General features: G+C 31.6%; 5 protein-coding genes across 5 annotated transcripts; 3 read left to right on the top strand and 2 right to left on the bottom strand.

Moving 5' to 3' along the window:
• Positions 1–12,316: 12,316 nt before the first annotated feature.
• Positions 12,317–14,419, bottom strand: LOC150029161 (uncharacterized). Its single transcript, XM_090297953.1, has one exon. The coding sequence runs from the start codon at positions 14,402–14,404 to the stop codon at positions 12,317–12,319; it is 2,088 nt and encodes a 695-aa protein (XP_090154079.1). The 5' UTR covers positions 14,405–14,419.
• A 5,804-nt stretch (positions 14,420–20,223) lies between these two features.
• Positions 20,224–22,250, top strand: LOC137809749 (L-type lectin-domain containing receptor kinase IX.1). The gene has a single exon (XM_068610834.2). The coding sequence runs from the start codon at positions 20,224–20,226 to the stop codon at positions 22,228–22,230; it is 2,007 nt and encodes a 668-aa protein (XP_068466935.1). The 3' UTR covers positions 22,231–22,250.
• Positions 22,251–31,113: 8,863 nt separating this feature from the next.
• Positions 31,114–33,150, top strand: LOC137809468 (L-type lectin-domain containing receptor kinase IX.1). Its single transcript, XM_068610576.2, has one exon. The coding sequence runs from the start codon at positions 31,114–31,116 to the stop codon at positions 33,025–33,027; it is 1,914 nt and encodes a 637-aa protein (XP_068466677.1). The 3' UTR covers positions 33,028–33,150.
• Positions 33,151–42,773: 9,623 nt separating this feature from the next.
• On the top strand, positions 42,774–49,234 carry LOC137811911 (L-type lectin-domain containing receptor kinase IX.1). The gene is given in 2 exon segments (XM_068613772.2): positions 42,774–44,680; positions 48,631–49,234. Coding segments are annotated over 2 exon segments (1,947 nt in total). The 3' UTR covers positions 48,671–49,234.
• On the bottom strand, positions 48,678–53,303 carry LOC137811910 (uncharacterized). Its single transcript, XM_068613771.2, is given in 3 exon segments — positions 48,678–50,151; positions 50,153–50,495; positions 50,604–53,303. Coding segments are annotated over 3 exon segments (3,045 nt in total). The 5' UTR covers positions 53,257–53,303; the 3' UTR covers positions 48,678–50,102.
• Between the last annotated feature and the right edge of the window lie 2,004 nt (positions 53,304–55,307).

Below are 55,307 nucleotides of genomic sequence, written 5' to 3'. Positions count from 1 at the left end.
ACATTCACAAGTGTTTATAAATTATCTCGTATAAATAGTTTTTTTTTTAAATTAGGCCTTTTTATAGAATTTTAATGTCTCTATTTGAATTTTTCTTTCATTTGATGGATTAACATAATAATTAGACACATATTGCATTCATAAATGAAACGATCCATATAATAAGGATTTCAAGATTAGTCTGAACTTAGTTATAAATGATCATAAATCATTAAGAGGGGCTCAAAAAAACTTTTAGTTTGGTTGGTATTTTAGAAAAACGATTATTGTTTTCTTTTTTTTCACTCTTCACCTCCATCGTTTTATTCAATTAATTAGTTACAAACTTCAACTGTATTTCTCATAACAACAAAGATTCAAAGTGTCTAATTACAAAATAAATTAAGTTTAAAATACTTAAATATTATTTTCCAAAAAAATTAAACCTCACAATAATAAAAAAAATAAAGCAAACTTTAAATATGTTAGTGAATAAAAAGAAGTATGTATAATACTACATATAAAACATGCTGCTTTCTTGTCTCTTCTATTGTTCATTAGATCCATTTTATCATCGCGTTATTTTCTTATTATAATATTTTTTACATGATTTGCAAGCTGTCTGTGTGCAGTTTTAGGGTAATTAATAATATTATTATATTGATCATGAGTGAAAAAGCTGAGTGCAACATTGTAAGTCAATATTAATTAGGTGTAGTTATTGGTTGCATAAGCTAATGATGTTCTTTAGAAAGCTTCATAATTAATTAGCCACATGTGCACCCAGCTATATATTTCATTGTATAATGATATTTTTAGTTTAAATTAATATGCATGCATAATTTTTAATTATATTTTAAAACTACATTTTTAACTTATATTTTTAGTCAAGTCCCTGCAATTAATTAACGACAAAAACCTAATTAAGAAAATAAATACAAGTTCAGAAACCCAATTGAAAAAATTATTTATAAAGATCTAATTAAAAATGTCAAATAATTCAAGAATCCATAACTTAACCTAAATAAATAAATAAAATCATTAAAGAAAGTGTTTGTTTTTAATTTTTAAAGTTGCAGGTAGAGTATGCAAAAAAGAATTATATTTCCTTCATCAGTTGGCTCAACAATCGATCTAATTGGAGGTGCAACACAAATCAAGGTGGGTTGTGGTAGATTCAGCTGCAACTCTGAGAATCTGCCAATAACGTTAAAGAACACAACACACCTCACATGCGATGGAGTGGGCAACTTTTTGTTTCACTGCCACAAAAACCACTTTGTCGTATCTAAAATAGGAATCACTTGTTTCGGATTCAATAAGGTTTCCCAAATTGGAAATAGTTAATGACTGCTATTATATAAAAGTATAACACTAATTAAGACAATTTCATGTGGCTCCTTTCAATCCCATAATTAAGTATTGGAACTTGAAATACTACCTCAACCATTTCAAATTCATTGATCCACCATCTCATTTAAGAATAAACTCATTTTTCTATTACGTGCTCTAGTCACAGGTGAAAAACAAAATAGATACTGTATAAAGTAATATTTAATGTTACATAAAGAAATATATTATTATATAATTTTTATTTATTTTTTTATCATTTTAAACACTATAAATGATACGGTATAAGGTTAAATCTTCACATAATAACTGTTTACAATATGTAAATTTTATTCACATAATAGTTTCTTATTTTTTTACTTCTATCATATATTGAGATGATAAATAAGTATACTTGACCCGATTAAATAAAAAATATTTTATTGATTGGATTTACGTGTTGAAATGTTAGCTTAAGAGATAGAGTTTAATTAGATTTAGTATTTTTTTTACTCAAATCAAGAAAACTTAGTCTCTATTTTAGTTAGTAGAGAACACAAAAAAAAATGCAAACTAAAGACAAAGAAAGTCTTATAAAATTTATTGTAAAAAAAGAGTGACGCGCGTACAAAAAGGATTGAAAAGTAATTCCTTAAAACTGCTCCTATCTTTAGCTAAAAGCCGGTGTACTGTGGTTGGTAAAAAGAAAAAAAAATATTAAAAATATGATGAATAAAAATTAAAAATATGATGAATAAAATTAAAATATGAATAGAAATAGATAAAAATAAAGTAAATATTTTTAAAGCACGCTTATACCAAGGATGATAGGTTTGTTTCCTTAAATTAAACGACCAACGAATATCTGTACTTAAGGAATGCAACCAAATAAAGGCTTGGTTTTATTAACTACAACGACCATGCTCCAATATATCACTATGTTTCATTCTACGCATTGGAATTGAAATTGGCATCAAAATAATATGAACGCTCCATTTGTTATATATATTATCTATAAATTATCCTCAAGTGATTTTTTTTTATATATAAACAATTTGTTACTTATATAACGACATGGAATTACTATCTTGAATCTTCATGTAAACAAAAATTAAAACAAAAAAATAATGTGTCGTCCCAACACTCAATAGATGTTAAATGTTTCAAAAAATAATTAATTATTAAAATAAAAAATAACATTAAATTATAAATTATTTATAAATAATATATAACAAAAATTTCTTCATTTTTTACATCTTTCATACTCATATTTTACCGTTAATTATATTTAAAAATTACAATACAACATTCTCAATATCATAACTATTTTATGTATACACACTAGAAAGAGAAAATAATTTTACAATTTTATCTGTTAAATGTACAACCATAGTATATACTAATGAGAAGGAGAGAAGTTCATTATATGTTTGTTCTCCCTTTTTCTTCTTTTGTTTTCTTTCAATTTTATGTATTAGATATATAATTATCATATTTTTTAAAATTTGTAAAATAATATCTAATTTAATTAATATAATTATTTTTATCTTTAAAATAAATTTTTATTTAATAATTTTTTTATAATGTTTTATTTGTTCTTACTTGGTTGAAAGCTTCTTAATCCATTATTGAAACTTTCATTACTCAAATTTTTCTTTGATTTTATAAATCCAACACATATTCTGGAATTCTGGATACTTATGTTCTACTTTGGGAGAGACAATTATTGAACTTATAAGTATTTTTTTTATTAAAAAAAAAATATATTAAATGCGAGTATAGAGGTACTCCATCCTTTAAAAACAAGCTATAACAACTTGGAGTATATATGTAGAAAGTTTTATGAAAAACTCATATATCATTAAAATGTGAGTTGGAGTTTCACAATAACAGAAAGACCTATAAATTTATTAATAGAAAGACTTGAAATTGAAGGTGATGAGTTATTATGTTGTATGTTGGCTCATAATCATTAATAAATATATTTATGATTTTTCTTCCATTGAATCTACCAAGTATTAATAATCAGTTAAGACAACTACAATAAAATTTATGATTGATCAATGAATCACCCTTGTATCCAAAGTTTTCTTGGTAGAAGTTCATGTGACATGTCATGTTAAGGTGAATGATGATGCAAGTAAAGAACACTATTAAAGAATTCATAGTTAAAAAATTATTTTTCTCAAAAAGTACTGTAAAAAAAACTATACTTGAAAAAAAGAAGAATATTAAAATTCAATAGAACTGAATAAATAAATAGTATAAAATGAGAAGGACCAATAAACACATTGTGTTTAGGTTGAAAAATTGGCTCATAAGTCTCTCCTAATATTTCTTACACTTTGAAAGTATCAAATATATATACAACACTTTATATTATATATTACATACCATAAAAAAATTAAAAGATAGGGTTGTTGGTGGTTAGATAATTAATTAACTGGTATGATATTTTTAATGGCTTAATTTGTATAGTACGAGGATCCTGTCATGTGTCATTTATTTATCAGAGTATGCACGTGATATGCAGATACTATAGCTGGCTTTGAATATATATATATATATATATATATATATATATATATATATATAAAGTATAACGGGTTTTTTATTTTGTTTTAAATTTTAATATGATAAATTAGATATTAATCTCGCTTTGTTAACCTAATTTTTTTTTACTCACTATCAACAATAAACGTAAAATTCTTCGATCACCATATATCACAATTAAGTCATTGTGTAAATGAATATATCCATTTCCATCAAATTTATTTATTCTTTATTTTATAATTAATATAAGACAAATATTAAATATTAATTAATTTAAAAATAAAAATAATTAATTATTATATTAATTAAGTTAGATATTATTTTATAAATTAAAAAATTATTAATATCTAAAATAGTTTTTATTATTAAAATTTATAAAATAGTTTCTAAATTGATATCAAATATTAACTATCAATATTTTAATTACTAAGTACTTTAAATTTTAAATTAAACACTAATTTAATTAAGATTATATAAATATTATGAATATATAAATTATTTTATGTTTAATTTTGATATAAATGAGAACGAAAGTTACTTTTGAACAATAAATAAAGTATAATATATATATATATATATATATAATTTATAACTTTTCAATTTTGTGGCACCTTCATTATATATAATGCACGCGAACCCACCACAATTTTGTTTCTACCACAATTTTGTTTTTGTTTATTGATTTCTTCTTTATATGTTTTTTTTTACCTTTATTTTCATTTATAAATAAAGGGCTCTTGTGATGTAATTTTCACATTGAACTAATTAGAATTAGAGAATTTTTGTTGTCCTAGAAAACTTTTCTTATTTTTGTTCTTATCTTTAAGTTTATTGAATTTATGGATATTTATTATATTTATTAGTAAGTAACATTAATTGCATATTATTTTCATATTTTTTTTATCAATAAAGATTAACTAAAATAAAAAGGGATACTTTAGGGGTGTCCTAATCCTTATACAGGAGTCCAAATTCAGTTTTATTTTAATGAGGCGGGAAAAATTATGTATGTTTACTATTTATCATTTCTAGTAAGATTTATTGGTCGTTGATTGCCATTATTTATAGGGATAACATGGCAGTGTAATTTTTTTCCTCAAAAAAATTCAACCAAGAAATGAAAAACTTATTAAAAGGGTAAAATTTTACATTTTTCATTAACAAAATATAAGTGTATTTGAACTAATATATGTCTTTACTTTAATTAGAGGTGTGGTTCGCACAAACCTTTTAAGTGGGAGGAGCAGAACAATGTCACTACAATTCATCTTTTCTAAAGTTAAGTTATATATATTTTAATACATATAATAATTATTTTATGTCTAAGATGTATGAAAGTAATTTTTTGTCCTTTATTTTTTTATTTTAGTCTAATACGCAAACAGACTGGTTTGAATGTAGCTACCACGTGATGTATTGAATGTGAGTCATTATTTATATGAGTATCATTGACTTCTACAGAGACATACCATATCTGAATAAAAGATTATTTCTATTTTATCTTTATGATCATAATATAATCATTTAGGTCTTTAATGATAAACATCAATTATTCCATAATGACATTAAAAAACTGAGAGAACATTGAACTACTTCCCTTCTCCAACATAGATGGTATATTTTTATTTTCTTGTTCAAAAATATTTTAAGTTATTAGACGATTTTGTATAGAATTTTTAGTTAAAATGTCCAGCTTATATGTTTATTGGAAATTTTTTATATTTTAAATTTTGATTTGAAGTGTCAAAACCAATATTATTTAAAAAAAATCTAAAATTTACGTCAATTTTGATACACTATAACGTAAATTTACGTGAAACACTCTATGGTCAAACTTAAATTTTGGACTTTTAAATTTATTTTTTTAATAATGACTAATAAAGAATTTATGTTTTGATTCGACGTAAGTTTATGTCACCCACATCCATGTCATATGTCATGGACCGTTAACAAATATAAAATATCCTAAAATATAAACATAAATAAAATAAAAAAGTCTCTTTTACATACACAATTTTTTTATCTTTATCAAAACAACTACCTTATTAATTTTATAATCAATAAGAAACTACTCGCAATGTGATAGAAAATTATATATGTTTTTAAAACATTACAAAAATTATTTAAAAATTTATTTTTCTGTATATATTTTTTCATAACATCAATATAAATTTGCATAATTATTTTAATAAGTATCATTTATTTTTTTAATTATATTTTTATTTTTCATCATAAGAAAAGTGGAGACACTGTTTCTAATCTTTATCAAATATTTGAGAAATGTAAGTGAAGAAAAAATCTTGAAATAGTTTAATTCTTTGATGGTCCCAAGCAATTCAACAAACATATTTACATTGGAGCTGATGATTTTGATTGCTTTCTTGCATTCCACTTCAATATGCAAGTAGATCCACAAAGATTGTTGACTCTTGATAGTTTAGTTAAAATAAAAATTTCGTCATCATAATCAAAACTGACTCACTTCTCAGTAATCCTTAATCTAAGATTTCCAAACACAGTAAGATATGCGTAAGTTGTAAGATTTTGAAGCGTGGCAATTTTCTGAACCAAGAAAATCAATAGGTTGCAGTTTCAATTAGTTTTTTGTATAAAAAAATGTAAAGAGTTTCGATAAGATGGCTATATATGTGCCTGAATGATGATGAAGATCTATCATAAATTGGAGAAGCTACTTTTGGGGCGTGATCGTGCATGTCTACGTTTTTCTAAACTTGTGCACGTGTTAGTCAAACTATTCCTGCATGTGAAATCTTGTTCCATCATTATTGAATATCAAGTTGGAGGCTGAGTTTGAAGCTCCCATTGAAATGGAGTTTGGGAGATTATGATATCAACTTTTCCTTTAATTCACTGTGAACGTATCTCAAAGTTTGTTTGAGATTCATGAAGAAAAATGGATTCTACTTATCGTTATTTAGTTTTTTCTTTCTTTCAATTATTTAGATAAGTTTTTAACCAGAAGCAAGAAATCTTAGGTAAGTGTTTTGCATAAAATTAGTAAATAATGAGTAACTTATTTATTTTAAACTCTACACTTATAAATAAAAAACATAATAATTTTGTTTTCCATTTATAAAAACCCATGCAATTTCTCTAAAACTCTTATTTTTCTTTTTTTTAGCACAAAATTTAAAAAATAGCAAAGTTTAGATTAATTTTATTTCATCATAATTTTGATTTGAGTAAATTTTCCTAAGTTACCACATCCAAGAATTAGATTTTTTTTATTACTTTTCAATTTAAAATTAACAAATTTATCAATATTTCTAGTCATATAATAATTACTCTCTAAGTATTAAAACTTCTTTTTGGATTTTCAAAGTGTACCTACAAATAGATTATACAATATAATATGATACCCTTATTAATTTGGATCCAACCATATTAACTTCTCTTTTGACACATTTTTGGAATCCATTTAACTTTGCCATTAGGAACATCAATTTTTTTGATTTTTCAATTTCTAATAGTATAACTTTTTCTCATACAAAACAAATAATGATTGCAGAGCTACTTGTTTTTTTATAAGAAAATATTTTTTTTTTCTATACTTTCTTCCAAAAACCAAACTTATATTCAACTCCAGCTCTAATAAAACAAAATTTTGAGAACCAAGTAAAGTTTCAAGATTAGTTCTTCCCATTGAAAACTTAGCGTGTGTTTTTCGACCAATGTTTGGATAAGATAGTGGTGAATTTTGTTTTGTAATGATTTACATTTTTCACAATTTTTGAGAGTTAACTGACTTGTTTAAAAAATACCTACAAGTAGAATTATCGTAAATGATTTCCAGATTTTCTAAATTAATTTTAGCATTATTTAATTCCTCTTCTAGTTTGGTGACTCTATTTTGAAGTCAATTATTCATTCTCTTGAGTCTATTGTTAAAAATAGTCAATCTATTATCTTTTTCATGCTTCTCATTCAAAGCATTTAAAGCTATGTTATAGTTATTTTCATTTTTAGAAACTTTTGTACTTATATTACTTGAAGAAAACTTATAACCAGCCATCAAATAGAGGTTTCCCCATCTTTCTTTGAAGAAATATTGGAATAGGTCTCATCATTATCTTGCCATGGATTGTAGAATTTTCTAGTCTTATTTCCTTTTTTAGGTTTCTTCCTTAACAAGTCAAGTCAAGTTTTCTAAGTCACTAAATTTGTCGAGTTCCTCCTTTTTTTTTTTGTACAATAGTCTTTAATACAATGCTTTTACTTTTCTTGTGACAACTCTCTTGTTCACTAAGTCTATTCATCCCCAACTCTCTTGCTTTTATTGTGGTTGTTGAAATATTGTAAATCATCTTGTAGGATTCAAGGTCTTGGTTAGTGATGATTTTTCTCGGCAAGTGTACCGAATCAACTGTAATATATTACTCCTTAAAGTACGAATGTCGAACCCACAGGGAACAATTCTAATTAAGATGTTCTGTTTTAAAACTCATTAAGTATAGAAAATAATTTTGTGACTTTGTTCATAACAAATTAAAGATTTCACAAACACTTCGGAGAGTTAGGGTTTGATTCAGGACGTAACAAAACCAACTTATCAAATATAGAGAAAGATACTTAGGATTGAATTGCGTTTATCTCAATCATCTGTATTTTGAATAATACAATATATAATACTCAAAACTACTTATTCTTGATGCTTAATTTAAAGTCATTCATCTTGATTCCTCACAGATGAAATTCATAAGATAATTTCTCAAACACTGATTCCTCAGATATTTAACAAATCATCCAGCTTTAGGAACAGAATTATCATGCAATCAATAACCTGGAATCTATTCCTAGCATTACAAGTTATCAAGTATTTTCGTTTATTTCATATCCTTAAAGGTACTTTCCAGTTAAATTAAGGATCAAAATCAAGACTCTATTGATCAGACAGAATCAAGCAATAAGCATAAAACGAAAATACCAAGAACAAGTAGAAAAGAGAATTATATATATATATATATATATATATATATATATATATATATATATCACCAAGAATACATTTGATCAAGATAAATTACATTCAATCCCAAGTTAGAAAGAACTTAGCCACTCATGACAGCTCCTCCAATCTTCATTCTTGATCTGGATTGCATAAGAAGGGCTGATCTGAGCAAGTTCTTCTCCTAAGAATAGAGGTTTCTTCTCTTTCTCTCATTAGTCTCTCTCTAAAAAACCTAATCTGTTTTCCACCGCTAGTTCTGAGTTTTGTTTCAAAATTTATATAATCAACTTTAGCTCAAGCTAGTCTGTTTTAGCTTAAGCTAGATCTTTCGGTACATTTTTAGCTTGAGCTAGCGATTCTAGCCTGAGCTAGATCAGTACTGCACCTTTAATCAACTCTACACAGTTTTAGCTTGAGCTAGCAATTCTAGCCTGGGCTAAAATTGTACTGCACCTTTAATCAACTCTGGACAGTTTTAGCTTGAGCTAAATCCTCTAGCTTGAGCTAAATCTTCTTGTGATCCAATTCAATTTTTACTTTTTTTTTTCTTTCAATGTCAGCTTGAATACATTCTTTCAATGCTTCATATTCATCTGCAATTTACACAAAAATTGAGATTAAATTTCTTCATTTGTTTCTTGGTTCAAAAAATATATAATCAGATTCAATAATTCTCAGATTGGGATAATTTTCTTACATTAATAAACAATTAAGTTCCAAAGTGTTCAATTTTCTCAATCATAAAAACTACACATTGACACTTATCAAATTCCCCCCAACCTAGAATCTTGCTTGTCCTCAAGCAAAGTAATTGAATCCCAAAAAAAATGAGTTCATTCTTCCCCAAAATCCTTAGAAATCAAATCTATAGTTTAATATCAGAACAACTTCATGGAAAGAGCACAAGATAATTCAACAAAAAATTATGGTGTTTCCTATCAATTCAAACCAAGACAGGATACGAACGTATTCAATTTCCAAGGTAAACAATTGTTACTCTTCACTGAGAATCAAACTAAGGAATTTCTCTCTTCATTCCTCACTGGTGAGTGTTTTCCCTCTTTTTTCACTGAATTCCAAGTTAATTTAAGGTTGCCCTTCATTTCCAGTTGATTACAAACACTTTTACAAACATAGATCTTGAGGTCTTTTCAGGTTGTAATGAGGCTGGGTTACAAAGAAAATTTGGTTTTTCCAGGATAACAAAATGCACACTTAACAAAAGATTAGCATATTTGCAATTCACTTTCTAATTGTGTTATCCATTATCCCTTCCATAAGATTCATTCACATTGCTTCTTTTTATATTCTTGTAATCCCCCTTTGCTTTTCTTTTTCTCTTTTTTTTTTCTTTTTTTTTTAGAAAAGAGAATGAGAATTTGGATAATTTTGTCATTTCCTTTTTTTTTTTTTTTTCATTCTCAAAATCCCAGCAGCCACACCAAACCCAATTCTTTTAATTATAGAAATTTGAATTGCACCTATGCTCTCCTTTTCTTAGCATACCACAAGGTAGGACAATATATGTATATCAGAAGCTAGGGTGCAATAAAACAAATTTGGCTCAAAAAGGGTTATTTTTCTGCACATTTCATCATATATTGCAAAGGTTAGTTGTTTGGTTCTGAGTTTTCTCACCTCCACTCTATTAAACATGCCTCAATCCTCTCCATATTTGATTTTGTGATGCAAATTGACTAGAAAATTAGGCAACCTCAATTAACTCTTCACTAGTGAAAGTCTCTCAAACTGTTTAAAGGTTTCACACTCTCACTTGGTTGGCTAAATTCAATTCCTCATTTGTTCTCAGACATTGCTTTCAACTATTTACCTTGTTCCAACTTTTACACATTAATATCCTTTCTCAATTTGAGTGATGGTTCCAGCCACAAATTCTTTTTCAAATTAAGTCCCTGATCAATCCATTTGGTTGTTCTAATTTAGAACTATGGTTTGATTTCTTTTTCCAAAAAATTATACCATCATCTATCTATATACAAGATTTCACTTCACAAAATATGCAAACATCAACCATTTTACTAACTTAAGCTTGTCATCAACAAAATCTAAAGTAAGAAATATTAAATCAAACTACTAAAGTCAACTTACTAAATTAAACTGAAAGTAAAGTTAAACAAAAAGATAAAACCAGTTTTCTGTTCATTGTGCATGAGAAGTATCAATCTCCTCTTGTGATTTTGTTCCGCTCTGTGCCAACATCATCATTCTGAACTTGAATGTTCATCATTTGTTGCTGCTCCAGTTGGTTCAGTTGCCATTTCTGGTGTATCTTCAACTCTAGTCCCAACTCCATATGCTCCTGCCTCCCCTGAAAAATTGTGCCTGTCCCCAGGCCAAGATAGATAATCATGAAATTCAGTGGGTGTCAATGACAGATTATTTAATACCAGTTGTGGATTTGGTATGACTCATTTTTCTGCACATGTAAGAATAAGCATTTCTCAAACCAAAGTGTTTTATTTGATTGACATTTTAACAAACACTTGGTAAGCATGATATAGAATGGCATTTAGAGACTAGTACTGCATAATTTTTGGTATTTAATCCATGAAAACCGTACTTAACTTTGATTATCCCATTCCACAATCCTATTCAACATCAAGACATTGAAATTTAAAAAAGATTGAATCTTTCAATTTAAAAAACGAAACTGTGAAATGGAAATAGAAACACGCATGTCTGGACTGTGAAATGGAACCAACAGAAATTCCAGCAGTCAGATTGAATGAAAATGATTAAGGAGAAGAGTAATTACTTACCTTGACAATGACAATGTAGATGGAAACTTTGGGATTTTTTTTATTACAGAGGGCGCTTCTGAAACTGTATTAGGGTGCAGGTTTTTTTAAAATGCGATTTTTATAAAATGCTGCAGATTTTTTTTTTTTTTTTTTTTTAGAAAACCCACTAGCTCAGGCTAGATCTTCTTAGCTCAGGCTAAAATTGGGCAGAGAGCAACAGATTTGCTCTAGCTCAAGCTAGCTCATTTTAGCTCAGGCTAAAATTTGGCAGAGAGCAACAGATTTGCTTTAGCTCAAGCTAGCTCATTTTAGCTCAGGCTAAAGTTTGGCAGAGAGCAACAGATTTACTCTAGCTCAAGCTAGCTCATTTTAGCTCAGGCGAAAGTTGCAGAACAAATTTTTTTCTTCTTTTTCTACATAACTAGCTTAGGCTAAAAGTTCTAGCTTAAGCTAAAATTACCCTGCAATGAAATTTTCTTGAAAATTTTCATTTTGTCTTTGCCAAAAGTTTCAAACCTTTCTAAGCTTTCTTCCATCTATTCATTTCACCTAACATTTCAAACCTACATGACCATTTCACATATCAAACTTGTTTTAAAGACATCAAATATTAAAACATACTACTAAATCAAATAAAAAATTAAAGACACATTTCAAAACAAAAATTAAAGACACATTTCAAAACAAAACACTGGGTTGCCTCCCAGCAAGCGCTCGTTTAACGTCATATATCTTGACGCCTGATTAACATCATTGAAGGTTCAACAATATTCATATCCACTCTAAAACACTCTTTATGACCATTTGAATACTTCTTTGCTTCAAAAACATTAAAGCTTACTTCTTCATCTAGAACACAAACCTTCAATTTTCCTTTGTCTACATCAATTATAACTTTGGCAGTTTTCATGAATGGTCTTCCCAATATCAAAGGTACTTCAACATCTTCTTCAATATCCATTACAACAAAATCTACTGGGAATAGAAATTTATCTACCTTTACCAATAAATCATCAACTATTCCATGTGGATATTTGATTGATCTATCAGCCAACTGCAAAGTCATTCTTGTTGGTTTGACTTCTACATCTCCAATTTTCTTCAGCATTGATGAAGGCATCAAATTAATACTAGCTCCAAGATCCAATAATGCCTTTCTAACAGTGAGATTTCCTATGGTAACTAGCAAAGTGAAACTCCCAGGATCTCTAGATTTCTGTGGTAATGATTTTTGAATTATAGCACTGCATCCAGCTTCCAATTCAACTATTTCCTGGTCATTGAACTTTCTTTTCTTTGTCAATAATTCCTTCATGAATTTAGCATATGTAGGCATCTGCTCTAAAGCTTCAGTAAAAGGAATGTTAATTTGCAGTCTTTTGAGAATATCCATGAATCTTGCAAATTGTCTTTCTTTGTCTTTCTTTGTAGGAGCATGTGGGTAAGGTACATCTTTGATAGGAACACTCCTCTCTTGTTTCTCACTTTTTTCATTTTTTTCTATTTTTTCTCTAATATCTACAACATCTTCCTTATTCCTTCTTTCTCCTCCCTCACACTCACTCTGTTCTTTTTCATTTTCTCTCTCACTCAAAACCTCTTCCTCAACAACTAAATTATCTCCAATTCCTTTTCCTATAACTTTCCCACTTCTAGTGGTGATAGACTTGCAATGCTCTTTGGGATTGGTTTGTGTATTTGCTGAAAATTGACTTCCTTGATTATCAGCTAACTGTTTAGCCAGCTGCCCCACCTGTGTCTCTAAATTTCTTATTGATGCTTCAGTATTTTTCTGATTAGATAGAGAGGCTTGCATGAATTTCTCAAAAGTATCCTCCAATTTGGATGTTCTCTCATGAACGGAAGGATAATGTGGTTGCTGCTGATAAGGGACTTGTCTGTTAGATGATCCAGCCTCTTGCTTCCACCCCAATCCTTGATTTGGATTATTCCTCCATCCTTGAGCCATGTTATTTGGATAATTATATGCAAAGCCACCTTGCCTTCCTTGATTATTCATATACTGCACCTCTTCCTCTGATGGATTTTGGTAAGAGCATTGGCCATTGAGATGATCTCCCCCACAAAAATCACACTTCAAAGCTTGATTCTGAATTGAAGGAGAATTTACTGCATGTAATTGTTGAGGCAGTTTTGTCATTTGCTTGGTTAATGCCTCAATTTGTTGAGTCAAAATCTTGTTTTGTGCTAAAATTGCATCTGAAGTACTAAGATCCAACACCCCTTTCTTTTGCACTGAATATCTATCATGTTGAGCTTGGTAATCTGTTGAGGCTAAGGCATCAATGATTCTTGTAGCTTGTTCTGCATCAACACTCATCATTGTACCTCCTGCTGCAGCATCCAAGATCATTTTAGTATCAGGCCTCAAACCATTGTGGAATATGTTCAACTGAGCAATATCCTCAAAGCCATGATTAAGAAATCTTCTTAACATCACTTTAAAGCGTTCCCAAGCTTCACAAAAAGGTTCTTCTGGCCCTTGCCTGAATGTGGAGATATCAGACTTAGCCTTGATGTATCGAGAGAGTGGGAAGAATCTGTGTAGGAATTTCTCTTCTACATCATTCCAGCTACTTAGACTCTGATTTGGATGCGACTTTAACCATTCTTTTTCTTTGCCTGCAAGTGAGAAAGGAAATAGACGCAGATAAACAAATTCAATATCATTTTCCTTGAAGCCCATGGTCCCAACCAACTCGTAGAATGTGGATAAATGAGTATAAGGGTCTTCATGATCCATTCCAGTGAATTGATGAGTGCTGATTAAGCTAAGAAAAGCTGGCTTCATTTCTAATGATTTGGTGGCAGGAGGTATGGCTATGCTGGAGAAATGCCTTGGTCCTTGTTGCATAGCATAGTCTCCCAATGTCCTTCTAGGTGGATTTTGTCTATTTTCAGCCATTTGGAACTCTGTTTGATTGTGTGAGTTGAGAGTGTTGGAAGATTCTCCTTTTTCTTGTCCTTGCTTCTTCTTTTCTTCTCTCTTCTTAATCTGATTTTTTCTAGCTGTCTTCTCAATTTCTGGATCAAATTCCAATTGATCTTCAGGAACCTGTCCTCTCAATAACATGTATCTAAGACAACTCAAGCAAGGATTAGCACATGATAAAAGAATAAGATATAAACCATTGTATATTCACAAAGAAAACAGAATATTCACAATACTCAATGAGTTATACTTTAGAAATTCTTAAAAGAAATTGTTCCCCGGCAACGACGCCAAAAACTTGATGATTTTTCTCGGCAAGTGTACCGAATCAACTGTAATATATTACTCCTTAAAGTACGAATGTCGAACCCACAGGGAACAATTCTAATTAAGATGTTCTGTTTTAAAACTCATTAAGTATAGAAAATAATTTTGTGACTTTGTTCATAACCAAATTAAAGATTTCACAAACACTTCGGAGAGTTAGGGTTTGATTCAGGACGTAACAAAACCAACTTATCAAATATAGAGAAAGATACTTAGGATTGAATTGCGTTTATCTCAATCATCTGTATTTTGAATAATACAATATATAATACTCAAAACTACTTATTCTTGATGCTTAATTTAAAGTCATTCATCTTGATTCCTCACAGATGAAATTCATAAGATAATTTCTCAAACACTGATTCCTCAGATATTTAACAAATCATCCAGCTTTAGGAACAGAATTATCATGCAATCAATAACCTGGAATCTATTCCTAGCATTACAAGTTATCAAGTATTTTCGTTTATTTCATATCCTTAAAGGTACTTTCCAGTTAAATTTAAGGATCAAAATCAAGACTCTATTGATCAGACATAATCAAGCAATAAGCATAAAACGAAAATACCAAGAACAAGTAGAAAAGAGAATTTTATATATATATATATATATATATCACCAAGAATACATTTGATCAAGATAAATTACATTCAATCCCAAGTTAGAAAGAACTTAGCCACTCATGACAGCTCCTCCAATCTTCATTCTTGATCTGGATTGCATAAGAAGGGCTGATCTGAGCAAGTTCTTCTCCTAAGAATAGAGGTTTCTTCTTTTTCTCTCACTAGTCTCTCTCTAAAAAACCTAATCTATTTTCCACCACTAGTTCTGAGTTGTGTTTCAAAATTTATATAATCAACTTTAGCTCAAGCTAGTCTGTTTTAGCTTAAGCTAGATCTTTCGGTACATTTTTAGCTTGAGCTAGCGATTCTAGCCTGAGCTAGATCAGTACTGCACCTTTAATCAACTCTACACAGTTTTAGCTTGAGCTAGCAATTCTAGCCTGGGCTAAAATTGTACTGCACCTTTAATCAACTCTGGACAGTTTTAGCTTGAGCTAAATCTTCTTGTGATCCAATTCAGTTTTTACTTTTTTTTTTCTTTCAATGCCAGCTTGAATACATTCTTTCAATGCTTCATATTCATCTGCAATTTACACAAAAATTGAGATTAAATTTCTTCATTTGTTTCTTGGTTCAAAAAATATATAATCAGATTCAATAATTCTCAGATTGGGATAATTTTCTTACATTAATAAACAATTAAGTTCCAAAGTGTTCAATTTTCTTAATCATAAAAACTACACATTGACACTTATTAGTTAGCTTGTGATAAAGTTTCATAAGTGGTGATAAGAGATCTTGTAGTGTTCAAAATCTTGTGTTGCATGTTTTTCTTATTTTCTTGAGTGGTTTATTGCAATAATTGAAAAATAATGCATTAGCCTAATTAGAGTGATTAAAGAACTATATTTGACCTTCTAGTGATGGTGAACTAGTATTCTTTTCATTTATTGAGTTGTGTAATCTCGATTTGGGATGCTAAGAGGTTGTAAGAGATTTTATAGGGTTTGAGATTTTAGTTAGTTTTTGATAAAGTTTCATAAGAGGTGATAGAATATCTTGTGTTGCATGTCTTCTTGTTTTCTTGAGAAATTCTTGTAAAACTTGAAAATAGTGGATGACCTAATCAAGGTGATAAAATAATTGGATGTAGCCATCTAGATAGGGAGAACTAATATCGTTTTCCATGTTTTTCTCTTGCTATCATAATTATTTTTCTATTGTGCATATTCATATTTCTATTATTTTGGAATTTAAAGAATCTTGAATAAAATATCACCAAAAGCTAAAATTCTTTTAAATTCCCAAATTGAATTGATTCAAATGATTTTGGTCATTATTCTTCAAAAAGTTTGAGATATCTTGATAAGTTCAATCACTCGCCTCTTAAATTTAACCTATATTTCTAACATATATGATTCAACAAATGTTGTCTAGCACATAAATCATAAGATGAAATTTTGAGCGAAATAGAGCAAGTAGAAATTTTATCTTTATATCCTTTAAGAGTTTTATTGTTTGAGCGTTTGAGTAAGAGAGATTTCGTGTAATAATAATAATAATAATAATGAAAAACACGATACAATAAAAAAACTAAATACTTTAAAAGGGTAATTGATGCAAAAATAAATTTAATATTTTTAAAAAAAAAATTCAAATATTGAAACATACATCAATAATTATAAGAGAGTAAATAGATATGACACTCAACAAATTATTATTTAATACTCTAAAAAACTTTTCAATTTCTACTAAAAATAAATACACAATAATAATTAAAAAACAGTATGCATAAAATAATTAAATATTGTAAATGAGTAATTGATGGAAACGATTTGAAAAATGAATTTATTAATTTTTAAATCAAATATTATAAATTTTTTGAAAGATTGTAAACTGGTGCCTTATCCACTTGTCAAATTAATATTTTTCATATTTCATTGTATTTGTATATGTATATGTTGCAAAATGTTAAGTGAAGATGAATAATGTAATCACTTATACCCTTGAAATCCAACTGGTATAACACAAAACTAGTTTCTTTATCATTATTGCTCAGGCTAGTCTTTCCAATGGGCTGGGCCTTACCTTCCAATGTAGAGAGGCAAATTCTTCCTGCACCATATGAATTTCAACCTGCACTCAATCTTCCATTAAAATGACGAAGATGACCTTACATGAAAAGAGAGTATGAATAAAAAAAGATATTTCCATAACCCTTTTTCAAAAATATATTTTTGGACTTAAATTTTCGAAACATATTTTTGATTTCTAGAATTTTTTTCTAAAATACATTTTCAGATTTTTTGTTTCAATTTTTTTTATGAAATACATTTTCAAATTCGGATCTCCAAAACACATTTTTAAATATAAAAAATTCTTTTTCAGAATGTATTTTCAGATTTTTTGTTCCAGATTTTTTTTTTGAAATATATTTTTTGCTTTTCAGATTTTCTCTTTTTTGGAACAAAATTTTAACTTTTGAATTATATTTTTTGAGTTCCTAATTTTCAATTTCAAAATAAAAGATAATTTTAGAAAATTTAGAAAATGATAAGGTGCATGTTGAATTTGATAAGGTGGAGGACATGTAAAGATTATATGACTCTTTCTTCCTACACCTCCATACCTTCTTCTCCCACCCCCGTACTAAATGTAAAAATACCATTTTCTTCTTTTTTGTGCCACCTTCATACATAATCCAGAATCTGTTTTTGGATCTGGAAGTGTTCTTGAGATTTATAAAATCCAGAACTTTTTTTGCATTTGAAATAAGCCTATGGATTATGTAATCTGGATATATTCCAGATTACATAATCCGAAAGTCAATCTCATATCTAGAAAAGACTTCCGAATTATGTAATCCAGAAGCTAATCACACATCTAAAAAAAAAACTTTCGGATTACATAATTAGAAAGCTAATCTTATGTATAGAAAAGACTTTCGGATTATGTAATTCGGAAGCTAATCACAAAAGGCTTCCAGATTACATAATCCGGAGCTAATTTTGGATCTAGAAAAAGACTTCCGAATTATGTAATCCAGAATATTAAAAAGGATATTTTTGGAATATAAAAAACATATGGGGGTGGCACAAGAAGTATGGAGGTGCAGGAAGAAGCAGCCAGATTATATAACTTTCTTTCAGCCCATTAAATACTTGGTTAATGTTAGTCACAGGCAATTGCTTCCTGCACCATATCACTGCACCCGATCCCAGCGGAAAAGACGAAACTGTCCTTAAAAAAAATTTCCGAAATATGTGTTCCGGATATTCTTTTCTGGAACGAAATTTTATATTACAGATTTTTTTATCCAGAATGGATTTTTTATTTTTGTTTCCGGATTTTCATTTCCGAAACACAATTATTTCTTTTGCGGATTTTTTTTTTCAGAATGTATTATTTTTCAATTCCAAATTTTTTTGTCCGAAATAGAATTTTAATTTTTGTTTCCGGATTTTTATTTCCGAAACTTAATAATTACTTCCGGATTTATTTTTCCGAAATATATTATTTTCAATTCCGGATTTTTATTTCCGGAATTAAGAGCATTTTTGGAAATTAAAAAAATATGTTAGGTGCAGGTTAAAAATGGTTGAAAATGGTTGGGTGCAGGGAGCATTTGCCTTAGTCACAAGGTCACTGCTACCTTCCTCTACAATTTTTTCGTCACCTAATTATAACCCTTTAACAGATTTCACGGATCATCAAGTTAAGCAAGTCCTTTGCCGTCAAAAATCCTAAAGGCTCGGCAATGCAACAACAACAATAGTTTTATGTTGGAAAATTCGAGGAAGAAAAGCATGGGAGAATCTTTATCTAGAAACATCGAATCATATTCATATCATATTCGAGAAAACACAAAAAAGTCACGAATCTATCATATAATACACCATCAATATTCTACCAAATAGCATAAGATAAAACAACATTCAACCAAATAATTTAAGATAATAGATTTATAAGTATCTCTAGCTTATATTTCAATTAACTTATTCATTTTCAACAAATAATTTGAATTCCAACACTTTATCTCTCTATTTAAGAGAAAAACTTCTCTATAAACAATTCTAAATCAGAAAATAAAAATAAAAAAATCAAATTTTCCGTGAGATAAAATTAGTTTATACATGAATATAAAAATAGATTTGTAATCTAATTCTCATAATTTCTACAAATAAGTATGTGTAAGCTAATTTTTTAGCTAATGGGTATGTTGATTTTTTTTTCTTCTTATTTTTCTATCATTTGTTTGTGGAGAAGTTTCCTCCCATGGATCGTAATAATTGAAAAAGATAAATGAAGTGTTGTTCCTTTGATGGTGAAGATCCCAAGTTATGCTGGCTCAAATTTTTGTACTTCACAAATTCCAACAATGCCGTCCAAATTTGATTCATGTACTAATTTAAGAATAAAGATCATCATATAATCCTAAAATCAACACAAAACAAAAAACTAAAGGATAGAAATGATAAGGTACAGAAATTTCGGCTTCATGTTCCTGTATGGAACTTTTAGCTTAAGTCACAAACTGACGTGTATCACCATCGACAAAAACATTGTAGTTATCGCTCAATCTATATATCAAGGTAAGCCGTGATGGAACTTGATGCAATTAAGACAACTATAAAATCTAGAATAGGACTATCATCACAGTTTGGAATTCAATTAAATAAGAAAAAATATAATCATGTACATGAAAACATAAAACTCAATGTATGTTAAGTCTTCCATATATGAAAGTGTTCCAACACAAAATATTGAACTAGCATTCCTCACTTATAGATGGCTTGGTGGCATAATATTGTTCATAATCCAATTCTTTTCTGTCATGCAATGATAACAATTTTTATCCTCCAAATAATCCCTCTTGCAAACTCACTATCATTTTATTACCCCAACTTTAAGAATGGTGATGTAAAATGGGAAGGGGATGCTTCTATTCTAAAGGGAGCTATCCAAGTCACGTCCAACACCATAGACCAAAACAACAATTACAGTGTTGGGAGAGTCACAAGTTATGAACAGATGCTCCTCTGGGATATGAAGTCTGGAAAGCTTGCTGATTTCACTACCAAATTTTCCTTTGTTATTTTTTCAGAAAAGAGTTACTATGGAGATGGAATGTCATTCTTCCTGGCTGATCCTAATCTCCCACTTCTAAAGGATATTAAAGAAGGAGGTGGTCTTGGACTTGTGGATGGCGAACAAGTATTGAATTCAACTCAACACCCGTTTGTAGCAGTGGAGTTTGACACCTTCCACAACAAACTATGGGACCCTCCAGGTGGCACTCATGTAGGTTTGAATTTCAACTCTATGAAGTCCAACATAACTAAGTCATGGTTGACAGATGTTCAAATTTGGAATGTTTATAATTGCAGCATTAAGTACAATTCAAGTACTCTAAATTTGAGCGTTTCATTCACAATGTACAATGATAGTAAACCACTTGAAGAATACGTTTCATACAAGGTTGATTTGAGAGATCACTTACCAGGGAGGGTTATTCTTGGTTTTTCTGCTGCAACAGGGAAATTGTATGAGGTGCATACATTGAGATCATGGTCATTTAGTTCAAATCTACAAAGTGATGAGAACACAAATGAGATAAAACCAGAAGCAGTCCCACCAGATTCCTATCTTATGCCTGAAAAAGGAAAGAAAATAGAATTGAGGGTAGGGCTTGGAATTGGTCTAGGCCTGGTTTTGAGTTTGTCAGGGCTGATTTTTACTTTATTGTGGAAGAGGAGTAGAGGTAGAAAAAAAGAGTTAGTTTTTAATCTCAATATGGGTGATGTATTCCCAAAGGGCACTGGACCTAAGAGCTTTTCCTATAATGAGCTAGCAAGTGCTACAAACAAATTTTCCGAGTCTGAGAAGCTGGGGCAAGGTGGCTTTGGTGGTGTGTATAAAGGTTATTTGAAAGACATAAAGTCCTATGTTGCTATCAAAAGAATATCAAGAGAGTCTAGACAGGGAATGAAGGAGTACGTGACAGAAGTGAAGGTAATAAGCCAATTGAGACATAGGAATTTAGTACAACTTATTGGGTGGTGTCATGAGAAGAATGACTTTATCCTCGTATATGAGTTCATGCCAAATGGAAGCTTAGACTCTCATCTGTATGAAGTGAAAAGCTTCTTAACTTGGATAGTGAGGTATAATATAGCTTTGGGCTTGGCTTCAGCATTGCTTTACTTACAAGAAGAATGGGAGCAGTGTGTGATTCACAGGGATATTAAATCAAGCAACATAATGCTGGATTCAAGTTTCAATGCTAAGCTTGGTGATTTCGGTTTGGCTAGGCTAGTGGACCATGAGAAAGGGTCACAAACGACACATATAGCTGGGACGAGGGGCTATATTGCTCCTGAATATTTCACTTCAGGAAAGGCTACTAAGGAATCTGATATATACAGCTTTGGGGTTGTGTTATTGGAGATAACTAGTGGAAGAAAATCAGTTGAACTAGAAGCTGAGGAGGGTCAAATAACTCTAGTTGAGTGGGTTTGGAAGCTATATGGATTGGGAAGGTTACTTGAAGCAGCTGACCCAAAGTTATGTGGAGAATTTGATGAGAAGCAAATGAAGCGTTTAGTGGTTGTTGGACTTTGGTGTGTTCATCCAGATTACTCATTCAGGCCTTCTATAAGGCAAGTGATTCAGGTCCTTAAATTTGATTCTCCTCTACCCATTCTCCCAGAAATGATGCCTGTGCCAACCTATCTTCCTCCAACAATAAAAGCACTTTTTTCTTCAGTTTCATCCTTCCTTTGGGAAACAAGTTAGTGATAGAGATAGAAACAATGTAATAATCACCAGAGAATTTTAATGTATACTAGTAACGTTTCAGTAATGAACTCTAACCCAGATAGATATTTTAATTAGCTCACTATGCTCATCAATTGGAAGTGATCATGTGACAAATGCAGCAGAGTTATGCACCCTGATAACAAGTTTAAAACAATAACACTATACCAGTAGCTAACAACACGAGAGAAGTAAATTTTCTGTATGGAATGCTTGGTCTCATCAGCAGCTAACAAATATATATCTTTAACCTGCACATTTAGTTAGAATGTATGGCTTTAAACTAGAGAGGGTGAATTGTTTAAAGAGAATTTTCGTAAACTTTTAAAACAAGAATGAATTTATCTCAGGAAACAATTGATTCAGAAATTCAGTTCGCCAAAACAGCTGCAGTACCAGAAAAACAATCGGTTGTTTCACGTAAACAATCGGTTGTTTATACTAGCAAACAACAAATAAAACTGAATTTAAAGAGTTAGAGATAGAGAGATTGTACACAGTTGTTTATAATGGTTCACTCCAAACCCAGAGCTACATCCAGTCTTCTCAGAAAGACAGAGGAAATCCACTAAGCAATCACACCTTGATCACTTACACAACAACCAAGAGAATGACCTTGAACACCTCAAGAAACACACTCTCCTTGATCAACACACCTACACCAAGATTGCTGATCTTGATCCCCAACCAATCTTAGCAAACACAAAAAAGATTACACTTGTTACAGAAGATAATCTAAAATAAATACAAGCAGAATCCTATTCCACAAATTTGATCAATCACACACTCTTAGCAATCTCAGCTCTTTGAAAAACTCAAAAACTCTTAGCAAAAACTTGTCAAAGATTGATTGTCAAATCTGTTTTTCTGAATTTATTCAAAGATGTAGTTTGTTATCAAATCTTAACAAACTCTAAAATTGCATTAAAAGATTTGTCAAAGCATTTAATGACTGAAGCGTAAGCAGTTAAAACATTTAAAGCTCAGTCAAAGATAAAACACCTAAGTATAAACAGTTTTTCTGTTATGGTCCCAAAACAAACAATTGGTTGTTTTCTCGAATCAATCGGTTGTTTTGGTTCTCAACAGTTCAACCATTTAAAAACAGTTTTCAATCTTTTTCTTAAAACACCTAAGTATAAACAATCGGTTGTTTTAAATTAGTTTGAAAACATTTTACTTTCACAAAGATTGAGATGCTTATGCTTTAGATTTAATCAAAGGGTGGATTACAATATTCAAACTACCCCAGAACTAAGCTAAACCAAACACAACAGAGGCTTCAACATCCTTCAAAAGATTTGGATTCTTCAAAGCTTGAACACCACTTAGTTCAACATATTTGTCTCGAATCTCATCACTAAGTCTTATGGCTAAACAACTATAGGCACATTGTATTTGTATTATAAAAACAACAAAGTGCATGTTTGCTAACCATTGTCTAGTACAGAGCTCGCGGACACCGAGCAGCGCGCACTTAACCCTTCCTCTTCAAGCTTCCCTCCCTCGACGCAATACCACCAGCTTCCACCCCACCAACAAGCATTGTTGTTGCTGCTCCCGTATTTGACGCGCAAGACAGCTCCAAGTCAATCCATGTATAACGATTACGTTCAACTTTTAATGTTATTAAATATCTTATTTAATATAAAATACTTAAATTATATTAAAATTTTATTTTATAGAAATATAGGTTAGTATTTTATAGAGGTTATCATTAAAATAAAGTTTCTTTTACTTATAACAAATTTTATTTATAACAAGAAAAACAATCATTTTACAACTGTTTTTAAAATAAAATATTATATTACAATAAAATAATAGGATGGTAATACTTTGATACCATAAACAAATAGCAAACCATATCCATTCTACATACCAGTAAATTATTATTTTAATTATATTTATTTTACTTTTTAATTAAAAATATTATTATATTATTATAATTGGGTGTCAAACGTATGTTATTGTTAACAAATTTTTTTCCAAAATAATATTTTTTTTGGAGGATGGAACTGGTATAAATGTCATCACCCCTAGCATTATGTACTACTAATATATAACACACACTGACATGGATACTGATATGATACAGACACAAACACGAAAATACGTATAATATTTAAAATGTAGGACACGAAGACACAAATCTATATATTGTATAATTATGAATTATATAAATTGACAATAAAGATTTATGTGCACAAGTATATTCCAGATATTTTTTTGGAGCAAAAAGATGTTTTTCATGACTGGTTCAAAATGATTTGTTTCTTATTTTTATAATTATAATAAAAATTCATGCAATAAGTTTGAGTTTTAGAAAATTAATGTATTTTTTTTTTAAATTGTGTTAAAATCGTACTAGAATTATCCAAAATTTAACAAATATTTTTTGAATTAGACACTTCACGGATAGGTGTCCTGCGAGTGTCGGTGTCCGATATGTGTATCCGACACCGACACATCATTTAAGAGAAGTGTCTGAGCTTCATAGCTACTAATACTTACTTTAAAATTTAAATATAGTTTTAGGAATAAATATTTAATTATGTTAATATTAAGTTTATATGTCACAAACATTCTACTCTTTTAGTGGTATTTGCTATTCATGATGTTGTGAATTTATTAGTATCAGGTCTGGGATATCTCATCCTTCATATTTTATATTGTTTAATTTTTGGAAGTTTGTATTTTAAATGTTATGCTGTTAAAATTTTATCATATTTGTGTATTATATTATTATATTGAGTGAAATTTAGTTTTTTATTTAAATATAAATATTGAGTATTATCTTTAATTTAAATTATCTATATATTTGTTATGATCATTAAAAACAACATAAAGGAGTAATGATAATTATTATATTAAATCTTTACTTGTTTCGACCTCAAATTTCAAATATTTTATCAGTTAACTGTGAAAATTTTTGGAGCATATTTTGGATGTGGTTGATTTCACATTACTACTTTTATATCACCTAAAAATCAATATAAAATACTACTTGTTTCGACCTCAAGCTCCAAGTTTTAAAGTGGATAATATCTCAATTAATGTGGTGATGTTATAGAAAAAGGTTCCTTAGCCCCTCAACTCAGAGGAATCTTCCCCTTATACCTCGATAAAGAGACTTGTTCTAGTACGTCTAATATAGTCTCACATCGCTCTAGAGTCGAGATTAAGACAGTTTATATACTCCTTCCTACTCCAACCCACCGAAACGTCTTTTAAGGACAAAACCGTGACGAAGCACTGACCTCCAAAGTGAACAATATCTCGGATGCGTTGATTGATCTTAACGATGCTATCTCTCATACTTGAGATCGGAATACTAAGTCAAATCAGTGATATGTGAGAATGATGTTGAAGAGTTATTGCAATTTGCTTAAGAGAATGTATGAAATATCAGTGGAAGATATTATTGTATATGTATAGAAACAAATAGTTATTTTTTATTTTAAAAAATGAAATATTTTAATTGAATTGTTAAAATTTAAAAAAACCATTAAGAAATAATTTGTTGATTCATCTAAGAAAGAATTAGTTATTTTTTAATTTAGAAATGAATAAAAAATAAAAAAGTTGATAAAACTTTAAACACTAAATCCTAAACTCTATCATAAATCATAAACCTCAATTCTTAAAGTTAACCCTAAATCTTAAACACTAAATTAAACCCTAAATCCTAAAATTATTTAAGGAATGAATAAAATCATACTTTGTAAATTTTTAATTGTGTAATTATGTAACAAAAAATTGTTCGACAAATTATATAATATATACTAAATTATTATTTATAATTATTTTAAGTGATTTATTATTAATATATGTTATTTATTAATATATGTTATTTATTAATATATTAAATTGTGTATTTTGCAGAATGATCTTAAACATCATTTAGAGTTTCTGTCGCTTTTTTAGGATTAAGATACTTTAAGATCACTTGTGATGTGAAAATAATTTACCTTTGATTTTTGTTGAGGTATTAAACTGTTGTTGTGTTATTTGAAAGAAGATTTTTATAAGTTCCTCTATTTGTTGGAGTTTTCTGTTTGGTGGTTTCTTTATGTTTTATGTTTTTTTGAAATTTTTTGTAATGATATACTCTCATTGTTGTTAAGGGTGGGTTCTTGTGTTGTTAAGGGTGGGTTCTTGTGTAAGTGATATTCTTAAGATTTAGATTAGTTGATAACTTTTGTTGAAATATTGATTTAGGATGGGGTGTAAGTTTTTTTATTTTTATTTTTATTTTTATATAAGAGTTGGATAATTGATACATATTTATTTATTATTTTTTGCTCATAAAAAAAATCATTAATATATTAAATAATTAATATTATCATTTGAAAACTGCTTACTTAATTATTTATAAATATTAGTGATTAATAAAATATGATTATAAAATATAAGAAAATAATAAAAAATGGTAAGAAGAAGAGATGTTTATTATTCTTATGTGTATATTACATCACTCATGTATAGAAAATATATAGGGAGTTTCTCTCTCCCAAATTACAATCTAATTAGGTAGGATACTAATCATGAGATTCTATAATTATTAAATTAATTGCATATAATTGGGTACAATATCGTCAAATATTGCATACAATAATTGCATATAATTTGATAATTATTATTTCTTACTCCCCTCAAGTTGGTAGGTGAAGATCAAGAACCCCAACTTGTGTCGTAGCGTCAAAAATCGTTCTTTGCCCAATGCCTTCGTAAAAATATATGCGAGCTGATACTGTGTCGGTACATATGAAGGACTGATTATCTATCTCAATGTGTTTTGTGCGTTCATGAAATACTGGGTTTGTTGCTATATGTAATGCCGCTTGATTGTCACAGAAAAGTTGAACTGGCAAGTTACATGGCACCTTTAAATCCTGCAACCGATATCGCAACCAAACTATCTCCAAACAAGTATTGGCCATTGCGCGGTATTCTGCTTCCGCTGATGATCTTGATACGTTTGTCTGTTTTTTTGACTTCCATGAGATAATAGAGGAACCAAGAAAAATGCAATATCCAGATACTGATCTCCGAGTTGTCTGACAACCTCCCCAGTCTGAGTCACAATAAGCTGTCAATGTCAGATTGTTTTCGGATGGCAATAGTAATCCTTGTCCTGGTGATTTAGGACTCGAATTGCGGCATCCCAATGAGGTTTCCGTGGATTCTGTATATATTGACTTAGGGTCCGAACCGAAAATGCTATGTCAGGTCGAGTAACCGTGAGGTATATCAGTCGTCCCACGAGTCGCCTGTATTTGACTGGATCCTTTAATAACTCTCCATCGTCTGGTGTGAGTTTTAGGTATTGTTCCATTGGAAATTTGTCTGGACGAGCACCTGTGAGTCCCGTATCCTGCAAAATATCAAGCGCATATTTTCTTTGGGACATGTAAATACCAGCTTTGGAACGGGAAAATTCAATCCCTAGAAAATATTTTAGGTCTCCAAGATCTTTAATGCGAAATTGTTGTAATAAACAATCTTTAACACGCTGAATTTCTGTCAAATCATTTCCTGTCAGAAGAATATCATCCACATAAATCAAAAGGGCAGTAAATGATGAGTTATTCTGTCTTGTGAATAGAGAGTAATCTGTCTTGGACTGTTGAAATCCTACAGATTTAATCACATGAGAAAATGTTGAAAACCATGTTCGAGATGCTTGTTTGAGACCATAAAGGGATTTGTTGAGTCGACATACAATGTTCTCCCCCTGTCGATGATGTCCGGGTGGCAAGTCCATGTAAATAATTTCATGCAATGTGCCATGTAAGAAGGCATTTTGCATATCTAGTTGGTGAGTAAACCAATTTCTGGCTGCTGCAATGGTGAGGAGACACCTCAAAGTTGTTAATTTTGCTGTTGGTGAAAAAGTTTCAGAATAGTCGACACCTTCAATCTGAGTGTACCCCTTTGCGACAAGGCGCGCCTTATATCTGTCGACGCTACCATCTGAGTTGTACTTTATTTTATAGACCCATTTGCATCCGATGGGTTTCTGCCCAGCGGGTAACGGTGTTAAGGTCCACATTTGATTTAGCTGCAAGGCGGAAAGCTCTTCGTCCATTGCTTTTTGCCAATTTGGATCAAGGATAGCTTGAGCATAAGTGTGAGGTTCTTTGGTGGCTGTGATGTTAGCAAGATATGCACTATGTGTAGAAGAAAATCGTGAATTAGAAAGAAAATGATGCATAGGATACCTGGTTCCATTCGGTCGGTCTTGGGCAGTGGTCGAATGATTGGCTTGGGATCCCGTTACGTAGTCTTGAAGCCAGGAAGGTTGGGTTGATGTGCGATTGGATCGTCGAACAGGAAGGTCGGTTGGAGAAGGTTTGGTAATGGGTGGTAAACTTCTTGGCATGGGAGAAGAAGGTTGGTCTACTGGAGGTTCAGGTGTATTATGACGAGTAGGAGAAGAAGGTTGATTTGATGGAGGTTCAGGTGCATTGTGACGAGTAGGAGAAGAGAGTTGGTTTGATGGAGGTTCAGGTGTATTGTGACGAGTAGGAGAAGAGAGTTGGTTTGATGGAGGTTCAGGTGTATTGTGATGAGTAAGAGAAGAATGTTGGTTTGATGGAGGTTCAGGTGCATTGTGATGAGTAAGAGAAGAAGGTTGATCGAGTGAATGTTGGACAAGAGTAGGTAAGTCAATGTCAATAGTGGGCAAAATACCTTGTAATGGAGGTGAGGATTGTGTCTGTGACTGTTGGCAGAATGGGAAAACAGTTTCATGGAAGATGACATCCCGACTTGTAAAAAAAGTGCCTGCATCTATATCAAATAATTTGTATGCTTTTTGACTGTGAGGATAACCAATGAAAATGCATTGTCGGGCACGCGGATCAAATTTTTGCTTAGGTGAAACAACAGTTGCGTAATAGAGGCAACCAAAAGTTTTTAGGTGAGAAAGTGAAGGTGGTTGATTATATAGTAGCTCAAAAGGTGATTTATTTTTTAGTAAAGGTGATGGTAAGCGATTAATGATATATGTGGCGGTTAAGACGCATTCTCCCCAAAATTCTAATGGTAAATTGGACTGAAATAGGAGGGCTCGTGCTGTGTTTAAAACATGTCTATGTTTGCGTTCTACTACTCCATTTTGTTGAGGAGTGTAAACGCAAGTGCGTTGACATTCAATATCTTTTTTGAGAAAAAAATCATACATTGAAATAAATTCCAGTCCGTTGTCAACGCGGATGGTTTTAATAGATGTCTGAAATTGATTTTGTGCAAATGTAATGAATGACTCTAAGAGATGTTGGGTTTCAGATTTGTGATTCATAAGAAATAGCCAAGTACATCTAGTATAGTCATCGACTATAGTGAGAAAAAAACGTTTTCCAAAATGAGTTGGGGTTTTATGAGGACCCCAAATGTCACAATGCAATAGATTAAATGGAGAATGAGATTTTATCGTGCTTAAAGGAAAGGGTAGCCTTATCTGTTTAGCTTTGGGACAAATACTACAATGATTATGAATGGGAATGAGATTTTTACTGATAGGGATAGGTAGTAGGGAAGATACAAGCTGTAGACACGCCGAAGAAGGATGTCCAAGGCGCTTGTGCCATAAATCAGGATCGGTCGATATTTGAGATGCGTGGGCTTGGTTTGGAAGAGGGGACATGTAGTATAAGCTTGCGTGTTGTTTACCCGAGCCAATCATCCTCCCCGTAGCCAAGTCCTGTAAAACGCAACCATGTGGAGTAAAAACGACACAACTGGTTATCTTACTAATGGACATGAGATTTAAATTAAAAGAAGGAACACAAAGAACATCTTTGAGAGTGATTTTGTCATTGAATTTAATTGTGCCTGTAGATGAGATGGGCGCAGTTGAGCCTGTGGGCAGATTAACATTTGAAATAAATGATGATGAAGTGTGTGTGAAAAATTGTGAATCAGATGCAATGTGATCGGTTGCTCCGCTATCCAAAATCCATGGTTTCGTAAAAGCAGAATTAGAAGAGGAGTTATGGGCAAGCAGACCTGCAGAGCTAACAAACGTGTCACTTTTACCGTTATTGTTGAGCGAGTAAATAGCCCTTGCCAATTGCTGAATTTGCTCGGCACTGAAGCGTTGTACGAGGTTTCTATCGGACTCGTTACTGGTGCCTTCTTTACAATGACATGATGATCGGTGCTCTGATACCATGTAAGAAAATGATAAAAAATGGTAAGAAGAAGATATGTTTATTATTCTTATGTGTATATTACATCACTCATGTATAGAAAATATATAGGGAGTTTCTCTCTCCCAAATTACAATCTAATTAGGTAGGATACTAATAATGAGATTCTATAATTATTAAATTAATTGCATATAATTGGGTACAATATCGTCAAATATTGCATATAATAATTGCATATAATTTGATAATTATTATTTTCTTAATATAAAAGGATCGTTAGTTAAGGTATATATAAAAAATATTTTCTAAAATAAAATACGGTGGTAGAAAAAGACTTATTTAAATAGTTGATCGTCTCCATCAAACTTGATTATTTGCATTATATTTTAAACCATTAACAAGAGATGCCTTTGATTCATGAATATTTCCGCTAACTAGCACAGCAAAGTTTGTACGTAATTAATTATAACTTTCAACCAGTTCGAATATTGCCGTTTGCAGTTGCAAAACTATAAGGTGGTTGTGCCCAGCTCCTTCTTTATGCATCGTGAATCCTATGTTTTCTCATAGGAACAGTCATCACAATGTTGAGGGTTGAGACAAATACCATTAACCTTATCCAAAAAAGAAAATGCATATAATTTATCACACAACTTACAATGTGTGTGAGACTTCAGAAAAGATTATTAAACACAACTCTCACTTACCAATGGCTGGTTATGGATTACTGTTCCTGTTCATCTTAATCATCAACATTGCAATTACAAATGCTCATACTCAGTCTCAGTCTTTTGAGTATCCCAACTTCAGTTCAACTTATATAAAGCAGCTTAAGCTAGAAGGGAGTGCTTATAGCTACGGTTCTGCTATCCAACTCACAGCGAACGCAATAAACCCAAAGAACTGGTTGGGGACCGTAGGGCGAGTCACGCATCCTGAGCAAATAAACCTTAGGGACAACAATTCAAATGAACCAAGAGACTTCACTACCAACTTTTCCTTTGTTGTTTCCTCAAATAAGAGTGTTTATGCAGATGGTTTGGCATTTTTCCTTGCAAGCCCAAATCTGCCTTCCACAAAGAGCATACAGCTAAGAGGAGGAAGTCTCGGCGTTGGCCTTACGGATGGTTACCAAGAGCTTAGCATGACAGGTTATCAATTCCTGGCAGTGGAGTTTGACACTTTCACAAACCCGTGGGACCCAGTTGGCGCTCATGTTGGCATAAATATCAATAATATGAACTCTAAAGTTCTTGAGAAATGGTGGATAGATATTACACACAGAAAAGTGTGTAACTGTGGTATTGTATACGATTCTAGGAACAAAATTTTGAATGTCTCTTACACTGGATACAAATTCAGGGATGGGAAAGTGAGAAAGATTACACAACACCTTTCATACCCTATTGATATAAGGCAGCAATTACCAGACTCGGTTATTGTTGGCATATCAGCTGCAACTGGAAAATATTTTGAGGAACATACCTTGCTCTCATGGTCGTTTAGCGCAACCCCACCAAGTAAGGACGATCCGGAGAAGGCAAGGAAGTCTGTCATCATAAAATTGTTGGAGGGAATAGGAATTGGTGCTGGTTTGTTTTTTATTTTGTTAGGATTGGTTCGGATTTCATTAGGGATGATGAGCAAGGGAAAAGAAATAGATCACACTTCAGAAGCCACTTCTGATCGAAAGTTGGATGATGAACTCCAAATGAGCACTGGACCTAAGAAAATTAGTTATCATGAATTGGCAACTGCAACCAACAACTTTGATGAGACGAATAAGCTTGGCCAAGGAGGTTTTGGTGGTGTTTATAAAGGCTATTTCAAAGACTTCAACACCTATGCAGCTATAAAGAGGATATCAGCAAATTCTAAGCAGGGTGTCAAACAATACAAAGCAGAGGTGACGATCATTAGCCAATTGAGGCACAGGAATTTGGTGAAACTCACTGGTTGGTGCCACAAGAAGAATGATTTTCTCTTGATATACGAGTACATGGAAAATGGCAGCTTAGACTCTCACCTTTTTCGGGGAGAAAGTTTATTGTCCTGGCAAGTGAGGTACAACATAGCCTTGGGCTTGGCCTCAGCATTGCTTTACCTACAAGAAGAATGGGAGAAATGTGTGCTTCATAGGGACATCAAATCAAGCAACATAATGTTGGACTCTAGCTTCAATCCCAAGCTTGGTGACTTTGGCCTAGCTAGGCTGGTGGATCATGATAAAGGGTCAGAAACCACAGAAGTGGCTGGGACCATGGGTTACTTAGCTCCTGAATACATGAACACAGGCCATGCTCGAAAGGAATCTGAGATATTCAGTTTTGGGGTTGTTGTGTTGGAGATAGCCACTGGAAGAAAAGCCATTCACCACAAACACATGGAGGGTGAGGTATCAGTGGTTGAGTGGGTGTGGCAGCTCTACCAATTGAGAAATCTGCTTGCAGCAGCAGATGCAAACCTACGTGGGGAATTTGATGTGCAGCAAATGGAATGCTTACTGGTTGTTGGTCTTTGGTGTGCTAATCCAGATTCAGCATCCAGACCTGCAATAAGGCAAGTGATTAACGTCCTTAACTCTGAAGCTTCTTTACCAATTCTCCCACTGCAAGGGTGTTAGTTGTGCATGCAATGTATCCATGTTAAAGGACAAACTTTGTATGACTGTGCTTTATGTTTTGTCTTATAACCTGATGAAACTCTAGTAGGTAAGGTCTGTGATGTAAACAAATTGAGACTTTAGTCTGCCTCTTTTTTCTTATTTTTCTATGTATATGTCTTGCTCTAGATGGGTTGGAGGATCCCAAAATAGTCTGTTTAATTCAATTCTTTTCCTATAAAGAAAAGGTGTTCATGAATCATTTTTGCCTACTGAGAACATTCCAAAACTATTTTTTAATGAAAAATTAGATAACAAAATTTAAGCATATATATTATATATCAGGGCTGTGTCTGCTAAATGTGAAAAAAATAGGGTTTTCTTTTTTCTCTATTTCAAGAATGACAACAAATACAGATTGTTGTATCACTGTATCATAGTTATGCTTAACTGTTATAATCTTTGTTAAACATAGTATTCTATATTATAAGACATTTTTTAATAAGGTTAAAGAATTTCCTTTATGAAAACTGGCATTTATTAAATTATATAATAAAACTGAAATAAAATAAATACAAAGTAACAAATCTATACTTAATGAAATCCTAACCATGTACAACATATCCGTCTTCATTAAGAAATTGGTTTCTTACCATTTCATTTCCCTTAAAAAGCTACAAGTCAATTGCTTTTTGAAAAAAAAAAAATCTTAAACAAATAACATTTTAGGGACATATATATAATTATTTATTTGCCTTTTGATTTTGTTTATATTTTTTTATAGGATTATTTCTAATTTAATTTAGTTTACATAATTACATATAAACATTAAAGAGGTTGGTTATCTAAATCAAAGTATAATTGTGTGAGCCAACAACTAATAGAGTAGATACATTAGACATTGAGGTTTATTAAGAAAAAGTCAACTAGTGCTCATGATCTGGTTTGTATTTTAAATATTTTGCGGCTCAACTCACTTCTATCAATTCAATAGATGATTTTACATTTTAAAAAGTAAGAAAATAACTTTAAATAATTATTTTAAGAAACTTGTATTTTTTAAATTTAATTTATATTTTAATAAAATTATTTTTATTAAATGGATCGGACAAAAAATAAATGGATACACAAACATACACAGTCAAATTTACTTATAGGAAGCTACAAAATGGATACGTGTTTCTTTCTGCATACCAACAAAATACCCCTATCAATTTCTCTTTACTCTTTTTAAAATTAAAATTGATTTTCACAACATATTTTCTGGAATTCATAAAATATAATTTTAGAAAACGTTTTTCAGAATAGAATATCTAGAATAGACTTTTCAGAATTTACGTGTATTCTTCAAAAATAAATTTTGCAAAAAATGTTCTTGAAAGAGCTTTAACAAATTAGATGAAACATTTCGTTCATTTTAAACCTAATTGATTGATGGGGGATTATAGAAAAATTTGAAGGATAGAGGAAGAAACATCCAAATGGATAATACGGGTACTTGTATACAAATGGGCGTTGATTTATTTTTTATCAATTAAATTAAATCGATCCATTTAAGGGTAGTAAAATCCTCGTCAAATTCTCATAAAGAGAATAAAAGATAAAAGTTCATTTCCATCTTCGTATTTAAAATTTATAGATTAATTCTCTACTTCCTTTCCAACACTAATAACTGAAGAAAAAAACAACGCACCAACATTAAATCGAGTACATACATACCAAGGGTTCAAGACACCATTAAGAGAATGAGAAACTCACTGACGATATCTTTGAGTTTATCCAAGACCAAATCTTGACCTGTGCCAGAGAAAATACCTCAGTATGATCAACCACTCCTCATTTAAACAAACAATTATTTCTGTATCTCTAAATCTCATTGACCAAAGCTATCTAAATATTACTCATAGTAAGATTAACTGAATTAGGTGCATCCAAAATTTTGAAGTGTTCAAAATGTGACCCGAAAACAATAAGATCAACTGAATTCATTCCCATTATAAATTGTTTCTAAGAGCTGGTTTACTTAATCGTTTCTATAAATATTTTGTCGTAATTAAAGTTGTCAATTCAATAGGCAAGTTGAGTTGATTTTATTTTTTAAAATAAAAATATATAGTTAAAAAATTATTTTATAAATAATACCAAAATTTAATTTTGTTATTTAAGAAAATGATATATAAAGTTGAAGAATTAAAATGATTTTTTTTTACAATAATTTTAAATAAATTGGGTTAAAAATGATTTGTTTGATAAATTAAAAATATTTAGTATTTTTTAAATACTGTTAAAGTTAAAAATACACTTATAAAAAATGTAATATGATTTATGTATAATTTTTTGGATTATATAATATATGAAAATATAAATTATATCATATGTAAAAAGTAATAATATAAATGTATTTATGTAAAATAAACGTCTTAAAAAATAAACATTACCTTTACGATTTTCTATGAATTTTACACTAGAAGGAGAAAATAATGTTTCACGTCAGCTTAAAGTCGTGTCAAGTTGGCACAACTTCTGCCACGTCAACATCTGAAGTCGTGTCAACTTGGCACAACTTTGTCCACGTCCTATATATATAATTTTAATTTTCTTGTTTATAAATTGAGTAGTAAGTTATATTTAAAATTAATTTCATACATAATATTTTAAGTGTGTTAGTTTTAAGCAATAAAAAATTGGATAATTGTGTATGCATCATGTTTGACGGTAATGTAATATATTAATTTGATTATTATATTAATAAAAAATATGAAAAAATTGTTATTATATTTAGAAATAAAAAGAGAAATAAGAATTAATTATTTAAAAAATAAATAGAGAATTGTGTTCCACATATAATTTGTATTTGTATGCATATCTTGATTCTGTATTTGGATCATAATGGAGTATTAACATATAATAAGATATTCAACACCCTAAACTTAATTTAAAAAAAATTTACTGCACCCTAAATGCACAAATTTTTATATAATAAAAGAATTTAAAGTTATATAATAGTTTTAATAATATTCACCTCACGGATCTTGTTTTAATAATAATAATAATAACATTAGTATGTTTTTTTAATTTATAGTATTCTTCATTCACTCATCCAAAATTAGGTTTTTTTTTACCATCATGGTTTCTTTTTTATCAAAATGGATTTGCTTTTAAAAAAATAACAAATATGGACAAGTCGTGCTAACTTGACACGACTTCATGTGTAGATGTCGTATCCACTTGGCACGACTTTGTCACGTCAGCCTGAAGTCGTGTCAAGTTGGCACGACTTCTGTCACGTCAACCTCTGAAGTTGTGCCAACTTGACACAACTTTGTCCACGTCCTATATATATAATTTTAATTTTCCTTTTTATATATTGAGTAGTAAGTTATGTAATATTTAAAATTAATTTGATACATAATTTTTTAAAGGTGTTAGTTTTAAGGAATAAAAAATTGGATAATTGTGTATGCATCATGTTTTGACAAAATGTAATATATTAATTTGGTTATTATATTAATAAAAATATGACAATTAAAAAGAGAAATGAGAATTAATTATTTGGAAAATAAATAGAGAATTGTGAGGGAGTTTCGTCTGCCTTGTCTACATATAATTGTTGTTTGCTTATTTTGTCATTTACAACTAACGACATTTATCGCCTCAGCATACAATCTCTACAATATTTCCAAGGCTTATGAGGTCTAATTTAATTCATGAAATAGATTATTCAATTCTAAATAAACCAAAAAAATGTTCATATTGCAAAACCGAAGGTCACAATAGAAACAATATTCCCCACAAACAAGCTTGATAATAAAATTCAATTTCAAGTTTGATTATTAATTTCCTCATTTTTTTACATAACTATTTATTCCTTCATAAAAAAATTATTTATCAAATTAATTTATAATATTACATTATAATTGTAATTATAATATATATATATATATATATATATATTTAAAAATAAGATTTAAAAAAAAATACTAGAAGGAGAAAATAATGTATCCCACAAACCTTTAAACATTTTTCTTTTCCTTGGATGCAAGAATTAAGAGAAAAAAAAAGTGTAGAACAAAGAACAAGTGAAAGTTACAAGACTCCATTGTTGTTTCATTATATAACAAATATTAAGTCTGAGTTGAATATAATATTGACAACTTTAGTCTTTACTTTTAACCATTTCTATTGAAAGTTGCATTTACTAATGATAACTTTAAAAAAAAGTTGCAAAGTTATTTTCACCAATGACAACTTTGAAAGAATTTGCAAAGTTACTTTCACAATTGTCGACTTTCAAAAGGGATTAAATAAAAAAATTTCACTTACCATTTAAAGTAGTTACAAAGGTTCCATTCAGCAATGACAACTTTCAATTTCAATTGAAAGTTGACTTCACCGTTGACAAGGCAACTTTGGAAGAAGTTGCAAAGTTGCATGCACCATTAGCAACTTTCAAGAAGCACCAAATAAAAAAGTTTCAATAACTATTGGAAACTCAAATTGAAGACCACAACCAACTTTATTTTCTTAAAAGTAATGTTTTATTTTCTCGCCAGCTTTGTTTTCATATTATCTTTACATGACTAAAATTTTCACTTTTAAAGAAGTTGCAATAGTTGCATTCACCATTTACAACTTCTATTGAAAATTTTCTTTACAAATTACAACTTTGGAAGAAGTTGCAAAGTTGCTTTTTCTACTATTTGTAACTTTTAATAGACACCAAATAAAAAAGTTTCACTCACCCTCGACACAAGTTCCCTTCATCATTGGCAACTTTTTCTACTATTTAACAACTTCTATTGAAAGTTGCCTTCACCAATGGCAATTTTGAAAGAAATTGCAAAGTTGCCTTCACAATTGTCAACTTCCAAAAGAGACCAAATAAAAAGGTTTCACTTACCATTGGAAGTAGTTAGAAAAGTTGCATTCATCATTGAAAACTTTTATTGAAAGTTGTCTTCAATGTTTGCAACACAACTTTTCCAAGTCTTGAAATTGACAATTTCTATTGAAAGTTGCTTTTGTCAGTCACAACTTTTGAAAAAATTGGAAAGTTGTCTTTTCCTATGACAATTTTGAAAGAAGTTGCAAAGTGTCCTGCGCCATTAGAAACTTTCAATAGGCACCAAAATAAAAGAGTTTCACTCACCATTGGAAACTCCAATTGCAAGACCATCAGCAACTTTATTTTCTCACAAGTAATGTTTTATTTTCTCACCAGCTTTGTTTTCAGATTATCTTTACATAACTACAATTTTCACTTTGGAAGAAGTTGCAATAGTTGAATTCACCATTCACAACATTTATTGAAAGTTGCATTTATCATTCACAACTTCTATTGAAAATTTTCTTTACCAATTACAAATTTGGAAGAAGTTGCAAAGTTGCTTTTACCATTTGTAACTTTCAAATGACACCAAATAAAAATGTTTCACTCACCATGACACAAGTTCCCTTCATCATTGGCAACTTTGTCAAGCCATAACTTTTTAACCACTTCTATTAAAAATTGCCTTTACTATTGACAACTTTGGAAGAAGTTGCAAAATTGCCTTCACCAATGACGACTTTGGAAGAAGTTGGATAGTTGTCTTCACAATTGTCAACTTTCAATAGAGACCACATAATAAAGTTTCACTTACCATTGGAAGTAATTGGAAAATTTGCATTCAGCATTGAAAACTTTTATTGAAAGTTGTCTTCAGTGTTGGCAAGGCAACTTTACCAAGTCTTGTAACTAACAATTTCTATTGAAAGTTGCCTTCACCAATCACAACTTTGGAAAAAGTTGTAAAGTTGTCTTCTCCTATGACAACTTTGGAAGAAGTTGCAAAGTTTCCTGCACCAGTAGGAACTTTCAATAGGCACCAAATAAAAGAGTTTCATTCACCATTGGAAACTCCAATTGCAAGACTACCACCAACTTTATTTTCTCACAAGTAATGTTTTATTTTCTGGCCAACTTTGTTTTGAAATTATCTTCACATGGCTACAATTTTCACTTTGGTGTGGTACAATAATCACAATGACATATATTCTTTCTGCCAATGAAGTTTGAATTCAAACTTTCATTTTTTGAAACTCACAAGCATGTCTATTTAATATACTCCTACCTCCTTTGCAATACCCATTCAACCACCACCCATGCTCACCTTTATATTTCTCTAGGCTTGCCATTGTTTTGGAAGTGCTTAAGTGTGACACTCAATCACAAAGGTAATTTCTCTCTAATATTTCTATGAGTGGATCTGTATGCATATCTTGATTTTGACTAAAATTTATTTTTATATATTTGAGTAAAAATTACGTGTAAAATAAATTTGTTCTAATGTAGTAATATCTTTAAGCTTGTAAACAATATAATAGAATAGACTTTTCTGTTTGTATTATCATTTTGTATTTGAGTTTAGGTGGAGTTAATATAAAATAACATAATAGACTTTTCTGTATTTGGGTCATAATGGAGTATTAATATATAATAACATATTTAGCACCCTAAACTTAATTTAAGAAAATATCACTGCAACCTAAATGCACAAATTTTTATATAATAAAAGAATCTAAAGTTATATAATGGTTGTATCGACCAGTCCTCGGGTGTAGTTGATCGCTAGTAATAATGGGACCACGTAAGCTGGGTCCCACGAGCGGCGTGGGCCAGTGTCTCACAATGCACGTGAGCAAAGGTGCAAAAGAGTGGTCAGATATCGATCACTAGGATGTGTTGAGGTGTCCTCGACAACATAGTGAGGGCGATGAGACATCGGTGACTCAAACAGCAGAGCTGGGCCACGAGAGGTGGGTCCCAGACCACACACCAATTATCAGTTAGGGAGAAACCTAGATCACGAGGGGTTCATGCGTGTGGTGTGGATGACGCATTCAGGCGTAACACGAGTAAAGAACCACTGAAAGAGATACGACTTGTGAGGGTCACGTTCCAGGAGTAAACTGCATGCATGACACGTGAACAGCTAGGAAACTCCCAAGACGGATGAGGTCTAATTTATTCCATGAAATAGATGATTTCAGTGTACAGTCTCCACAATATTTCCAAGGCTTATGAGGTCTAATTTAATCCATGAAATTGATGATTCAATTCTAAATAAACCAAAAAAATGTTCATATTGCGGGACCGAAGGTCATAATAGAAGCAATTGACCGCACAAACAAGCTTGGAAATACAATTCATTTTCAAGTTTGATTATTAATTTCCTCATTTTCTTTACGTAACTATTTATTCATTCATAAAAAAATTATTTATCAAATTAATTTCAAATATTACATTATAATTGTAATTATAATTAAATAATTATAATATATATTTATTTAAAAACATTAATTTTTTTTAAATATGACGTGGACAAAGTCATGCCAACTTGCACAATTTCAGGTTGACGTGGTAGAAGTCGTGTCAAGTTGGCACGACTTGCCTAAATTTGTAATTTTTTTAAAAGCAACCCCATTTTGGTAAAAAGAAAAAAAAAACCCTGTGTGGCGAAAAAATCCCAAAATTAAGACATATTTTCAACACAGTATGATATGCCACAGGAGACTACACAACCTCACTATCAATATCATGTCGGATCTTCTTTTCAAGTTCAATCGTTTCAACAACAATCTTTTCGTTCGCTAGGTGTTCAACCGACCCAGTTGTTCAGATATAGGGATCAATCTCACATGTCATTCCAATCATCATTCCATTAACCACTTTTCAGATACTCAACATTTTCATCTCAACAACAATTTTTTGCTGGTCCATCAAATCCCTTTGCAACCTCTACCATGAACCCCCCATCTGCCTACAATCCAATGTCATCCATGCAATATTATCGACCAACAATGCTTTCACAGGTGTCCAGAAATCAAAGTGATGACAATGAAGTCGAAAGCACCAATGATGGCATTCCTCCTCCGTCCCCTCCTACCCTTCCATCCAAGCAACTACCACAAGGACGACCACGAAGACAAGACACCATGTGACACAACTTCTCATAGATGACAATTTTTCCTACATTTCTATTTTCTAATCATGTATAAATTGTACTTATTTATCATTTTATAAATATTGTTTAAATGTCACTCCTTTTATTTATAATTGTATCAACTATAAACGCTACTTCACGAACATAATTTCAATTTTTTTTTAAAATAATTTTTTTTAATTTTATCAATATTTAAAAAGTACTAAATATTTTACTTTTATTACACAGCCTATTTTTAATCTAACTTAATTTTATGTAACTTTATTTTTTGTGAAAACAAAATTTAGTTTTAATTTTTTAATATTATTTATCTATAAAATACAAATTTTCACAATATTCTTATTCTTATTCATTTCATGTAATTTAAATAAAAAATATTATTATGTACATTTTTTAATTTAAAAAATATTAATTATTTAAAAAAATCAGCTTAACTTGTCAATAGAAATGACAACTGAGATAAAATATACTAAAGTTGTCAATTTAGTGTCCAATTTTATTTAAACTAAAGTTATGAATTCGATTGACAACTTTAATTAAAAAATAATAAATTAATAAATTTAATTGATGTTGACTACATCATTAACAACTTTAACTAAGAAAATGCTTTGGTAAAATTTTTGCTACAAGTATTCTCTTTGTTCTCTCAAATGAAATGGGCACAACTGATATGTAGGAATTTATATACAGAAGCCGCGATTTGCTAGTTTTCATGCAGGGATGTAGGGATTCTGGACAATCTCTGTAATGGGGGATTCTCTGGATTTTCTAGTGTAAAATCGGGTATAATCTAATCAATCTCAGACTTCATAGTTTAGAGCTGTCTTATTTCATATTGCAAATCATTCTCATAAGAGAATAGCAATGATGAAAGTACTTAAAGGAAGCAATACAACATGAATAAATAACACTCAAGGTATCAGGCATGGGAAGAAAAGTTCAAAGATGTTATGCAGCAGAGGAAGGACGACAGAGGAAGCAAAGTTATAACGAAAGAGCTGAAGGTGTTTTTGGATAATAGAAAAAAAAGGAGAAATTGAAAACCTCCAAAGAAGAAGGAAGTGCAAAGCATGAAATTCATTCACAAACATAAAAAAAATACTCTGTTTTACAAAAGGATGGTAAAAAAATCCATAATTGTTTCACCAGAAGTCTTTTAAGTATATACAGTTTCCATAATATTGTATAATCAATCTATCTCTCAAAAACATTTTCTATGAAGTTAAACTACAAGTAGGACCTACAAAATACAACCAACCTATTATGTTTTCTGTTGTGTCTTACATAAAATTAGAGAAAAAAATCTCTTTCATCCTTCACCCTCCATTGGAAGAATATAATGGTTCATCCGAATATGGGAATTTTTTTAATTAGCCATGCATTCCTGCTCATCTTTTTAATCGATTGGTGAGCTGTGTACGTGGGAACATTCGTCACAAGTTGAATGAAGACGAAGTAATTCTTATATCAAACAAATTACAGGGAAGAAATTTTTTCTTTAAATGCTAAATAAGAATAAGGATAAATACTAACATACAAGTGTACATGTGTTGCGACTAATTAGAGACAAAAATAACTTGGTTGGTTAACGGAAATATTCAGGAAACAGCAGGCAAAGAACATAGTTTTCGTTCTTAAACTTAATTACAACTACAAGACTAATGTAATTACATAAAACAAATTACCAGGAGAAGAAACTGTTGGATGAATGAAAATTAAAAATAACAAAACATAAATACACAGCTGATAGGCTTCGAAATTCAGAGTTACAGCATACTCATAATGATAGATTCTGTTTGGCGTTTTGGTCTTAAAGCAATCACCCTGGGGTTTTGTTATGCAATGTTTCTCTTGATAATCCCTTTTGCAAAGGCTCATTCACAACCCTTTTCTTTTGATTACAACTTCAGAAATGCTGCTGACGTAGAACAGCTAAACCTGGAAGGAAATGTTTCTGTTTCAAATTCTGGCATCAACCTCGCAGTGGACTCAAACGATGATGGAAGTGGGAGTGTTGGGCGAGTCACAAGTCCCCAGCTTCTTCACCTTTAGAACAAGACCTCGAATGAAATAGAGAGCTTCGTTACCCACTTTTCCTTTATGATCATCTCAAACAAGAGTTCTCGTGGAGACGGTATGACTTTCTTCCTAGCAAACAATCTCTCAAATGTGAATGTTACGGCTGGAATAAAGCGTGGAGGCCTTGGCATTGGCGTGGTGCCTGACAAAGAACTTTTCTCAGTCGGATTGCTTAATTATCAATTTGTGGCGGTGGAGTTTGACACTTTCTCAAACGATTGGGACCCAGTGGGCACACATGTGGGTGTGAATGTAAACTCTATGCAATCTGAGGTAGTTGAGAATTGGAGTACAGATACTACTTCAAAAGGCCCTTATAACTGTAGCATTAAGTACAACTCCCATGATTATTTTCTAAACGTTTCTTTCACTGGATTCGTGCACAATGGAAAGCGAGTAACGCAGTTTCTTCTTCACCCCATTGATTTGAGAGATTACTTACAAGAGTGGGTTACTGTAGGTATATCAGCTGCAACAGGAGATGGATTTGATCAACATACCTTGCTGGATTGGTCATTTAGTAAAAACACAAGCAATGATAAGAAAGACAAGTTTAACAAGATAATGTTGTTGAAGGGAGTAGGAGTTGGTTTAGGCGGGGCTCTGAGTTTCTTTGTGTTGCTCTTCATTGTATTGAGGAAGAGGGGTGAGAGAGAAAAGGAAGAAGCCACTTCAGAAACCTCTTTTGATTTGAAGATGGATGATGAGTTCCAAATGGGCACTGGACCTAAGAAGATCAGATACAAGGTATTGGTATCTGCGACAAACAACTTTAAAGAGAGACACAAGGTGAGGCAAGGTGGTTTCGATTGTGTTTATAAAGGTTATTTCAAAGACCTAAACTTCTATGCTGCAATAAAGAGGATATCAACGGGTTCATCGCATGCTCTGAAGGAATATGCAGCGGAAGTAAGGATCATTAGCCAATTGAGGCACAGGAATTTACTGAAACTCATCGGTTGGAGCCACAAGAAGAGTGATCTCTTTCTGATATACGAGAACATGCCAAATGGCAGCTTATATTCTCATCTTTTTAGTGGAGAGAGTATCTTGTCGTGGCATGTTAGGTACAACATAGCTCTAGGCTTGGCCTCAGCATTGTTTTACCTACAAGAAGAGTGGGAAAAATGTGTGCTTCATGGGGACATCAAATCAAGCAACATAATGTTGGACTCCAATTTCAATGCTAAGCTTGAGGATTTTGGCCTGGCAAGGCTGGTGGATCGTAAGAAAGGGTCACAAACCACAGTTATGGCTGGAACAATGGGTTATCTTGCTCCTGAATATATTAGCACAGGAAAGGCTAGAAAGGAATCTGACATGTTCAGTTTTGGGGTTGTTTTGTTGGAGGTAGCCAGTGGAAGAAAAGCCATTGAGCAAGAAGAGAAAGAGTGTCAAGTATCACTAGTTGAGTGGGTGAGGGAGCACTATAGATTTAGAAATCTGCTTGCAGCAGCTGATCCAAACCTGAATGGGGAATTTGATGTGCAGCAAATGGAATGCTTGCTTGTTGTTGGTCTTTGGTCTGCTAATTCAGAGAGCAAGAGAAGGCCCTCTATTAGGCAAGTGATTAAGGTGCTTAACTTTGAAGCTCCTTTTCCTAATCTCCATCACCACCTATCTCCCTCCAACAACAACAACAGATGAGTTGTTTTTCACATTATGATCTTCCTTAAAGGCTACAAGTTACTTAGAGGTGAACAAAAATTATTCATCGTGTTTTTTATTATCCCGTTTTGACTTGGTAGAGTTCAATTCATTTGTAACATTAATAATTCAATTTACATTATAAATCATACTGCATATATTTTCTCATAAACAAATTCATTTATGATTTTACTTAAAATGTTAGTAGCACACTATATATCTGGTGGCACACTATATATCTGGTGACTTCACCAGTGTAAATATGACCTTTTGCGTCAGTTTTTAAGTTCAAATTATGTAATAGTAAAGTCTGACGCGGATGTTGTAAACATAAAAAACAAAGTTCATTTACATTAGACTTTAATATATGTAAAAATTAATTTTGACTTCAGATAACAACGGCAACAAATGTAAAAGCTGGGTATTTTTACATTAGATCAAACTCGACCGACATTTATGAATCTCAAATGATTAAATTCAACGTAAATATATTTGGGGTTTAGGGTATTTCAGGTATAATCAAATCCGATGTAAATTTAAATTGGTTAAAAATTATTTTGTTTTGGCTTAAGTTGAAAAATTGAAATACAAAATATATATATAGCACACTATAACAGTCCAAAGTATACAATGCTTCAATAAATTATCTTATTTAACATAAATTACTTTAATAAATCTAACTATGGTATTTCATTGAGAACAATGATTAATCTTGAAAGACCACAAACATTTAACCCATATTATTATATAATAATCATAAAAACAAAATAAATTTGACCAAATATTGAAATGATTTATCTCTCTTATAGAATCATTATTACATTGTTAGATGAATACTAATGATTTTGATTCTAGATCCTATGAACATTATTGTTTCATATGTTAGTTAAACAAAAATTCATATACTCTACAGAAATTATTACTAAGAAGAAGTATTAAATAAAAATGGAATTGTTTTTATGAAATAATTAAAATGAATAAGAATAAAATGAATTAGAAATCATATTAATTCTCGAGTTTTCATACTTAAATTCTTAATTGGTTATTATATTAATATCATCTATCCAATTTAGAAAAAAATCAAATTTAACTAAACAAGCATTATTCAATTTAATTTAAATAGTAAAGTATAAACCAACGGTTACACGGATATACACAAGAAAACAATTCCATATAATTAAAACACCATATCAATGCTCATATAAACCACCACACCATACTATCATACAGATAAAATAAAGCTTATTTGAATTTTTAAAAAAATCACCATTAGTAATGCCGGAACAACAACAAAATCAAATATAATGTAGATTAACACTTTTACTTTGGTATCTATTTAGTCTAACGTAAATCATAAATGTAGATGAACACATTTTTAATGCTGATTTGTTCCTTTAGACAATTAACTTACTTCCAAAATCATAAAGAGAGATTCCTACCTTTACAAACTTCCCAATCTTAATCTTAAGACTAAGCAAAAAAACTACCAAATAAGTCAAAAGATCTATTATCACACAACCACTAACCTTAAATTAAATCTAAATTAAAACATTGTCAAACACGTGAGTAAAATTTCTATAACCACAATAACTATATAAAATATGATATAATCTAAGACAAATAATTATTATTAATGGAGGTATTAGTCTAACTGAGATATCAAGTAGGATAATAATACTTAACATGAAAATTTTTTATAAAAAAAAATAAAAAAATAAAATCTAAGTTTAGATTGAAAATCAGTTCAAAAAAAAATAAGTATCGGCACTATATCTTTTTAACTATGTAAAAACTAAACAAATATTTTTGTTAGTATTTATTTGAATTTTAATTAATAAATTAAGTTCAGTTAACTTAATTGTAGTTGAAAAAAATGATTATTTTTAAGTCAATAAAATATTTAAGATAAAATTTATTAAATTAACTTTAAATTTTTTTAAATTTTTATTGAATATTGTATTAATATGTTTGATATTTTTTAATATAATTAAGAATAAAAATTTAATAAGTTAATTTAAGTGTTAGAATTGAAATTCAAATAAACACCTTACAAAAGTGTGTTTGACACGATCAACTGAGACTAGGTCTTTGCTTCTTTTATGTCTTCAAAAACTGAAAACAGTGTGTTGTTATTAATAGTAATAAAGGATGAAAGAAAAAAAATAATTATATATATATTAACATATATCAAGGTTATTATATATGGTAATATGATAACTTTTTTGTCACACGGTTTCACTTTGTTATTAGAAAAATGTAGATTGTAGAAAACAAATAAAACTTAAAAAATTTGTAATTTAAAAACAATTTAAGTCCATTCAGGTAATCCACCTACTCGTATTGGACTAGATCACACGAACCTGAATAACCTATTTTGAGACTTCTAGCCTCAATTATATAAAATAAGTGATCTTGCTAAAATGGAAATGACATTATTAATTTTTTATTCATATTTTGAAGATGTCAGATTTTATAACTTTTTATTTTTATTTCCATTTTTTTAAAATACATGACATTATTAACGTTACATTTTTCACTATGTATTGATGTGTTACTATACACACACTAGTGTTAACATGATGTAATTATTACTAACATAACTTTTCAGGAACTGACGCTTGTGATAAACTGTTTTTTTTTGTTTTGGGCCTTATTTTTATTTTCTATTTTTCTGTTTGGGCTTGTTTGTTTTCGGCCCATTTTCTTTTTCGGTTCTCTGTGTTTTTACCCTTGCTCTTATATTTGAGAAGGTTTGCTTTGTATCAGAAACACACATCTCTTCTTCTGAATTAGATTTTCTTTTCCTGTCTCTCCTTTTCTCTGTCGTGGCTTTTCTTGTCGTTTTTTCTCTCTTTTACTACACTCTTCTTTTAGGGCTTTGTTTCTCTTTGCAGATTAATCTTGGCGTTTCTGGTTTTGTTGTAAGTTTGCTCTGTGGAGTCATCACTATCATACCTTTTTTCTGTTACCTTGTACTATGAACGATGAAGCCAACAAGAATAAAGTTAAAATAGTTTTAAAAAGGAAAAACAAAAGGATGCGAGGTTATAAAGGTTACTAAAAAATTGCTAATTTAGTTTATCAACCTTTTGTTTTATGAAAAAGAAGAAAATCATCATTAATAATTTTAATAATAATATTAATTATGAAAAAATGTTTTCATAGAAAAATGGAAAAAAATAATTTAGCTTGCATTACTAGGAATTTAAGGGTAAATTAAAGTGATATCTTATTTTGTATATGAATTTGTTAATGGCTTATTAAGAACAAATCTTTCTTTATAGATTCTTGGTGAGAAGTATACCTGGTCTTCTTCGAACAACTCACTTCCAGAAAGCATATTTTTTTTTATTTTTTTTTATCAGCAATGAATGAATTAAATTAAGAGGGATACTTTAGGGGTATCCCAACCCATTTACAAATCATAAACTGATTATACCGCTGACCAGCCATAAAGAGGCTATACCTGCAGCGATAGATACAAGATAAACCCTGCAGAAAAGAAACATAGCAGCAGGATTGAGCTCACAAACCCACTAGACCCATCCTCCATGCAATCATGAGAAGGGTGCTCTTAGCTTATGATCTAACCTTTAAAAAAAAAAAGATCCTAAGGATACCTCATTAGCAGTAAAGAAAACAGCAAGTACCCCGAAAATTTAAAATCACAACTGCAGCAAAAACAGCAAACACCAAAGTGCTTGTATAAATTCTCATCTGCAGCAGACTCCAAAAGGTGATGTTTTCTTTTGCACTCCAACCCACCTCACCCATTTCTACCCCTGCATGTTCTTCCAAGACCACCCCTTCCCTCTATAAGAACCAAAAACCATCGTCCAAAACCAGCACCTACATACACCTACTGTTGTCCTTCCGTACTCCACCCTTCCATATCTTCCTCTGTTGTAGCCTTTTCCAACTTACCCATGCCAAGTAAAACCAAAAACCCGTAGATGTATGTACACGATGTGCAGCCTCCAAGCTCCAGCAAGCCTGTCCTGCACCACTAACCCAGTTCCAGCATTCTCACACCTATACCAGAGATGTTTACGCCAGCTCACATGTGGGTGAGAATAGATTGAGTGAAGGATAGTGCACTTCTCAAAGCAGTGCATACTCTCAAAGCCTATTACAGCACCAGAGCTATCTCAACTTCTCCCAAGATCCCTATCACTTTCTGACCTCCAACACCAACGCATCCCTTTCCAAGCATTTCAGCTTGCTTGAATTGTCCTTGGGTCATCATAGGCACCCCTACCCATCCTCTGCTCCCATCCTGGAAAAATTACTTGAAACTCGTAATGCATATAAGTGGATTAAGGACCCAATCAACGAACGAATAGTTAAAGGAAGGCGTTTTATGCTTCAGCCATAGCAAAGACTTGAGTTGAGCCTTTTGGAAGACTTCCTCCACGTCTACTACCCCATGCTGGAAAACAATCATATTTCTTTGATCCCATATGCTCCTAACAACATTTGCCCAAACACCTTTCCAAAGCAGATTTTGTTTGCTACTAGCTTGGGATAAGAAAAAGCTTTGAAAATGCACCTTTAAATCATTATGCTGGACAGATAAGATACCTATCCAATTAAAGCACAAAGACCATACCCGTTGAGCGTGTTTGCATTCCAAGAAGAGGTGTTGACATGACTCCTCCTCCAGCTGGCATAAAGGACACGACGTAGAGGTCATCAACACCCCTTTCCTGCTCAAGCCCACTCTTGTAGGTATTCTTCCCACAAGTACCCTCCAAGCTGTCGTGACTACGCTTGGAAATGCCTTTACCTTCCACAAGAGTTTAAACACTTCGGATTGAGGGTCTCTAATTTGCTTAGCTAGGCATTCGTATGCAGATTTCACAGAGAACAACCGTGATTTCTCCTTCCCCCACGTGTGATTGTCCTTGATGTTCTTCTTCAAAATGACCCTGGATAAGATCATGCTAAGGTCTGCTTCCATTGGAGTCTCCCACTCAAATCGAGCACGCCTCCACTTCAAACTCCACCGCCACTCCGAGTTTATCCATTCACCAACCTCTCCCACTGCTTGACCCTGATCTAAGGACAGGGAATAAAGTCGTGGGAACATGGATTTCAGATCGGCACTTCCAACCCATACCTCCTCCCAGAATTTAATTTTATGACCACATACTTCCAACCCATACTTCCAGAAAGCATATGCTATAAACAATTTGAAGATATAAGTTTTACAAGTGCAATTAGCCACAAACATAAAACCTATAATCTATTACTGGCACCTCAATTTCTATCATATTCTTTGACTTAGACAAACTAAAACATTTGATCATTTCAAGGTAAAAAAAAGTATTATTACGTTTTACATTTCCGTGATCATAAAATTTCAGCACTATTTTTGTGAAATGTTTAAGAGTTGGTATGTGCAGTAGAAATGTGATCAGAGTGATTCAAAAGAGTCTCTGGAAGCTTTGAGTTGGAGAACAGCATCTCTAATGCCAATGCGTTCATCTGGGTTGTCTGCAGTGCAAGATATGGCTACTCCTAGAATTGCATCCACACAATAAACTTGTACGTTATTTGGTCCCTCTGAAGGGTCATCATGCGAAATGAGGGACACCAACTCAGGGTCAATGGCTTCCATTGTCTTCTCTTTGAATGCTGAATGCACCCATCTTCTTATGCCTAGGCCTCCAGTGAAGAATTCATCAGTTGGACTTTTTCCAGAGAATAACTCTAGCAACACTATGCCAAAACTATATACATCTCCAGCTGTACATGCTTTCTCTCCCCATCCATATTCTGCATTGCAAAACCAACCATACTAATTATTCATCATGTTCCATAATTTGATATTAAATGAAAGGTTCACAAAGAGGGAAAGAGAAACTAGTATGAATATGCATTAACCTGGAGGTATGTAGCCGATTGAACCCCTAAGAACACGACTGGAGCTAATGGAAACTTGATTGGTTGATCTTTGAATAAGCAACCTAGCCAATCCAAAGTCTCCAACCTTTGCCGTCAAGTCTGCGTCCAAGAGAATGTTGCTAGGCTTCAAATCACAGTGCACAACTGGGATTTCACTATCATTGTGCAGGTACTCCAATGCACACGCAACATCTATTGCTATGTTCAGTCTCTCCATAAGGTTCAACCCATTTCCGTTTGCATGCTTTCTCTTCCCCTTAATCCAGTCTTCCAAGCTACCATTACATTGATACTCATACACCAGAGCCAGAAAGTCATTGTTTTTGAAGTCAACACTGGAGCATGATGTGATGATCTTAACTAGATTTCGATGCCTCGAGTTCTTCATAGCCTCACATTCTGCAAAGAAACTCTTTAGAGAACCAGTTCTCAGGGTGTCAAGAACTTTCACTGCAACAGTAGTTCCATAACTTAGATTGCCTTTGTAAACTGAGCCAAAGCTCCCAACACCTAGTAAGTTTTCCTGGTTGAACTCCTCAGTTGCTAAACGAAGCTCATCATAAGAGATCATTACCGCAAGAGGTTTTAGCTGTTCAGATGATGATGATACCTTCACCTTTCTGCTCTTTATATATAGTATTGAGCCAATTGTGAGACACAGTACCAATGCTACTGCAACGGCTACGATGATGTAATGTCGGACATTTCTTCTTCCTTCGCCACGATTCACACAAGGGGATTGCAAGCAGAGATTTCCATTGCCTTCTAAATGTACGGCAGAGAGATTTTGGAAAACTCTACCACTTGGAATGGCTCCTTCTAAATCATTATACGAGAGGTTTAAGAGCCTAAGCACCTGTAAGTTTTGAAGTTCAACAGGAATGGTTCCAGAGAGTTGGTTGGAGGATAGGTCCAAAGTTTCCAAGCCTCTCACTTCTCCAAGAGACTTTGGAATGGAACCCGAAAGCTGATTCCTGGTCAAAAACAAATTTTCCAAGCTGAGACAATTGCTGAATGAACTGGGGATGTCACCATCCAATTGGTTGCTAGAAAAGTCAATGGAGGCAACACCACTCAATCTCCCAATTTGAGGTATTGGTCCACTCAAAGAGTTCATTGACAAATTCAAAACATTGCTCAAAGTTGGGAGATTGAGGATTTCCATAGGAATGCTTTCATTGAGTTGGTTGCTTGATAAGTCCATGTAAAGTAGACTTTGCAAATTCCCAAAACTGGTAGGTATTCTCCCCACTAGTTTGTTTCTTGACAAATCAATCAGGTTTAACTTGAGGAGGTTACCAAGGGAGTCTGGAATAACCCCTGATATCTCATTTCCAGCTAGAGATAGTTCTTGTAGTTCCGCTAATTGGCCTAATTCATGTGGGATTTCTCCAGAGATTGAATTGTAGCTTATGTTTAACACCCCTAAGCCACTAAGACGACCAATGGAGGTAGGTATGCTTCCGCTGAAACGATTCCTTCCCAGGTATAAATTTGTGAGATCCTTGGAGAGATTGCCAATGGTTTCAGGAATTTCACCTTCCAGCATATTTCCCTCAATTGCCAGAAACTTTAGGTGAGTGCTGTTAGTCAGAGAAGTGATGAAGTCTAGATCTCTGACACCCGAACTAACTATCCTGTTATATGAAGTATCATACATGCGAAGAAATGGGAGATTTCCCAAACCTGGTGGCAGTGTTCCTTCATAAAGGTTGGAACGCATGCGAATGACCTGAATGTTGGTGATGTTGTGCAAAGACCCTGGAATTCTACCTGTGAAATAATTGAAGCAGATATTGAACACTATAAGCTTTTGAAATTTGTGGCCAACATTCTGTGGAATCTCACCCCATAAAGAGTTTCCAGCCAACGCAAAGTTTACAAGGGAAGATAAGTTGTATATAACAGGTGGAACAGTTCCATTGAGATTGTTAAGAATGATATCAAGCTCAATCAAATCATGCAGCCTACCCAAGTCGCTGGGAATCGAACCAGAGAGAAAATTGGTGCCAAAACTGATATTTTTGAGAGAAGAAATGTTGCCCAGAGATGCTGGGATTGCACCGTAGAGGCTATTCCTTCCCAGTTTCAAAGCCTGAAGCTTTTTCAAGCTGCTGATGCCTTCAGGAATCTTGCTGACAATCTTGTTTGAGGATAAATCAAGAATCTGGAGCTCATTCAAGTGGGTGATGTTGGAAGGAAGTTTTCCTTCTAACATATTAAAGCTCATATTTAGAACTCTCAAACTGAATAGGTTGCCAATTTGGTCAGGAATGAGTCCAATGAGTTGGTTATTCTGCAATTGGAGGAACTGAAGAGAGGAGAGGTTACCAATATAAGGACTTAAGTGACCTGAGAGTCCCAAGCCTGAAAGCTCCAAGGCAGTGACTCTTTGGCCAAGCCTGTCACATTGGACACCAGTCCAATTGCATGGGGATGAATTTTGGTTCCAGGAAGATAAGTGATTGAGAGTGTCATTTCTCAGTTGAGACTTGAATGAGATCAAGGCTTCTGTGTCTGTGGTGATGCTTAAAGTGGCTGCTGATACACCAATGAAGAGGTGGTGTAGCTGAAGGTGTAGGAGGATGAGTAATAAGCCAAAATGAACAAGTAATTGAGAAGAAAAAGCCATACTTTGCTCCCTTGGCTTATGATATTCATCACTTACTCAGACATGTATTTAATGCTCTAAATGCAGCTGCAGCAGCACATGCAAAGCATGCTTCTAAAAAAATGTTATTTGTAGATTAATTTTTATACAAAAAAAAAGAAAGAAGAAATTGAGTGTTTCTCTCCATTGCTAAGTAATTTTGTTTGACACGGCGTATGGTTGGAAGGTGGAGAATAGTACATAAGCGTATTAAATTGTTTGTTTACTGAAAGTGATACTTCATCAATTCTATTTCTTGTCCGAGGCGGTCCAAATCTCTTGTATATATTATAATTTAATTAAGTTTTAAGAGAATAATTTAGTGCATTATTCAAAAATATTATGAGAGTGAACTGATTTACATAGCCACTACTTTCAAAGCATCAACGTGCAGATTGCAACCAACGTTTTTTCAACTCTCAAAGCATCAAGCTAATGCACACAACTCTTAATTTTATTGGGATATATAATTGCTGGAATTAAATTGTTTACATATGGTGAAATTTTTGTATGACAGTTTATAATTGTATTGATGCTCAGCCAAACACATATAAGATTATAATATTACGTTTTTACCCAAATATTTTTAAGTGTTACATGATTCCGCCGCAACCCTTTAGTATAGTATTATAGAGATTGTTGTTTTTAAAATTAGAAGTCTTACCATATATAAATAAGATAAATATATATATATATATATTATTTTATTTTATTTCTAGTTGATATAATATTTTTAACGTACTTTCTTATATAAGGAATGAACATTTCTATTATGAAATTAAATGTTTAGAATGATTTAACACTAATCTAATAATCGATAGAATTATATATATTATCGGCATCCTACACACTTTATATATATGGAAATTAAAGCAACAATAATTATCTTCATCAAACACCTCTCATTCATTAAACCTGCAATGAAGAAGACTCTCAAGTCAAAGAGAACCATAATCAATTATTAGAATACTTTTTATTTTGTTTTATTTTTTTTATATTATGATAATAAATAATTGAAATAATAATTATTTTAGTTAGAGGAAAGTTTTTTTTCCAGCTAGCTTATTGTATTTATTAATGTGGTAGTGTTTATTGTCACTTGAGTCTTTTTAGAAAGTTTGAAGAGATCCTTAAGTAATAGAAAAATAGTTTAGGGCGAATCTAGGAATGAAAAGTGAAAAATTATTTTGTTTGTTATTATATTTGACAACATAATAACATTTCGAAAATCTCGTTAATCGACTCAAGAGAACACCCTTTGAGGTTTTCTAAGGTTGACCTTTAGGGGATAATATTGGTTTTGAGTTTAATACTATATTATCAATCATATGTTGATCTGGCGAGTGTTCTAATCATTCATTGACCATTCAGCCCACTCTGACCTTTGGATGGAGAACCTTCTGTCATAAATGTAGTTTTTTCTTCATATGCATGTGGATCTGTTTATAACTTGAATAGACATTCATAAAGTTGAGCAACTCACATCCTGATGTATTATACACTAGTACATCGATGTTGGACAAAGGGTAAAAGTCATTGGGACATGTGTTATTCAAGTTTGTAAAGTCCACACACATCTATCATTTTCCGCTCACTTTCTTTATCATCACCACATTTGGCTAACCATTATGGGTATTGGATTTATCAAATATATGTGATTTCTTCCTTGATCACTTGTCTTTTCTCTTCCCCAAACTCTCGTAGTCTATAAAGCATCACCCTCAAGTTGACTACCAACCAATGACAAATAAAATTGGGATATATCACAAGCATCTTAGAAATTGTCGAATAAAACTTGGTTTAATTCATGGAATTCTCGAACTCTCATTCTAATGGAGATGCGTCCATCCAATAAAAAACATAGTCATATCTAAGACTATTTTCACATATCAATACCATCTAGTGACACTATATTTTGCATTAGATGTATAAGACGAAAGAGAAACAATCAAAACAATATCAATTCATCTCGAACTCTAAAATTTTTTTTTAATCCAATTTGGTGCATATATTTTTGCTTTCTCATATTGATT

The sequence above is a fragment of the Phaseolus vulgaris genome, chromosome 2 (assembly GCF_051622355.1).
Source record: "Phaseolus vulgaris cultivar YP4 chromosome 2, ASM5162235v1, whole genome shotgun sequence".
Classification (NCBI taxonomy): domain Eukaryota; kingdom Viridiplantae; phylum Streptophyta; class Magnoliopsida; order Fabales; family Fabaceae; genus Phaseolus; species Phaseolus vulgaris.
This window is presented reverse-complemented; position numbering and strand designations above follow the sequence as displayed.

What these genes read in the sequence shown, in the direction of transcription:
- LOC150029161 (XM_090297953.1), bottom strand. Translation starts at nt 14,404, where the DNA reads ATGAAGCCAGCTTTTCTTAGCTTAATCAGCACTCATCAATTCACTGGA.
- LOC137809749 (XM_068610834.2), top strand. Translation starts at nt 20,224, where the DNA reads ATGGCTTGGTGGCATAATATTGTTCATAATCCAATTCTTTTCTGTCAT.
- LOC137809468 (XM_068610576.2), top strand. Translation starts at nt 31,114, where the DNA reads ATGGCTGGTTATGGATTACTGTTCCTGTTCATCTTAATCATCAACATT.